The sequence below is a fragment of the Ambystoma mexicanum genome, chromosome 9 (genome assembly GCF_040938575.1).
Source record: "Ambystoma mexicanum isolate Mex_15411 chromosome 9, UKY_AmexF1_1, whole genome shotgun sequence".
NCBI classification, from domain to species: Eukaryota; Metazoa; Chordata; class Amphibia; order Caudata; family Ambystomatidae; genus Ambystoma; species Ambystoma mexicanum.
In genome coordinates, this window is record NC_090931.1 from 510,909,715 (window position 1) to 510,981,803 (window position 72,089).

The following is a 72,089-nucleotide window of genomic DNA, read 5'->3' on the forward strand; positions in this document are numbered from 1 at the left end:
TCTCAGGATTGGAAATGGAAGGAGTTGAATATCACATCTCAAGCTATCTCAGGATTGGAATTGGAAGGAGTTTGATATCACATCTCAAGCTATAGGAAGGGTCTCAGGTTTGGGAAGGGAAGGATTGGGATTTCACATCTCATGTTATAGGATGGTTCTCATGTTTGGTTTTAGAAGCATTGAGATATCACATCTCATGCTATCGGAAGGGTCTCAGGTTTGGAATGGGAAGGAGTTGGATATCACATCTCATGTTATAGGAAGGATCTCAGGTTTGGTATTAGAAGCATTGAGATATCACATCTCATGCTATAGGAAGGGTCTCAGGATTGGAATGGGAAGGAGTTGGATATCACATCTGATGCTAAAGGAAGGGTCTCAGTTGTAGAAGCATTGAGATATCACATCACATGCTATCGGAAGGGTCTCAGGATTGGAATGGGAAGGAGTTGGATATCACATCTCATGCTAAAGGAAAGGTCTCAGGTTTGGAAGGGGAAGGATTTGGATCTCACATCTCATGTTTTAGGACGGGTCTCAGGTTTGGTATTAGAAGCATTGAGATATCACATCTCAAGCTATCTTAGGATTGGAATGGGAAGGAGTTTGATATCACATCTCAAGGTATAGGAAGGGTCCCAGGTTTGGGAAGGGAAGGATTTGGATTTCACATCTCATGTTATAGGATGGTTCTCATGTTTGGTTTTAGAAGCATTGAAATATCACATCTCATGCTATCGGAAGGGTCTCAGGTTTGGAATGGGAAGGAGTTGGATATCACCTCTCATATTATAGGAAGGATCTCAGGTTTGGTATTAGAAGCATTGAGATATCACATCTCATGCTATAGGAAGGGTCTCAGGATTGGAATGTGAAGGATTTTGATATCACATCTCATGCCAAAGGAAGGGTCTCAGGTTTGGTATAAGCATTGAGATATCACATCTCATGCTATAGGAAGGGTCTCAGGATTGGGATGGGAAGGAGTTGGATATCACATCTCATGCCATAGGAAGGGTATCAGGTTTGGTATAAGCATTGAGATATCACATCTCTGCTATCGGAAGGGTCTCAGGATTGGATAGGGAAGGAGGTGGATATCCCTTCTCATGCTATAGGAAGGGTCTCAGCTTGGAATTGGAAGGAGTTGGATATCACATCTCATGTTATAGGAAGGGTCTCAAGATTGGAATGGGAAGGATTTGGATATTACATCTCTTGCTATAGGAAGGGTCTCAGGTTTTTTATTAGAAACATTGAGATATCACATCTCATGCTATAGGAAGGGTTTCAGGATTGGAATGGGAAGGATTTGGATATCACATCTCATGCTAAAGGAAGGGTCTCAGGTTTGGAAGGGGAAGGATTTGGATATCATATCTCATGTTATAGGACGGGTCCCAGGTTTGTTATTAGAAGCATTGAGATATCACATCTCATGGTATAGGAAGGGTCTCAGGATTGGAATGGGAAGGAGTTGGATATCACATCTCATCCAATAGGAAGGGTCTCAGGTTTGGAATGGGAAGGAATTGGATATCACATCTCATGTTATAGGAAGGATCTCAGGATTGGAATGGGAAGGATTTGGATATCACATCTCTTGCTATAGGAAGGGTCTCCGGTTTTTTATTAGAAGCATTGAGATATCACATCTCATGGTATAGGAAGCGTCTCAGGATTGGAATGGAAAGGAGTTGGATATTCCTTCTCATGCTATAGGAAGGGTCTCAGGTTGGAATGGGAAGGAGTTGGATATCACATCTCGTTATAGGAAGGGTCTCAGGATTGGAATGGGAAGGATTTGGATATCACATCTCTTGCTATAGGAAGGGTCTCAGGTTTGATAGAAGCATTGAGATATCAGATCTCATGCTATAGGAAGAGTCTCAGGATTGGAATGGGAATGAGTTGGATATCACGTCTCATGTTATAGGAAGGGTCTCAGGATTGGAATGGGAAGGAGTTGGATATCACATCTCATGCTAAAGGAAGGGTCTCAGGTTTGATAGAAGCATTGAGATATCACATCTCATGCTATAGGAAGGAACTCAGGATTGGAATGGGAAGGAGTTGGATATCACATCTCATGCCATAGGAAGGGTCATCAGGTTTGGTATAAGCATTGAGATATCACATCTCTGCTATCCGAAGGGTCTCAGGATAGGAATGGGAAGAACTTAGATATCACATCTCATACTATAGGGAGGGTCTCAGTTTTGATATTAGAAGCATTGAGATATCACATCTCATGCTATCGGAAGGGTCTCAGGATTGGAATGGGAAGGAGTTGGATATCACATCTCAAGCTATAGGAAGGTTCTCAGGTTTGGAAGGGGAAGGATTTGGATCTCACATCTCATGTTTTAGGACGGGTCTCAGGTTTGGTATTAGAAGCATTGAGATATCACATCTCATGGCATAGGAAGGGTCTCAGGATTGGAATGGGAAGGAGTTGGATATCACATCTCAAGCTATCTCAGGATTGGAATTGGAAGGAGTTTGATATCACATCTCAAGCTATAGGAAGGGTCTCAGGTTTGGAAAGGGAAGGATTTGAATTTCACATCTCATGTTATAGGATGGTTCTCATGTTTGATTTTAGAAGCATTGAGATATCACATCTCATGCTATCGGAAGGGTCTCAGGTTTGGAAAGGGAAGGATTTGGATTTCACATGTCATAGGATGGTTCTCAGGTTTGGTTTTAGAAGCATTAAGATATAACATCTCATCCTATAGGAAGGGTCTCAGGTTTGGAATGGGAAGGAGTTGGATATCACATCTCATGCTAAAGTAAAGGTCTCCGGTTTGGAAGGGGAAGGATTTGGATCTCACATCTCATGTTTTAGGACGGGTCTCAGGTTTGGCATTAGAAGCATTGAGATATCACATCTCATGGTATAGGAAGGGTCTCAGGATTGGAATGGGAAGGAGTTGGATATCACATTGAATGGGAAGGAGTTTGATATCACATCTCAAGCTATAGGAAGGGTCTCAGGTTTGGAAAGGGAATGATTTGGATTTCACATCTCATGTTATAGGATGGTTCTCATGTTTGGTTTTAGAAGCATTGAGATATCACATCTCATGCTATAGGTAGAGTCTCAGGATTGGAATGGGAAGGAGTTGGATATCACATCTCATGTTATAGGAAGGGTCTCAGGATTGGAATGGGAAGGAGTTGGATGTCACATCTCATGTTAAAGCAAGGGTCTCAGGTATGATAGAAGCAAAGGTTTGGAATGGGAAGGAGTTTGATATCACATCTCATGTTATAGGAAGGATCTCAGGTTTGGTATTAGAAGCATTGAGATATCACATCTCATGCTATAGGAAGGGTCTCAGGATTGGAATGGGAAGAAGTTGGATATCACATCTCATGCTATAGGAAGGGTCTCAGGTTTGGTATAAGCATTGAGATATCCCATCTCATGCAATAGGAAGGGTCTCAGGATTGGAATCGGAAGGAGTTGTATATGACATCTCATGCCATAGGAAGGGTCACAGGTTTGGTATAAGCATTGAGATATCACATCTCTGCTATGGGAAGGGTCTCAGGATTGGAATGGGAAGGAGTTGGATATCCCATCTCGTTATAGGAAGGGTCTCAAGTTTTGTATTAGAAGCATTGAGATATCACATCTCATGCTATAGGAAGGGTCTAAGGTTTGGAAGGGGAAGGATTTGGATATCACATCTCATGTTATAGGACCGGTCTCAGGTTTGGTATTAGAAGCATTGAGATATCAAGTCTCATGGTATAGGACGGGTCTCAGAATTGGAATGGGAAGGAGTTGGATATCACATCTCAAGCTATAGGAAGGGTCTCAGGATTGGAATGGGAAGGAGTTTGATATCACATCTCATGCCATGGTATGGGTCTCAGGTTTTGTAGAGGCATTGGGATATCACATCTCATGCTATCGGAAGGGTATCAGGATTGGATTTGGAAGGAGTTGGATATCCCATCTCATGCTATAGGAAGGGTCTAAGGTTGGAATGGGAAGGAGTTGGATATCACATCTCATGTTATAGGAAGGGTCTCAGGATTGGAATGGGAAGGACTTGGATATCACATCTCATTCTATGGGAAGGCTCTCAGGGTTGGTAGGGGAAGGAGTTGGATATCACATTTCATGTTAGAGGTAGGATCTCAGGTTTGGTATTAGAGGCATTGAGATATCACATCTCATGCTATCAGAAGGGTCTCGGGATTGGAATGGGAAGGAGTTGGATATCACATCTCATGCTAAAGGGAGGGTCTAGGGTTTGGAATTGGAAGGATTTGGATATCACATCTCATGTTATAGGAAGGATCTCAGGTTTGGTATTAGAAGCATTGAGATATCACATCTCATGCTATCGGAAGGGTCTCAGGTTTGGTATAAGCATTGAGATATCACATCTCTGCTATCGGAAGGGTCTCAGGATTGGAATGGGAAGGACTTGGATATCACAATTCATGTTATAGGAAGGGTCTCAGGTTTGGTATTAGAAGCATTGAGATATCACATTTCATGCTATAGGAAGGGTCTCAGGATTGGAATGGGAAGGACTTGGATATCACATCTCATGTTATAGGAAGGGTCTCAGGTTTGGTATTAGAAGCATTGAGATATCACATCTCATGCTATCGGAAGGGTCTCAGGTTTGGTATAAGCATTGAGATATCACATCTCTGCTATCGGAAGGGTCTCAGGATTGGAATGGGAAGGACTTGGATATCACAATTCATGTTATAGGAAGGGTCTCAGGTTTGGTATTAGAAGCATTGAGATATCACATTTCATGCTATAGGAAGGGTCTCAGGAATGGAATGGGAAGGACTTGGATATCACATCTCATGATAAAGGAAGGGTCTAAGGTTTGGAAGGGGAAGGATTTGGATATCACATCTCATGTTATTGGACCGGTCTCAGGTTTGGTATTAGAAGCATTGAGATATCAAATCTCATGGTATAGGACGGGAGTTTGATATCACATCTCATGCCATGGTATGGGCCTCAGGTTTTGTAGAAGCATTGGGATATCACATCTCATGCTATCGGAAGAGTATCAGGATTGGATTTGGAATGAGTTGGATATCCCATCTCATGCTATAGGAAGGGTCTCAGGTTGGAATGGGAAGGAGTTGGATATCACATCTCATGTTATAGGAAGGGTCTCAGGATTGGAATGGGAAGGACTTGGATATCACATCTCATACTGTAGGAAGGCTCTCAGGTTTGGAAAGGGAAGGAGTTGGATATCACATTTCATGTTAGAGGTAGGATCTCAGGTTTGGTATTAGAGGCATTGAGATATCACATCTCATGCTATCAGAAGGGTATCAGGATTGGAATGGGAAGGAGTTGGATATCACATCTCATGCTAAAGGGAGGGTCTCAGGTTCGGAAGGGGAAGGATTTGGATATCACATCTCATTTTATAGGAATTATCTCAGGTTTGGTATTGGAAGCATTGAGATATCACATCTCATGCTATCGGAAGGATCTCAGGTTTGGTATTAGAAGCATTGAGATATCACATCTCATGCTATAGGAAGGGTCTCAGGATTGGAATGGGAAGGAGTTGGATATCACATCTCATGTTATAGGAAGGATCTCAGGTTTGGCATTAGAAGCATTGAGATACCACATCTCATGCTATAGGAAGGGTCTCAGGATTGGAATGGGAAGGAGTTGGATATCACATCTCATGCTAAAGGAAGGGTCTCAGTTTTGGTAGAAGCATTGAGATATCACATCTCATGCTATAGGAAGGGTCTCAGGATTGGAATGGGAAGGAGTTGGATATCACATCTCATGCTATAGGAAGGGTCTCAGGTTTGGTATAAGCATTGAGATATCACATCTCTGCTATCGGAAAAGGTCTCAGGATTGTAATGGGAAGGACTTAGATATCACATCTCATGCTATAGGGAGTTTCTCAGTTTTGATATTAGAAGCATTGAGATATCACATCTCATGCTATTGGAAGGGTCTCAGGATTGGAATGGGAGGAGCTGGATATCACATCTCATGCTATAGGAAGGGTCTCAGGTTTGGAAGGGGAAGGATTTGGATATCACATCTCATGTTATAGGACGGGTCTCAGGTTTGGTATTAGAAGCATTGAGATATCACATCTCATGCTATAGGAAGTGTCTCAGGATTGGAATGGGAAGGAGTTGGATATCACATCTCATGCTATAGGAAGGGTTTCAGGTTTGGTAGAAGCGAAGCATTGAGAAATCACATTTCATGCTATAGGAAGAGTCTCAGGTTTGGGAAGGGAAGGATTTGGATTTCACATCTCATGTTATAGGATGGTTCTCATGTTTGGTTTTAGAAGCATTGAGATATCACATCTCATGCTATAGGTAGAGTCTCAGGATTGGAATGGGAAGGAGTTGGATATCACATCTCATGTTATAGGAAGGGTCTCAGGATTGGAATGGGAAGGAGTTGGATATCACATCTCATGCTAAAGGAAGGGTCTCAGGTTTGATAGAAGCAAAGGTTTGGAATGGGAAGGAGTTTGATATCACATCTCATGTTATAGGAAGGATCTCAGGTTTGGTATTAGAAGCATTGAGATATCACATCTCATGCTATAGGAAGGGTCTCAGGATTGGAATGGGAAGGAGTTGGATATCACATCTCATGTTATAGGAAGGATCTCAGGTTTGGTATTAGAAGCATTGAGATACCACATCTCATGCTATAGGAAGGGCCTCAGGATTGGAATGGGAAGGAGTTGGATATCACATCTCATGCTAAAGGAAGGGTCTCAGTTTTGGTAGAAGCATTGAGATATCACATCTCATGCTATAGGAAGGGTCTCAGGATTGGAATGGGAAGGAGTTGGATATCACATCTCATGCTATAGGAAGGGTCTCAGGTTTGGTATAAGCATTGAGATATCACATCTCTGCTATCGGAAAGGTCTCAGGATTGTAATGGGAAGGACTTAGATATCACATCTCATGCTATAGGGAGTTTCTCAGTTTTGATATTAGAAGCATTGAGATATCACATCTCATGCTATTGGAAGGGTCTCAGGATTGGAATGGGAGGAGCTGGATATCACATCTCATGCTATAGGAAGGGTCTCAGGTTTGGAAGGGGAAGGATTTGGATATCACATCTCATGTTATAGGACGGGTCTCAGGTTTGGTATTAGAAGCATTGAGATATCACATCTCATGCTATAGGAAGTGTCTCAGGATTGGAATGGGAAGGAGTTGGATATCACATCTCATGCTATAGGAAGGGTTTCAGGTTTGGTAGAAGCGAAGCATTGAGAAATCACATTTCATGCTATAGGAAGAGTCTCAGGTTTGGGAAGGGAAGGATTTGGATTTCACATCTCATGTTATAGGATGGTTCTCATGTTTGGTTTTAGAAGCATTGAGATATCACATCTCATGCTATAGGTAGAGTCTCAGGATTGGAATGGGAAGGAGTTGGATATCACATCTCATGTTATAGGAAGGGTCTCAGGATTGGAATGGGAAGGAGTTGGATATCACATCTCATGCTAAAGGAAGGGTCTCAGGTTTGATAGAAGCAAAGGTTTGGAATGGGAAGGAGTTTGATATCACATCTCATGTTATAGGAAGGATCTCAGGTTTGGTATTAGAAGCATTGAGATATCACATCTCATGCTATAGGAAGGGTCTCAGGATTGGAATGGGAAGAAGTTGGATATCACATCTCATGCTATAGGAAGGCTCTCAGGTTTGGTATAAGCATTGAGATATCCCATCTCATGCAATAGGAAGGGTCTCAGGATTGGAATCGGAAGGAGTTGTATATGACATCTCATGCCATAGGAAGGGTCACAGGTTTGGTATAAGCATTGAGATATCACATCTCTGCTATCGGAAGGGTCTCAAGATTGGAATGGGAAGGAGTTGGATATCCCATCTCGTTATATGAAGGGTCTCAAGTTTGGTATTAGAAGCATTGAGATATCACATCTCATGCTATAGGAAGGGTCTAAGGTTTGGAAGGGAAAGGATTTGGATATCACATCTCATGTTATAGGACCGGTCTCAGGTTTGGTATTAGAAGCATTGATATATCAAGTCTCATGGTATAGGACGGATCTCAGAATTGGAATGGGAAGGAGTTGGATATCACATCTCAAGCTATAGGAAGGGTCTCAGGATTGGAATGGGAAGGAGTTTGATATCACATCTCATGCCATGGTATGGGTCTCAGGTTTTGTAGAGGCATTTGGATATCACATCTCATGCTATCGGAAGGGTATCAGGATTGGATTTGGAAGGAGTTGGATATCGCATCTCATGCTATAGGAAGGGTCTAAGGTTGGAATGGGAAGGAGTTGGATATCACATCTCATGTTATAGGACGGGTCTCAGGATTGGAATGGGAAGGACTTGGATATCACATCTCATTCCATAGTAAGGCTCTCAGGTTTGGAAAGGGAAGGAGTTGGATATCACATTTCATGTTAGAGGTCGGATCTGAGGTTTGGTATTAGAGGCATTGAGATATCACATCTCATGCTATCAGAAGGGTATCAGGATTGGAATGGGAAGGAGTTGGATATCACATCTCATGCTAAAGGGATGGTCTCAGGTTCGGAAGGGGAAGGATTTGGATATCACATCTCATTTTATAGGAATTATCTCAGGTTTGGTATTGGAAGCATTGAGATATCACATCTCATGCTATCGGAAGGATCTCAGGTTTGGTATTAGAAGCATTGAGATATCACATCTCATGCTATAGGAAGGGTCTCAGGATTGGAATGGGAAGGATTTGGATATCACATCTCATGTTATAGGAAGGATCTCAGGTTTGGTATTAGAAGCATATAGATACCACATCTCATGCTATAGGAAGGGTCTCAGGATTGGAATGGGAAGGAGTTGGATATCACATCTCATGCTATAGGAAGGGTCTCAGGTTTGGTATAAGCATTGAGATATCACATCTCTGCTATCGGAAAGGTCTCAGGATTGTAATGGGAAGGACTTAGATATCACATCTCATGCTATAGGGAGGGTCTCAGTTTTGATATTAGAAGCATTGAGATATCACATCTCATGCTATTGGAAGGGTCTCAGGATTGGAATAGGATGGAGTTGGATATCACATCTCAAGCTATCTCAGGATTGGAATGGGAAGGAGTTTGATGTCACATCTCAAGCTATAGGAAGGGTCTCAGGTTTGGAAAGGGAAGGATCTGGATTTCACATCTCATGTTAGAGGTAGGATCTGAGGTTTGGTATTAGAAGCATTGAGATATCACATCTCATGCTATTGGAATGGTCTCAGGATTGGAATGGGAGGAGCTGGATATCACATCTCATGCTATAGGAAGGGTCTCAGGTTTGGAAGGGGAAGGATTTGGATATCACATCTCATGTTATAGGTGGGTCTCAGGTTTGGTATTAGAAGCATTGAGATATCACATCTCATGCTATAGGAAGTGTCTCAGGATTGGAATGGGAAGGAGTTGGATATCACATCTCATGCTATAGGAAGGGTTTCAGGTTTGGTAGAAGCGAAGCATTGAGATATCACATTTCATGCTATAGGAAGAGTCTCAGGTTTGGGAAGGGAAGGATTTGGATTTCACATCCCATGTTATAGGATGGTTCTCATGTTTGGTTTTTGAAGCATTGAGATATCACATCTCATGCTATCGGAAGGGTCCCAGGTTTGGAATGGGAAGGAGTTGGATATCACATTTCATGTTAGAGGTAGGATCTCAGGTTTGGTATTAGAGGCATTGAGATATCACATCTCATGCTATCAGAAGGGTCTCGGGATTGGAATGGGAAGGAGTTGGATATCACATCTCATGCTAAAGGGTGGGTCTAGGGTTTGGAATTGGAAGGATTTGGATATCACATCTCATGTTATAGGAAGGATCTCAGGTTTGGTATTAGAAGCATTGAGATATCACATCTCATGCTATCGGAAGGGTCTCAGGTTTGGTATAAGCATTGAGATATCACATCTCTGCTATCGGAAGGGTCTCAGGATTGGAATGGGAAGGACTTGGATTTCACAATTCATGCTATAGGAAGGGTCTCAGGTTTGGCATTAGAAGCATTGAGATATCACATTTCATGCTATAGGAAGGGTCTCAGGATTGGAATGGGAAGGACTCGGATATCACATCTCATGTTATAGGAAGGGTCTCAGGTTTGGTATTAGAAGCATTGAGATATCAAATCTCATGCTATCGGAAGGGTCTCAGGTTTGGTATAAGCATTGAGATATCACATCTCTGCTATCGGAAGGGTCTCAGGATTGGAATGGGAAGGACTTGGATATCACAATTCATGTTATAGGAAGGGTCTCAGGTTTGGTATTAGAAGCATTGAGATATCACATTTCATGCTATAGGAAGGGTCTCAGGAATGGAATGGGAAGGACTTGGATATCACATCTCATGATAAAGGAAGGGTCTAAGGTTTGGAAGGGGAAGGATTTGGATATCACATCTCATGTTATTGGACCGGTCTCAAGTTTGATATTAGAAGCATTGAGATATCAAATCTCATGGTATAGGACGGGAGTTTGATATTACATCTCATGCCATGGTATGGGCCTCAGGTTTTGTAGAAGCATTGGGATATCACATCTCATGCTATCGGAAGGGTATCAGGATTGGATTTGGAAGGAGTTGGATATCCCATCTCATGCTATAGGAAGGGTCTCAGGTTGGAATGGGAAGGAGTTGGATATCACATCTCATGTTATAGGAAGGGTCTCAGTATTGGAATGGGAAGGACTTGGATATCACATCTCATACTGTAGGAAGGCTCTCAGGTTTGGAAAGGGAAGGAGTTGGATATCACATTTCATGTTAGAGGTAGGATCTCAGGTTTGGTATTAGAGGCATTGAGATATCACATCTCATGCTATCAGAAGGGTATCAGGATTGGAATGGGAAGGAGTTGGATATCACATCTCATGCTAAAGGGAGGGTCTCAGGTTCGGAAGGGGAAGGATTTGGATATCACATCTCATTTTATAGGAATTATCTCAGGTTTGGTATTGGAAGCATTGAGATATCACATCTCATGCTATCGGAAGGATCTCAGGTTTGGTATTAGAAGCATTGAGATATCACATCTCATGCTATAGGAAGGGTCTCAGGATTGGAATGGGAAGGAGTTGGATATCACATCTCATGTTATAGGAAGGATCTCAGGTTTGGTATTAGAAGCATTGAGACACCACATCTCATGCTATAGGAAGGGTCTCAGGATTGGAATGGGAAGGAGTTGGATATCACATCTCATGCTAAAGGAAGGGTCTCAGTTTTGGTAGAAGCATTGAGATATCACATCTCATGCTATAGGAAGGGTCTCAGGATTGGAATGGGAAGGAGTTGGATATCACATCTCATGCTATAGGAAGGGTCTCAGGTTTGGTATAAGCATTGAGATATCACATCTCTGCTATCGGAAAGGTCTCAGGATTGTAATGGGAAGGACTTAGATATCACATCTCATGCTATAGGGAGGGTCTCAGTTTTGATATTAGAAGCATTGAGATATCACATCTCATGCTATTGGAAGGGTCTCAGGATTGGAATGGGAGGAGCTGGATATCACATCTCATGCTATAGGAAGGGTCTCAGGTTTGGAAGGGGAAGGATTTGGATATCACATCTCATGTTATAGGACGGGTCTCAGGTTTGGTATTAGAAGCATTGAGATATCACATCTCATGCTATAGGAAGTGTCTCAGGATTGGAATGGGAAGGAGTTGGATATCACATCTCATGCTATAGGAAGGGTTTCAGGTTTGGTAGAAGCGAAGCATTGAGATATCACATTTCATGCTATAGGAAGAGTCTCAGGTTTGGGAAGGGAAGGATTTGGATTTCACATCTCATGTTATAGGATGGTTCTCATGTTTGGTTTTATAAGCATTGAGATATCACATCTCATGCTATAGGTAGAGTCTCAGGATTGGAATGGGAAGGAGTTGGATATCACATCTCATGTTATAGGAAGGGTCTCAAGATTGGAATGGGAAGGAGTTGGATATCACATCTCATGCTAAAGGAAGGGTCTCAGGTTTGATAGAAGCAAAGGTTTGGAATGGGAAGGAGTTTGATATCACATCTCATGTTATAGGAAGGATCTCAGGTTTGGTATTAGAAGCATTGAGATATCACATCTCATGCTATAGGAAGGGTCTCAGGATTGGAATGGGAAGAAGTTGGATATCACATCTCATGCTATAGGAAGGGTCTCAGGTTTGGTATAAGCATTGAGATATCCCATCTCATGCAATAGGAAGGGTCTCAGGATTGGAATCGGAAGGAGTTGTATATGACATCTCATGCCATAGGAAGGGTCACAGGTTTGGTATAAGCATTGAGGTATCACATCTCTGCTATCGGAAGGGTCTCAGGATTGGAATGGGAAGGAGTTGGATATCCCATCTCGTTATAGGAGGGGTCTCAAGTTTGGTATTAGAAGCATTGAGATATCACATCTCATGCTATAGGAAGGGTCTAAGGTTTGGAAGGGGAAGGATTTGGATATCACATCTCATGTTATAGGACCGGTCTCAGGTTTGGTATTAGAAGCATTGAGATATCAAGTCTCATGGTATAGGACGGATCTCAGAATTGGAATGGGAAGGAGTTGGATATCACATCTCAAGCTATATGAAGGGTCTCAGGATTGGAATGGGAAGGAGTTTGATATCACATCTCATGCCATGGTATGGGTCTCAGGTTTTGTAGAGGCATTTGGATATCACATCTCATGCTATCGGAAGGGTATCAGGATTGGATTTGGAAGGACTTGGATATCACATCTCATTCCATAGGAAGGCTCTCAGGGTTGGAAGGGGAAGGAGTTGGATATCACATTTCATGTTAGAGGTAGGATCTCAGGTTTGGTATTAGAGGCATTGAGATATCACATCTCATGCTATCAGAAGGGTCTCAGGATTGGAATGGGAAGGAGTTGGATATCACATCTCATGCTAAAGGGAGGGTCTAGGGTTTGGAATTGGAAGGATTTGGATATCACATCTCATGTTATAGGAAGGATCTCAGGTTTGGTATTAGAAGCATTGAGATATCACATCTCATGCTATCGGAAGGGTCTCAGGTTTGGTATAAGCATTGAGATATCACATCTCTGCTATCGGAAGGGTCTCAGGATTGGAATGGGAAGGACTTGGATATCACAATTCATGTTATAGGAAGGGTCTCAGGTTTGGTATTAGAAGCATTGAGATATCACATTTCATGCTATAGGAAGGGTCTCAGGATTGGAATGGGAAGGACTTGGATATCACATCTCATGTTATAGGAAGGGTCTCAGGTTTGGTATTAGAAACATTGAGATATCACATCTCATGCTATCGGAAGAGTCTCAGGTTTGGTATAAGCATTGAGATATCACATCTCTGCTATCGGAAGGGTCTCAGGATTGGAATGGGAAGGACTTGGATATCACAATTCATGTTATAGGAAGGGTCTCAGGTTTGGTATTAGAACCATTGAGATATCACATTTCATGCTATAGGAAGGGTCTCAGGAATGGAATGCGAAGGACTTGGATATCACATCTCATTATAAAGGAATGGTCTAAGGTTTGGAAGGGGAAGGATTTGGATATCACATCTCATGTTATTGGACCGGTCTCAGGTTTGGTATTAGAAGCATTGAGATATCAAATCTCATGGTATAGGACGGGAGTTTGATATCACATCTCATGCCATGGTATGGGCCTCAGGTTTGTAGAAGCATTGGGATATCACATCTCATGCTATCGGAAGGGTATCAGGATTGGATTTGGAAGGAGTTGGATATCCCATCTCATGCTATAGGAAGGGTCTCAGGTTGGAATGGGAAGGAGTTGGATATCACATCTCATGTTATAGGAAGGGTCTCAGGATTGGAATGGGAAGGACTTGGATATCACATCTCATACTGTAGGAAGGCTCTCATGTTTGCAAAGGGAAGGAGTTGGATATCACATTTCATGTTAGAGGTAGGATCTGAGGTTTGGTATTAGAGGCATTGAGATATCACATCTCATGCTATCAGAAGGGTATCAGGATTGGAATGGGAAGGAGTTGGGTATCACATCTCATGCTAAAGGGAGGGTCTCAGGTTCGGAAGGGGAAGGATTTGGATATCACATCTCATTTTATAGGAATTATCTCAGGTTTGGTATTGGAAGCATTGAGATATCACATCTCATGCTATCGGAAGGATCTCAGGTTTGGTATTAGAAGCATTGAGATATCACATCTCATGATATAGGAAGGGTCTCAGGATTGGAATGGGAAGGAGTTGGATATCACATCTCATGTTATAGGAAGGATCTCATGTTTGGTATTAGAAGCATTGAGATGCCACATCTCATGCTATAGGAAGGGTCTCAGGATTGGAATGGGAAGGAGTTGGATATCACATTTCATGCTATAGGAAGGGTCTCTGGTTTGGTATAAGCATTGAGATATCACATCTCTGCTATCGGAAAGGTCTCAGGATTGTAATGGGAAGGACTTAGATATCACATCTCATGCTATAGGGAGGGTCTCAGTTTTGATATTAGAAGCATTGAGATATCACATCTCATGCTATTGGAAGGGTCTCAGGATTGGAATAGGATGGAGTTGGATATCACATCTCAAGCTATCTCAGGATTGGAATGGGAAGGAGTTTGATGTCACATCTCAAGCTATAGGAAGGGTCTCAGGTTTGGAAAGGGAAGGATCTGGATTTCACATCTCATGTTAGAGGTAGGATCTGAGGTTTGGTATTAGAAGCATTGAGATATCACATCTCATGCTATTGGAAGGGTCTCAGGATTGGAATGGGAGGAGCTGGATATCACATCTCATGCTCTAGGAAGGGTCTCAGGTTTGGAAGGGGAAGGATTTGGATATCACATCTCATGTTATAGGACGGGTCGCAGGTTTGATATTAGAAGCATTGAGATATCACATCTCATGCTATAGGAAGTGTCTCAGGATTGGAATGGGAAGGAGTTGGATATCACATCTCATGCTATAGGAAGGGTTTCAGGTTTGGTAGAAGCGAAGCATTGAGATATCACATTTCATGTTATAGGAAGAGTCTCAGGTTTGGGAAGGGAAGGATTTGGATTTCACATCTCATGTTATAGGATGGTTCTCATGTTTGGTTTTTGAAGCATTGAGATATCACATCTCATGCTATCGGAAGGGTCTCAGGTTTGGAATGGGAAGGAGTTGGATATCACATCTCATGTTATAGGAAGGATCTAAGGTTTGGTATTAGAAGCATTGAGATATCACATCTCATGCTATAGGAAGGGTCTCAGGATTGGAATGGGAAGGAGTTGGATACCACATCTCATGCTATAGGGAGGGTCTCAGTTTTGATATTAGAAGCATTGAGATATCAAATATGCTATTGGAAGGGTCTCAGTATTGGAATTGGAAGGAGTTGGATATCACATGTCATGCTATAGGGAGGATCTCAGGTTTGATATTTGAAGCATTGAGATATCATATCTCATGCTATCGGAAGGGTCTCAGGATTGGAATGGGAAGGAGTTGGATATCACATTTCAAGCTATCTCAGGATTGGAATGGGAAGGAGTTTGATATCACATCTCAAGCTATAGGAAGGGTCTCAGGTTTGGGAAGGGAAGGATTTGGATTTCACATCTCATGTTATAGGATGGTTCTCATGTTTGGTTTTAGAAGCATTGAGATATCACATCTCATGCTATCGGAAGGGTCTCGGGTTTGGAATGGGAAAGAGTTGGATATCCCATATCATGTTATAGGAAGGATCTCAGGTTTGGTATTAGAAGCATTGAGATATCACATCTCATGCTATAGGAATGGTCTCAGGATTGGAATGTGAAGGATTTGGATATCACATCTCATGCTAAAGGAAGGGTCTCAGGTTTGGTAGAAGCATTGAGATATCACATCTCATGCTATAGGAAGGGTCTCAGGATTGGAATGGGAAGGAGTTGGATACCACATCTCATGCTATAGGGAGGGTCTCAGGTTTGATATTAGAAGCATTGAGATATCACATATGCTATTGGAAGGGTCTCAGTATTGGAATTGGAAGGAGTTGGATATCACATCTCATGCTATAGGGAGGTTCTCAGGTTTGATATTAGAAGCATTGAGATATCACATCTCATGCTATCGGAGGGGTCTCAGTATTGGAATGGGAAGGAGTTGGAGATCACATCTCATGCTAAAGGAAAGGTCTCAGGTTTGGAAGGGGAAGGATTTGGATCTCACATCTCATGTTTTAGGACGGGTCTCAGGTTTGGTATTAGAAGCATTGAGATATCACATCACATGATATAATAAGGGTCTCAGGATTGGAATGGGAAGGAGTTGGATATCACATCTCAAGCTATCTCAGGATTGGAATGGGAAGGAGTTTGATAACACATCTCAAGGTATAGGAAGGGTCCCAGGTTTGGGAAGGGAAGGATTTGGATTTCACATTTCATGTTATAGGATGGTTCTCATGTTTGGTTTTAGAAGCATTGAAATATCACATCTCATGCTATCGGAAGGGTCTCAGGTTTGGAATGGGAAGGAGTTGGATATCACATCTCATATTATAGGAAGGATCTCAGGTTTGGTATTAGAAGCATTGAGATATCACATCACATGATATAATAAGGGTCTCAGGATTGGAATGGGAAGGAGTTGGATATCACATCTCAAGCTATCTCAGGATTGGAATGGGAAGGAGTTTGATAACACATCTCAAGGTATAGGAAGGGTCCCAGGTTTGGGAAGGGAAGGATTTGGATTTCACATTTCATGTTATAGGATGGTTCTCATGTTTGGTTTTAGAAGCATTGAAATATCACATCTCATGCTATCGGAAGGGTCTCAGGATTGGAATGGGAAGGAGTTGGATATCACATCTCATGCTATAGGAAGGGTTTCAGGTTTGGTAGAAGCGAAGCATTGAGATATCACATTTCATGCTATAGGAAGAGTCTCAGGTTTGGGAAGGGAAGGATTTGGATTTCACATCCCATGTTATAGGATGGTTCTCATGTTTGGTTTTTGAAGCATTGAGATATCACATCTCATGCTATCGGAAGGGTCCCAGGTTTGGAATGGGAAGGAGTTGGATATCACATTTCATGTTAGAGGTAGGATCTCAGGTTTGGTATTAGAGGCATTGAGATATCACATCTCATGCTATCAGAAGGGTCTCGGGATTGGAATGGGAAGGAGTTGGATATCACATCTCATGCTAAAGGGTGGGTCTAGGGTTTGGAATTGGAAGGATTTGGATATCACATCTCATGTTATAGGAAGGATCTCAGGTTTGGTATTAGAAGCATTGAGATATCACATCTCATGCTATCGGAAGGGTCTCAGGTTTGGTATAAGCATTGAGATATCACATCTCTGCTATCGGAAGGGTCTCAGGATTGGAATGGGAAGGACTTGGATTTCACAATTCATGCTATAGGAAGGGTCTCAGGTTTGGCATTAGAAGCATTGAGATATCACATTTCATGCTATAGGAAGGGTCTCAGGATTGGAATGGGAAGGACTCGGATATCACATCTCATGTTATAGGAAGGGTCTCAGGTTTGGTATTAGAAGCATTGAGATATCAAATCTCATGCTATCGGAAGGGTCTCAGGTTTGGTATAAGCATTGAGATATCACATCTCTGCTATCGGAAGGGTCTCAGGATTGGAATGGGAAGGACTTGGATATCACAATTCATGTTATAGGAAGGGTCTCAGGTTTGGTATTAGAAGCATTGAGATATCACATTTCATGCTATAGGAAGGGTCTCAGGAATGGAATGGGAAGGACTTGGATATCACATCTCATGATAAAGGAAGGGTCTAAGGTTTGGAAGGGGAAGGATTTGGATATCACATCTCATGTTATTGGACCGGTCTCAAGTTTGATATTAGAAGCATTGAGATATCAAATCTCATGGTATAGGACGGGAGTTTGATATTACATCTCATGCCATGGTATGGGCCTCAGGTTTTGTAGAAGCATTGGGATATCACATCTCATGCTATCGGAAGGGTATCAGGATTGGATTTGGAAGGAGTTGGATATCCCATCTCATGCTATAGGAAGGGTCTCAGGTTGGAATGGGAAGGAGTTGGATATCACATCTCATGTTATAGGAAGGGTCTCAGGATTGGAATGGGAAGGACTTGGATATCACATCTCATACTGTAGGAAGGCTCTCAGGTTTGGAAAGGGAAGGAGTTGGATATCACATTTCATGTTAGAGGTAGGATCTCAGGTTTGGTATTAGAGGCATTGAGATATCACATCTCATGCTATCAGAAGGGTATCAGGATTGGAATGGGAAGGAGTTGGATATCACATCTCATGCTAAAGGGAGGGTCTCAGGTTCGGAAGGGGAAGGATTTGGATATCACATCTCATTTTATAGGAATTATCTCAGGTTTGGTATTGGAAGCATTGAGATATCACATCTCATGCTATCGGAAGGATCTCAGGTTTGGTATTAGAAGCATTGAGATATCACATCTCATGCTATAGGAAGGGTCTCAGGATTGGAATGGGAAGGAGTTGGATATCACATCTCATGTTATAGGAAGGATCTCAGGTTTGGTATTAGAAGCATTGAGACACCACATCTCATGCTATAGGAAGGGTCTCAGGATTGGAATGGGAAGGAGTTGGATATCACATCTCATGCTAAAGGAAGGGTCTCAGTTTTGGTAGAAGCATTGAGATATCACATCTCATGCTATAGGAAGGGTCTCAGGATTGGAATGGGAAGGAGTTGGATATCACATCTCATGCTATAGGAAGGGTCTCAGGTTTGGTATAAGCATTGAGATATCACATCTCTGCTATCGGAAAGGTCTCAGGATTGTAATGGGAAGGACTTAGATATCACATCTCATGCTATAGGGAGGGTCTCAGTTTTGATATTAGAAGCATTGAGATATCACATCTCATGCTATTGGAAGGGTCTCAGGATTGGAATGGGAGGAGCTGGATATCACATCTCATGCTATAGGAAGGGTCTCAGGTTTGGAAGGGGAAGGATTTGGATATCACATCTCATGTTATAGGACGGGTCTCAGGTTTGGTATTAGAAGCATTGAGATATCACATCTCATGCTATAGGAAGTGTCTCAGGATTGGAATGGGAAGGAGTTGGATATCACATCTCATGCTATAGGAAGGGTTTCAGGTTTGGTAGAAGCGAAGCATTGAGATATCACATTTCATGCTATAGGAAGAGTCTCAGGTTTGGGAAGGGAAGGATTTGGATTTCACATCTCATGTTATAGGATGGTTCTCATGTTTGGTTTTATAAGCATTGAGATATCACATCTCATGCTATAGGTAGAGTCTCAGGATTGGAATGGGAAGGAGTTGGATATCACATCTCATGTTATAGGAAGGGTCTCAAGATTGGAATGGGAAGGAGTTGGATATCACATCTCATGCTAAAGGAAGGGTCTCAGGTTTGATAGAAGCAAAGGTTTGGAATGGGAAGGAGTTTGATATCACATCTCATGTTATAGGAAGGATCTCAGGTTTGGTATTAGAAGCATTGAGATATCACATCTCATGCTATAGGAAGGGTCTCAGGATTGGAATGGGAAGAAGTTGGATATCACATCTCATGCTATAGGAAGGGTCTCAGGTTTGGTATAAGCATTGAGATATCCCATCTCATGCAATAGGAAGGGTCTCAGGATTGGAATCGGAAGGAGTTGTATATGACATCTCATGCCATAGGAAGGGTCACAGGTTTGGTATAAGCATTGAGGTATCACATCTCTGCTATCGGAAGGGTCTCAGGATTGGAATGGGAAGGAGTTGGATATCCCATCTCGTTATAGGAGGGGTCTCAAGTTTGGTATTAGAAGCATTGAGATATCACATCTCATGCTATAGGAAGGGTCTAAGGTTTGGAAGGGGAAGGATTTGGATATCACATCTCATGTTATAGGACCGGTCTCAGGTTTGGTATTAGAAGCATTGAGATATCAAGTCTCATGGTATAGGACGGATCTCAGAATTGGAATGGGAAGGAGTTGGATATCACATCTCAAGCTATATGAAGGGTCTCAGGATTGGAATGGGAAGGAGTTTGATATCACATCTCATGCCATGGTATGGGTCTCAGGTTTTGTAGAGGCATTTGGATATCACATCTCATGCTATCGGAAGGGTATCAGGATTGGATTTGGAAGGACTTGGATATCACATCTCATTCCATAGGAAGGCTCTCAGGGTTGGAAGGGGAAGGAGTTGGATATCACATTTCATGTTAGAGGTAGGATCTCAGGTTTGGTATTAGAGGCATTGAGATATCACATCTCATGCTATCAGAAGGGTCTCAGGATTGGAATGGGAAGGAGTTGGATATCACATCTCATGCTAAAGGGAGGGTCTAGGGTTTGGAATTGGAAGGATTTGGATATCACATCTCATGTTATAGGAAGGATCTCAGGTTTGGTATTAGAAGCATTGAGATATCACATCTCATGCTATCGGAAGGGTCTCAGGTTTGGTATAAGCATTGAGATATCACATCTCTGCTATCGGAAGGGTCTCAGGATTGGAATGGGAAGGACTTGGATATCACAATTCATGTTATAGGAAGGGTCTCAGGTTTGGTATTAGAAGCATTGAGATATCACATTTCATGCTATAGGAAGGGTCTCAGGATTGGAATGGGAAGGACTTGGATATCACATCTCATGTTATAGGAAGGGTCTCAGGTTTGGTATTAGAAACATTGAGATATCACATCTCATGCTATCGGAAGAGTCTCAGGTTTGGTATAAGCATTGAGATATCACATCTCTGCTATCGGAAGGGTCTCAGGATTGGAATGGGAAGGACTTGGATATCACAATTCATGTTATAGGAAGGGTCTCAGGTTTGGTATTAGAACCATTGAGATATCACATTTCATGCTATAGGAAGGGTCTCAGGAATGGAATGCGAAGGACTTGGATATCACATCTCATTATAAAGGAATGGTCTAAGGTTTGGAAGGGGAAGGATTTGGATATCACATCTCATGTTATTGGACCGGTCTCAGGTTTGGTATTAGAAGCATTGAGATATCAAATCTCATGGTATAGGACGGGAGTTTGATATCACATCTCATGCCATGGTATGGGCCTCAGGTTTGTAGAAGCATTGGGATATCACATCTCATGCTATCGGAAGGGTATCAGGATTGGATTTGGAAGGAGTTGGATATCCCATCTCATGCTATAGGAAGGGTCTCAGGTTGGAATGGGAAGGAGTTGGATATCACATCTCATGTTATAGGAAGGGTCTCAGGATTGGAATGGGAAGGACTTGGATATCACATCTCATACTGTAGGAAGGCTCTCATGTTTGCAAAGGGAAGGAGTTGGATATCACATTTCATGTTAGAGGTAGGATCTGAGGTTTGGTATTAGAGGCATTGAGATATCACATCTCATGCTATCAGAAGGGTATCAGGATTGGAATGGGAAGGAGTTGGGTATCACATCTCATGCTAAAGGGAGGGTCTCAGGTTCGGAAGGGGAAGGATTTGGATATCACATCTCATTTTATAGGAATTATCTCAGGTTTGGTATTGGAAGCATTGAGATATCACATCTCATGCTATCGGAAGGATCTCAGGTTTGGTATTAGAAGCATTGAGATATCACATCTCATGATATAGGAAGGGTCTCAGGATTGGAATGGGAAGGAGTTGGATATCACATCTCATGTTATAGGAAGGATCTCATGTTTGGTATTAGAAGCATTGAGATGCCACATCTCATGCTATAGGAAGGGTCTCAGGATTGGAATGGGAAGGAGTTGGATATCACATTTCATGCTATAGGAAGGGTCTCTGGTTTGGTATAAGCATTGAGATATCACATCTCTGCTATCGGAAAGGTCTCAGGATTGTAATGGGAAGGACTTAGATATCACATCTCATGCTATAGGGAGGGTCTCAGTTTTGATATTAGAAGCATTGAGATATCACATCTCATGCTATTGGAAGGGTCTCAGGATTGGAATAGGATGGAGTTGGATATCACATCTCAAGCTATCTCAGGATTGGAATGGGAAGGAGTTTGATGTCACATCTCAAGCTATAGGAAGGGTCTCAGGTTTGGAAAGGGAAGGATCTGGATTTCACATCTCATGTTAGAGGTAGGATCTGAGGTTTGGTATTAGAAGCATTGAGATATCACATCTCATGCTATTGGAAGGGTCTCAGGATTGGAATGGGAGGAGCTGGATATCACATCTCATGCTATAGGAAGGGTCTCAGGTTTGGAAGGGGAAGGATTTGGATATCACATCTCATGTTATAGGACGGGTCGCAGGTTTGATATTAGAAGCATTGAGATATCACATCTCATGCTATAGGAAGTGTCTCAGGATTGGAATGGGAAGGAGTTGGATATCACATCTCATGCTATAGGAAGGGTTTCAGGTTTGGTAGAAGCGAAGCATTGAGATATCACATTTCATGTTATAGGAAGAGTCTCAGGTTTGGGAAGGGAAGGATTTGGATTTCACATCTCATGTTATAGGATGGTTCTCATGTTTGGTTTTTGAAGCATTGAGATATCACATCTCATGCTATCGGAAGGGTCTCAGGTTTGGAATGGGAAGGAGTTGGATATCACATCTCATGTTATAGGAAGGATCTAAGGTTTGGTATTAGAAGCATTGAGATATCACATCTCATGCTATAGGAAGGGTCTCAGGATTGGAATGGGAAGGAGTTGGATACCACATCTCATGCTATAGGGAGGGTCTCAGTTTTGATATTAGAAGCATTGAGATATCAAATATGCTATTGGAAGGGTCTCAGTATTGGAATTGGAAGGAGTTGGATATCACATGTCATGCTATAGGGAGGATCTCAGGTTTGATATTTGAAGCATTGAGATATCATATCTCATGCTATCGGAAGGGTCTCAGGATTGGAATGGGAAGGAGTTGGATATCACATTTCAAGCTATCTCAGGATTGGAATGGGAAGGAGTTTGATATCACATCTCAAGCTATAGGAAGGGTCTCAGGTTTGGGAAGGGAAGGATTTGGATTTCACATCTCATGTTATAGGATGGTTCTCATGTTTGGTTTTAGAAGCATTGAGATATCACATCTCATGCTATCGGAAGGGTCTCGGGTTTGGAATGGGAAAGAGTTGGATATCCCATATCATGTTATAGGAAGGATCTCAGGTTTGGTATTAGAAGCATTGAGATATCACATCTCATGCTATAGGAATGGTCTCAGGATTGGAATGTGAAGGATTTGGATATCACATCTCATGCTAAAGGAAGGGTCTCAGGTTTGGTAGAAGCATTGAGATATCACATCTCATGCTATAGGAAGGGTCTCAGGATTGGAATGGGAAGGAGTTGGATACCACATCTCATGCTATAGGGAGGGTCTCAGGTTTGATATTAGAAGCATTGAGATATCACATATGCTATTGGAAGGGTCTCAGTATTGGAATTGGAAGGAGTTGGATATCACATCTCATGCTATAGGGAGGTTCTCAGGTTTGATATTAGAAGCATTGAGATATCACATCTCATGCTATCGGAGGGGTCTCAGTATTGGAATGGGAAGGAGTTGGAGATCACATCTCATGCTAAAGGAAAGGTCTCAGGTTTGGAAGGGGAAGGATTTGGATCTCACATCTCATGTTTTAGGACGGGTCTCAGGTTTGGTATTAGAAGCATTGAGATATCACATCACATGATATAATAAGGGTCTCAGGATTGGAATGGGAAGGAGTTGGATATCACATCTCAAGCTATCTCAGGATTGGAATGGGAAGGAGTTTGATAACACATCTCAAGGTATAGGAAGGGTCCCAGGTTTGGGAAGGGAAGGATTTGGATTTCACATTTCATGTTATAGGATGGTTCTCATGTTTGGTTTTAGAAGCATTGAAATATCACATCTCATGCTATCGGAAGGGTCTCAGGTTTGGAATGGGAAGGAGTTGGATATCACATCTCATATTATAGGAAGGATCTCAGGTTTGGTATTAGAAGCATTGAGATATCACATCTCATGCTATAGGAAGGGTCTCAGGATTGGAATGTGAAGGATTTTGATATCACATCTCATGCTAAAGGAAGGGTCTCAGGTTTGGTATAAGCATTGAGATATCACATCTCATGCTATAGGAAGGGTCTCAGGATTGGAATGGGAAGGAGTGGATATCACATCTCATGCCATAGGAAGGGTCTCAGGTTTGGTATAAGCATTGAGATATCACATCTCTGCTATCGGAAGGGTCTCAGGATTGGATTGGGAAGGAGGTGGATATCCCTTCTCATGCTATAGGAAGGGTCTCAGGTTGGAATGGGAAGGAGTTGGATATCACATCTCATGTTATAGGAAGGGTCTCAAGATTGGAATGGGAAGGATTTGGATATTACATCTCTTGCTATAGGAAGGGTCTCAGGTTCTTTATTAGAAACAATGAGATATCACATCTCATGCTATAGGAAGGGTTTCAGGATTGGAATGGGAAGGATTTGGATATCACATCTCATGCTAAAGGAAGGGTCTCAGGTTTGGAAGGGGAAGGATTTGGATATCATATCTCATGTTATAAGACGGGTCCCAGGTTTGGTATTAGAAGCATTGAGATATCACATCTCATGGTATAGGAAGGGTCTCAGGATTGGAATGGGAAGGAGTTGGATATCACATCTCATACAATAGGAAGGGTCTCAGGTTTGGAATGGGAAGGAATTGGATATCACATCTCATTCTAAAGGGAGGGTCTCAGGTTCGGAAGGGGAAGGATTTGGATATCACATCTCATTTTATAGGAATTATCTCAGGTTTGGTATTGGAAGCATTGAGATATCACATCTCATGCTATCGGAAGGATCTCAGGTTTGGTATTAGAAGCATTGAGATATCACATCTCATGCTATAGGAAGGGTCTCAGGATTGGAATGGGAAGGAGTTGGATATCACATCTCATGTTATAGGAAGGATCTCAGGTTTGGTATTAGAAGCATTGAGATACCACATCTCATGCTATAGGAAGGGTCTCAGGATTGGAATGGGAAGGAGTTGGATATCACATCTCATGCTATAGGAAGGGTCTCAGGTTTGGTATAAGCATTGAGATATCACATCTCTGCTATCGGAAAGGTCTCAGGATTGTAATGGGAAGGACTTAGATATCACATCTCATGCTATAGGGAGGGTCTCTGTTTTGATATTAGAAGCATTGAGATATCACATCTCATGCTATTGGAAGGGTCTCAGGATTGGAATAGGATGGAGTTGGATATCACATCTCAAGCTATCTCAGGATTGGAATGGGAAGGAGTTTGATGTCACATCTCAAGCTATAGGAAGGGTCTCAGGTTTGGAAAGGGAAGGATCTGGATTTCACATCTCATGTTAGAGGTAGGATCTGAGGTTTGGTATTAGAAGCATTGAGATATCACATCTCATGCTATTGGAAGGGTCTCAGGATTGGAATGGGAGGAGCTGGATATCACATCTCATGCTATAGGAAGGGTCTCAGGTTTGGAAGGGGAAGGATTTGGATATCACATCTCATGTTATAGGACGGGTCTCAGGTTTGGTATTAGAAGCATTGAGATATCACATCTCATGCTATAGGAAGTGTCTCAGGATTGGAATGGGAAGGAGTTGGATATCACATCTCATGCTATAGGAAGGGTTTCAGGTTTGGTAGAAGCGAAGCATTGAGATATCACATTTCATGCTATAGGAAGAGTCTCAGGTTTGGGAAGGGAAGGATTTGGATTTCACATCTCATGTTATAGGATGGTTCTCATGTTTGGTTTTTGAAGCATTGAGATATCACATCTCATGCTATCGGAAGGGTCTCAGGTTTGGAATGGGAAGGAGTTGGATATCACATCTCATGTTATAGGAAGGATCTAAGGTTTGGTATTAGAAACATTGAGATATCACATCTCATGCTATAGGAAGGGCCTCAGGATTGGAATGGGAAGGAGTTGGATACCACATCTCATGCTATAGGGAGGGTCTCAGTTTTGATATTAGAAGCATTGAGATATCAAATATGCTATTGGAAGGGTCTCAGTATTGGAATTGGAAGGAGTTGGATATCACATCTCATGCTATAGGGAGGATCTCAGGTTTGATATTTGAAGCATTGAGATATCATATCTCATGCTATTGGAAGGGTCTCAGGATTGGAATGGGAAGGAGTTGGATATCACATCTCAGGCTATCTCAGGATTGGAATGGGAAGGAGTTTGATATCACATCTCAAGGTATAGGAAGGGTCTCAGGTTTGGGAAGGGAAGGATTTGGATTTCACATCTCATGTTATAGGATGGTTCTCATGTTTGGTTTTAGAAGCATTGAGATATCACATCTCATGCTATCGGAAGGGTCTCAGGTTTGGAATGGGAAAGAGTTGGATATCCCATCTCATGTTATAGGAAGGATCTCAGGTTTGGTATTAGAAGCATTGAGATATCACATCTCATGCTATAGGAATGGTCTCAGGATTGGAATGTGAAGGATTTGGATATCACATCTCATGCTAAAGGAAGGGTCTCAGGTTTGGTAGAAGCATTGAGATATCACATGTCATGCTATAGGAAGGGTCTCAGGATTGGAATGGGAAGGAGTTGGATACCACATCTCATGCTATAGGGAGGGTCTCAGGTTTGATATTAGAAGCATTGAGATATCACATATGCTATTGGAAGGGTCTCAGTATTGGAATTGGAAGGAGTTGGATATCACATCACATGCTATAGGGAGGTTCTCAGGTTTGATATTAGAAGCATTGAGATATCACATCTCATGCTATCGGAGGGGTCTCAGGATTGGAATTGGAAGGAGTTGGATATCACATCTCATGCTAAAGGAAAGGTCTCAGGTTTGGAAGGGGAAGGATTTGGATCTCACATCTCATGTTTTAGGACGGGTCTCAGGTTTGGTATTAGAAGCATTGAGATATCACATCACATGATATAATAAGGGTCTCAGGATTGGAATGGGAAGGAGTTGGATATCACATCTCGAGCTATCTCAGGATTGGAATGGGAAGGAGTTTGATAACACATCTCAAGGTATAGGAAGGGTCCCAGGTTTGGGAAGGGAAGGATTTGGATTTCACATCTCATGTTATAGGATGGTTCTCATGTTTGGTTTTAGAAGCATTGAAATATCACATCTCATGCTATCGGAAGGGTCTCAGGTTTGGAATGGGAAGGAGTTGGATATCACATCTCATATTATAGGAAGGATCTCAGGTTTGGTATTAGAAGCATTGAGATATCACATCTCATGCTATAGGAAGGGTCTCAGGATTGGAATGTGAAGGATTTTGATATCACATCTCATGCTAAAGGAAGGGTCTCAGGTTTGGTATAAGCATTGAGATATCACATCTCATGCTATAGGAAGGGTCTCAGGATTGGAATGGGAAGGAGTTGGATATCACATCTCATGCCATAGGAAGGGTCTCAGGTTTGGTATAAGCATTGAGATATCACATCTCTGCTATCGGAAGGGTCTCAGGATTGGATTGGGAAGGAGGTGGATATCCCTTCTCATGCTATAGGAAGGGTTTCAGGTTTGGTAGAAGCATTGAGATATCACATCTCATGCTATAGGAAGAGTCTCAGGTTTGGGAAGGGAAGGATTTGGATTTCACATCTCATGTTATAGGATGGTTCTCATGTTTTGTTTTTGAAGCATTGAGATATCACATCTCATGCTATCGGAAGGGTCTCAGGTTTGGAATGGGAAGGAGTTGGATATCACATCTCATGTTATAGGAAGGATCTCAGGTTGGTATTAGAAGCATTGAGATATCACATCTCATGCTATAGGAAGGGTCTCAGGATTGGAATGGGAAGGAGTTGGATATCACATCTCATGCTAAAGGAAAGGTCTCAGCTTTGGAAGGGGAAGGATTTGGATCTCACATCTCATGTTTTAGGACGGGTCTCAAGTTTGGTATTAGAAGCATTGAGATATCACATCTCATGGTATAATAAGGGTCTCAGGATTGGAATGGGAAGGAGTTGGATATCACATCTCAAGCTATCTCAGGATTGGAATGGGAAGGAGTTTGATATCACATCTCAAGCTATAGGAAGGGTCTCAGGTTTGGGAAGGGAAGGATTTGGATTTCACATCTCATGTTATAGGATGGTTCTCATGTTTGGTTTTAGAAGCATTGAGATATCACATCTCATGCTATCGGAAGGGTCTCAGGTTTGGAATGGGAAGGTGTTGGATATCACATCTCATGCCATAGGAAGGGTCATCAGGTTTGGTATAAGCATTGAGATATCACATCTCTGCTATCAGAAGGGTCTCAGGATAATAATGGGAAGGACTTAGATATCACATCTCATACTATAGGTAGGGAGGGTCTCAGTTTTGATATTAGAAGCATTGAGATATCATATCTCATGCTATCAGAAGGGTCTCAGGATTGGAATGGGATGGAGTTGGATATCACATCTCAAGCTATCTCAGGATTGGAATGGGAAGGAGTTTGATATCACATCTCAAGCTATAGGAATGGTCTCAGGTTTGGAAGGGGAGGGATTAGGATCTCACATCTCATGTTTTAGGACGGGTCTCAGGTTTGGTATTAGAAGCATTGAGATATCACATCTCATGGTATAGGAAGGGTCTCAGGATTGGAATGGGAAGGAGTTGGATATCACATCTCAAGCTATCTCAGGATTGGAATGGGAAGGAGTTTGATATCACATCTCAAGCTATAGGAAGGGTCTCAGGTTTGGAAAGGGAAGGATCTGGATTTCACATCTCATGTTATAGGATGGTTCTCATGTTTGGTTTTCGAAGCATTGAGATATCACATCTCATGCTATCGGAAGGGTCTCAGGTTTAGAAAGGGAAGGATTTGGATTTCACATGTTATAGGATGGTTCTCAGGTTTGGTTTTAGAAGCATTAAGATATAACATCTCATGCTATAGGAAGGGTCTCAGGTTTGGAATGGAAGGAGTTGGATATCACTTCTCATGCTAAAGGAAAGGTCTCAGGTTTGGAAGGGGAAGGATTTGGATCTCACATCTCATGTTTTAGGACGGGTCTCAGGATTGGAATGGGAAGGAGTTGGATATCACATCTCATGCTAAAGGAAGGGTCTCAGGTTTGATAGAAGCAAAGGTTTGGAATGGGAAGGAGTTGGATATCACGTCTCATGTTATAGGAAGGGTCTCAGGATTGGAATGGGAAGGAGTTGGATATCACATCTCATGCTAAAGGAGGGGTCTCAGGTTTGATAGAAGCAAAGGTTTGGAATGGGAAGGAGTTTGATGTCACACCTCATGTTATAGGAAGGATCTCAGGTTTGGTATTAGAAGCATTGAGATATCACATCTCATGCTATATGAAGGGTCTCAGGATTGGAATGGGAAGGAGTTGGATATCACATCTCATGCTATAGGAAGGGTCTCAAGTTTGGTATAAGCATTGAGATATCCCATCTCATGCTATAGGAAGGGTCTCAGGATTGGAATGGGAAGGAGTTGGATATCACATCTCATGCTAAAGGAGGGGTCTCAGGTTTGATAGAAGCAAAGGTTTGGAATGGGAAGGAGTTTGATATCACACCTCATGTTATAGGAAGGATCTCAGGTTTGGTATTAGAAGCATTGAGATATCACATCTCATGCTATATGAAGGGTCTCAGGATTGGAATGGGAAGGAGTTGGATATCACATCTCATGCTATAGGAAGGGTCTCAAGTTTGGTATAAGCATTGAGATATCCCATCTCATGCTATAGGAAGGGTCTCAGGATTGGAATCGGAAGGAGTTGTATATGACATCTCATGCCATAGGAAGGGTCACAGGTTTGGTATAAGCATTGAGATATCACATCTCTGCTATAGGAAGGGTCTAAGGTTTGGAAGGGGAAGGATTTGGATATCACATCTCATGTTATAGGACCGGTCTCAGGTTTGGTATTAGAAGCATTGAAATATCAAGTCTCATGGTATAGGACGGGTCTCAGAATTGGAATGGGAAGGAGTTGGATATCACATCTCAAGCTATAGGAAGGGTCTCAGGATTGGAATGGGAAGGACTTGGATATAACATCTCATTCTATAGGAAGGCTCTCAGGGTTGGAAGGGGAAGGAGTTGGATATCACATTTCATGTTAGAGGTAGGATCTCAGGTTTGGTATTAGAGGCATTGAGATATCACATCTCATGTTATCAGAAGGGTCTCAGGATTGGAATGGGAAGGAGTTGGATATCACATCTCATGCTAAAGGGAGGGTCTAAGGTTTGGAAGGGGAAGGATTTGGATATCACATCTCATGTTATAGGAAGGATCTCAGGTTTGGTATTAGAAGCATTGAGATATCACATCTCATGCTATCGGAAGGGTCTCAGGTTTGGTATAAGCATTGAGATATCACATCTCTGCTATCGGAAGGGTCTCAGGATTGGAATGGGAAGGACTTGGATATTACAATTCATGTTATAGGAAAGGTCTCAGGTTTGGTATTAGAAGCATTGAGATATCACATCTCATGCTATAGGAAGGGTCTCAGGAATGGCATGGGAAGGACTTGGATATCACATCTCATGATAAAGGAAGGGTCTAAGGTTTGGAAGGGGAAGGATTTGGATATCACATCTCATGTTATTGGACCGGTCTCAGGTTTGGTATTAGAAGCATTGAGATATCAAATCTCATGGTATAGGACGGGAGTTTGATATCACATCTCATGCCATGGTATGGGTCTCAGGTTTTGTAGAAGCATTGGGATATCACATCTCATGGAAGGGTATCAGGATTGGATTTGGAAGGAGTTGGATATCCCATCTCATGCTATAGGAAGGGTCTCAGGTTGGAATGGGAAGGAGTTGTATATCACATCTCATGTTATAGGAAGGATCTCAGGATTGGAATGGGAAGGACTTGGATATCACATCTCATGCTGTAGGAAGGCTCTCAGGTTTGGTATTAGAAGCATTGAGATGTCACATCTCATGCTATAGGAAGGGTCTCAGGATTGGAAGGGGAATGAGTTGGATATCACATCTGATGCTAAAGGAAGGGTCTCAGGTTTGGTTTTAGAAGCATTGAGATATCACATCTCATGCTATAGGAAGGGTCTCAGGATTGGAATGGGAAGGAGTTGGATATCACATCTCATGCTATAGGAAGGGTCTCAGGTTTGGTATAAGCATTGAGATATCACATCTCTGCTATCGGAAGGGTCTCAGGATTGGAAAGGGAAGGATTTAGATATCACATCTCATGCTATAGGGAGGGTCTCAGTTTTGATATTAGAAGCATTGAGATATCACATCTCATGCTATCAGAAGGGTCTCAGGATTGGAATGGGAGGAGCTGGATATCACATCTCATGCTAAAGGAAGGGTCTCAGGTTTGGAAGGGGAAGGATTTGGATAGCACATCTCATGTTATAGGACGGGTCTCAGGTTTGGTATTAGAAGCATTGAGATATCACATCTCATGCTATAGGAAGTGTCTCAGGATTGGAATGGGAAGGAGTTGGAAATCACATCTCATGCTACAGGAAGGGTTTCAGGTTTGGTAGAAGCATTGAGATATCACATCTCATGCTATAGGAAGAGTCTCAGGTTTGGGAAGGGAAGGATTTGGATTTCACATCTCATGTTATAGGATGGTTCTCATGTTTTGTTTTTGAAGCATTGAGATATCACATCTCATGCTATCGGAAGGGTCTCAGGTTTGGAATGGGAAGGAGTTGGATATCACATCTCATGTTATAGGAAGGATCTCAGGTTTGGTATTAGAAGCATTGAGATATCACATCTCATGCTATAGGAAGGGTCTCAGGATTGGAATGGGAAGGAGTTGGATATCACATCTCATGCTAAAGGAAAGGTCTCAGCTTTGGAAGGGGAAGGATTTGGATCTCACATCTCATGTTTTAGGACGGGTCTCAAGTTTGGTATTAGAAGCATATAGATATCACATCTCATGGTATAATAAGGGTCTCAGGATTGGAATGGGAAGGAGTTGGATATCACATATCAAGCTATCTCAGGATTGGAATGGGAAGGAGTTTGATATCACATCTCAAGCTATAGGAAGGGTCTCAGGTTTGGGAAGGGAAGGATTTGGATTTCACATCTCATGTTATAGGATGGTTCTCATGTTTGGTTTTAGAAGCATTGAGATATCACATCTCATGCTATCGGAAGGGTCTCAGGTTTGGAATGGGAAGGAGTTGGATATCACATCTCATGCCATAGGAAGGGTCATCACGTTTGGTATAAGCATTGAGATATTACATCTCTGCTATCAGAAGGGTCTCAGGATAATAATGGGAAGGACTTAGATATCACATCTCATACTATAGGGAGGGTCTCAGTTTTGATATTAGAAGCATTGAGATATCATATCTCATGCTATCAGAAGGGTCTCAGGATTGGAATGGGATGGAGTTGGATATCACATCTCAAGCTATCTCAGGATTGGAATGGGAAGGAGTTTGATATCACATCTCAAGCTATAGGAATGGTCTCAGGTTTGGAAGGGGAAGGATTAGGATCTCACATCTCATGTTTTAGGACGGGTCTCAGGTTTGGTATTAGAAGCATTGAGATATCACATCTCATGGTATAGGAAGGGTCTCAGGATTGGAATGGGAAGGAGTTGGATATCACATCTCAAGCTATCTCAGGATTGGAATGGGAAGGAGTTTGATATCACATCTCAAGCCATAGGAAGGATCTCAGGTTTGGAAAGGGAAGGATCTGGATTTCACATCTCATGTTATAGGATGGTTCTCATGTTTGGTTTTCGAAGCATTGAGATATCACATCTCATGCTATCGGAAGGGTCTCAGGTTTAGAAAGGGAAGGATTTGGATTTCACATGTTATAGGATGGTTCTCAGGTTTGGTTTTAGAAGCATTAAGATATAACATCTCATGCTATAGGAAGGGTCTCAGGTTTGGAATGGGAAGGAGTTGGATATCACTTCTCATGCTAAAGGAAAGGTCTCAGGTTTGGAAGGGGAAGGATTTGGATCTCACATCTCATGTTTTAGGACGGGTCTCAGGATTGGAATGGGAAGGAGTTGGATATCACATCTCATGCTAAAGGAAGGGTCTCAGGTTTGATAGAAGCAAAGGTTTGGAATGGGAAGGAGTTGGATATCACGTCTCATGTTATAGGAAGGGTCTCAGGATTGGAATGGGAAGGAGTTGGATATCACATCTCATGCTAAAGGAAGGGTCTCAGGTTTGATAGAAGCAAAGGTTTGGAATGGGAAGGAGTTTGATATCACACCTCATGTTATAGGAAGTATCTCAGGTTTGGTATTAGAAGCATTGAGATATCACATCTCATGCTATATGAAGGGTCTCAGGATTGGAATGGGAAGGAGTTGGACATCACATCTCATGCTATAGGAAGGGTCTCAAGTTTGGTATAAGCATTGAGATATCCCATCTCATGCTATAGGAAGGGTCTCAGGATTGGAATCGGAAGGAGTTGTATATGACATCTCATGCCATAGGAAGGGTCACAGGTTTGGTATAAGCATTGAGATATCACATCTCTGCTATAGGAAGGGTCTAAGGTTTGGAAGGGGAAGGATTTGGATATCACATCTCATGTTATAGGACTGGTCTCAGGTTTGGTATTAGAAGCATTGAAATATCAAGTCTCATGGTATAGGACGGGTCTCAGAATTGGAATGGGAAGGAGTTGGATATCACATCTCAAGCTATAGGAAGGGTCTCAGGATTGGAATGGGAAGGACTTGGATATAACATCTCATTCTATAGGAAGGCTCTCAGGGTTGGAAGGGGAAGGAGTTGGATATCACATTTCATGTTAGAGGTAGGATCTCAGGTTTGGTATTAGAGGCATTGAGATATCACATCTCATGTTATCAGAAGGGTCTCAGGATTGGAATGGGAAGGAGTTGGATATCACATCTCATGCTAAAGGGAGGGTCTAAGGTTTGGAAGGGGAAGGATTTGGATATCACATCTCATGTTATAGGAAGGATCTCAGGTTTGGTATTAGAAGCATTGAGATATCACATCTCATGCTATCGGAAGGGTCTCAGGTTTGGTATAAGCATTGAGATATCACATCTCTGCTATCGGAAGGGTCTCAGGATTGGAATGGGAAGGACTTGGATATTACAATTCATGTTATAGGAAAGGTCTCAGGTTTGGTATTAGAAGCATTGAGATATCACATCTCATGCTATAGGAAGGGTTTCAGGATTGGAATGGGAAGGACTTGGATATCACATCTCATGTTATAGGAAGGGTCTCAGGTTTGGTATTAGAAGCATTGAGATATCACATCTCATGCTATAGGAAGGGTCTCAGGAATGGCATGGGAAGGACTTGGATATCACATCTCATGATAAAGGAAGGGTCTAAGGTTTGGAAGGGGAAGGATTTGGATATCACATCTCATGTTATTGGACCGGTCTCAGATTTGGTATTAGTAGCATTGAGATATCAAGTCTCATGGTATAGGACGGGAGTTTGATATCACATCTCATGCCATGGTATGGGTCTCAGGTTTTGTAGAAGCATTGGGATATCACATCTCATGGAAGGGTATCAGGATTGGATTTGGAAGGAGTTGGATATCCCATCTCATGCTATAGGAAGGGTCTCAGGTTGGAATGGGAAGGAGTTGGATATCACATCTCATGTTATAGGAAGGATCTCAGGATTGGAATGGGAAGGACTTGGATATCACATCTCATGCTGTAGGAAGGCTCTCAGGTTTGGTATTAGAAGCATTGAGATGTCACATCTCATGCTATAGGAAGGGTCTCAGGATTGGAATGGGAAGGAGTTGGATATCACATCTGATGCTAAAGGAAGGGTCTCAGTTTTGGTAGAAGCATTGAGATATCACATCTCATGCTATAGGAAGGGTCTCAGGATTGGAATGGGAAGGAGTTGGATATCACGTCTCATGCTAAAGGGAGGGTCTCAGGTTTGGAAGGGGAAGGATTTGGATATCACATCTCATGTTATAGGAAGGATCTCAGGTTTGGTTTTAGAAGCATTTAGATATCACATCTCATGCTATAGGAAGGGTCTCAGGATTGGAATGGGAAGGAGTTGGATATCGCATCTCATGTTATAGGAAGGATCTCAGGTTTGGTATTAGAAGCATTGAGATATCACATCTCATGCTATAGGAAGGGTCTCAGGATTGGAATGGGAAGGAGTTGGATATCACATCTCATGCTATAGGAAGGGTCTCAGGTTTGGTATAAGCATTGAGATATCACATCTCTGCTATCGGAAGGGTCTCAGGATTGGAAAGGGAAGGACTTAGATATCACATCTCATGCTATAGGGAGGGTCTCAGTTTTGATATTAGAAGCATTGAGATATCACATCTCATGCTATCAGAAGGGTCTCAGGATTGGAATGGGAGGAGCTGGATATCACATCTCATGCTAAAGGAAGGGTCTCAGGTTTGGAAGGGGAAGGATTTGGATAGCACATCTCATGTTATAGGACGGGTCTCAGGTTTGGTATTAGAAGCATTGAGATATCACATCTCATGCTATAGGAAGTTTCTCAGGATTGGAATGGGAAGGAGTTGGATATCACATCTCATGCTACAGGAAGGGTTTCAGGTTTGGTAGAAGCATTGAGATATCACATCTCATGCTATAGGAAGAGTCTCAGGTTTGGGAAGGGAAGGATTTGGATTTCACATCTCATGTTATAGGATGGTTCTCATGTTTTGTTTTTGAAGCATTGAGATATCACATCTCATGCTATCGGAAGGGTCTCAGGTTTGGAATGGGAAGGAGTTGGATATCACATCTCATGTTATAGGAAGGATCTCAGGTTTGGTATTAGAAGCATTGAGATATCACATCTCATGCTATAGGAAGGGTCTCAGGATTGGAATGGGAAGGAGTTAGATATCACATCTCATGCTAAAGGAAAGGTCTCAGCTTTGGAAGGGGAAGGATTTGGATCTCACATCTCATGTTTTAGGATGGGTCTCAAGTTTGGTATTAGAAGCATTGAGATATCACATCTCATGGTATAATAAGGGTCTCAGGATTGGAATGGGAAGGAGTTGGATATCACATATCAAGCTATCTCAGGATTGGAATGGGAAGGAGTTTGATATCACATCTCAAGCTATAGGAAGGGTCTCAGGTTTGGGAAGGGAAGGATTTGGATTTCACATCTCATGTTATAGGATGGTTCTCATGTTTGGTTTTAGAAGCATTGAGATATCACATCTCATGCTATCGGAAGGGTCTCAGGTTTGGAATGGGAAGGAGTTGGATATCACATCTCATGCCATAGGAAGGGTCATCAGGTTTGGTATAAGCATTGAGATATCACATCTCTGCTATCAGAAGGGTCTCAGGATAATAATGGGAAGGACTTAGATATCACATCTCATACTATAGGGAGGGTCTCAGTTTTGATATTAGAAGCATTGAGATATAATATCTCATGCTATCAGAAGGGTCTCAGGATTGGAATGGGATGGAGTTGGATATCACATCTCAAGCTATCTCAGGATTGGAATGGGAAGGAATTTGATATCACATCTCAAGCTATAGGAATGGTCTCAGGTTTGGAAGGGGAAGGATTAGGATCTCACATCTCATGTTTTAGGACGGGTCTCAGGTTTGGTATTAGAAGCATTGAGATATCACATCTCATGGTATAGGAAGGGTCTCAGGATTGGAATGGGAAGGAGTTGGATATCACATCTCAAGCTATCTCAGGATTGGAATGGGAAGGAGTTTGATATCACATCTCAAGCTATAGGAAGGGTCTCAGGTTTGGAAAGGGAAGGATCTGGATTTCACATCTCATGTTATAGGATGGTTCTCATGTTTGGTTTTCGAAGCATTGAGATATCACATCTCATGCTATCGGAAGGGTCTCAGGTTTAGAAAGGGAAGGATTTGTATTTCACATCTCATGTTATAGGATGGTTCTCATGTTTGGTTTTTGAAGCATTGAGATATCACATCTCATGCTATCGGAAGGGTCTCAGGTTTGGAATGGGAAGGAGTTGGATATCACATCTCATGTTATAGGAAGGATCTAAGGTTTGGTATTAGAAACATTGAGATATCACATCTCATGCTATAGGAAGGGTCTCAGGATTGGAATGGGAAGGAGTTGGATACCACATCTCATGCTATAGGGAGGGTCTCAGTTTTGATATTAGAAGCATTGAGATATCAAATATGCTATTGGAAGGGTCTCAGTATTGGAATTGGAAGGAGTTGGATATCACATCTCATGCTATAGGGAGGATCTCAGGTTTGATATTTGAAGCATTGAGATATCATATCTCATGCTATTGGAAGGGTCTCAGGATTGGAATGGGAAGGAGTTGGATATCACATTTCAAGCTATCTCAGGATTGGAATGGGAAGGAGTTTGATATCACATCTCAAGCTATAGGAAGGGTCTCAGGTTTGGGAAGGGAAGGATTTGGATTTCACATCTCATGTTATAGGATGGTTCTCATGTTTGGTTTTAGAAGCATTGAGATATCACATCTCATGCTATCGGAAGGGTCTCAGGTTTGGAATGGGAAAGAGTTGGATATCCCATCTCATGTTATAGGAAGGATCTCAGGTTTGGTATTAGAAGCATTGAGATATCACATCTCATGCTATAGGAATGGTCTCAGGATTGGAATGTGAAGGATTTGGATATCACATCTCATGCTAAAGGAAGGGTCTCAGGTTTGGTAGAAGCATTGAGATATCACATGTCATGCTATAGGAAGGGTCTAAGGATTGGAATGGGAAGGAGTTGGATACCACATCTCATGCTATAGGGAGGGTCTCAGGTTTGATATTAGAAGCATTGAGATATCACATATGCTATTGGAAGGGTCTCAGTATTGGAATTGGAAGGAGTTGGATATCACATCTCATGCTATAGGGAGGTTCTCAGGTTTGATATTAGAAGCATTGAGATATCACATCTCATGCTATCGGAGGGGTCTCAGGATTGGAATTGGAAGGAGTTGGATATCACATCTCATGCTAAAGGAAAGGTCTCAGGTTTGGAAGGGGAAGGATTTGGATCTCACATCTCATGTTTTAGGACGGGTCTCAGGTTTGGTATTAGAAGCATTGAGATATCACATCACATGATATAATAAGGGTCTCAGGATTGGAATGGGAAGGAGTTGGATATCACATCTCAAGCTATCTCAGGATTGGAATGGGAAGGAGTTTGATAACACATCTCAAGGTATAGGAAGGGTCCCAGGTTTGGGAAGGGAAGGATTTGGATTTCACATCTCATGTTATAGGATGGTTCTCATGTTTGGTTTTAGAAGCATTGAAATATCACATCTCATGCTATCGGAAGGGTCTCAGGTTTGGAATGGGAAGGAGTTGGATATCACATCTCATATTATAGGAAGGATCTCAGGTTTGGTATTAGTAGCATTGAGATATCACATCTCATGCTATAGGAAGGGTCTCAGGATTGGAATGTGAAGGATTTTGATATCACATCTCATGCTAAAGGAAGGGTCTCAGGTTTGGTATAAGCATTGAGATATCACATCTCATGCTATAGGAAGGGTCTCAGGATTGGAATGGGAAGGAGTTGGATATCACATCTCATGCCATAGGAAGGGTCTCAGGTTTGGTATAAGCATTGAGATATCACATCTCTGCTATCGGAAGGGTCTCAGGATTGGATTGGGAAGGAGGTGGATATCCCTTCTCATGCTATAGGAAGGGTTTCAGGTTTGGTAAAAGCATTGAGATATCACATCTCATGCTATAGGAAGAGTCTCAGGTTTGGGAAGGGAAGGATTTGGATTTCACATCTCATGTTATAGGATGGTTCTCATGTTTTGTTTTTGAAGCATTGAGATATCACATCTCATGCTATCGGAAGGGTCTCAGGTTTGGAATGGGAAGGAGTTGGATATCACATCTCATGTTATAGGAAGGATCTCAGGTTGGTATTAGAAGCATTGAGATATCACATCTCATGCTATAGGAAGGGTCTCAGGATTGGAATGGGAAGGAGTTGGATATCACATCTCATGCTAAAGGAAAGGTCTCAGCTTTGGAAGGGGAAGGATTTGGATCTCACATCTCATGTTTTAGGACGGGTCTCAAGTTTGGTATTAGAAGCATTGAGATATCACATCTCATGGTATAATAAGGGTCTCAGGATTGGAATGGGAAGGAGTTGGATATCACATCTCAAGCTATCTCAGGATTGGAATGGGAAGGAGTTTGATATCACATCTCAAGCTATAGGAAGGGTCTCAGGTTTGGGAAGGGAAGGATTTGGATTTCACATCTCATGTTATAGGATGGTTCTCATGTTTGGTTTTAGAAGCATTGAGATATCACATCTCATGCTATCGGAAGGGTCTCAGGTTTGGAATGGGAAGGTGTTGGATATCACATCTCATGCCATAGGAAGGGTCATCAGGTTTGGTATAAGCATTGAGATATCACATCTCTGCTATCAGAAGGGTCTCAGGATAATAATGGGAAGGACTTAGATATCACATCTCATACTATAGGTAGGGAGGGTCTCAGTTTTGATATTAGAAGCATTGAGATATCATATCTCATGCTATCAGAAGGGTCTCAGGATTGGAATGGGATGGAGTTGGATATCACATCTCAAGCTATCTCAGGATTGGAATGGGAAGGAGTTTGATATCACATCTCAAGCTATAGGAATGGTCTCAGGTTTGGAAGGGGAGGGATTAGGATCTCACATCTCATGTTTTAGGACGGGTCTCAGGTTTGGTATTAGAAGCATTGAGATATCACATCTCATGGTATAGGAAGGGTCTCAGGATTGGAATGGGAAGGAGTTGGATATCACATCTCAAGCTATCTCAGGATTGGAATGGGAAGGAGTTTGATATCACATCTCAAGCTATAGGAAGGGTCTCAGGTTTGGAAAGGGAAGGATCTGGATTTCACATCTCATGTTATAGGATGGTTCTCATGTTTGGTTTTCGAAGCATTGAGATATCACATCTCATGCTATCGGAAGGGTCTCAGGTTTAGAAAGGGAAGGATTTGGATTTCACATGTTATAGGATGGTTCTCAGGTTTGGTTTTAGAAGCATTAAGATATAACATCTCATGCTATAGGAAGGGTCTCAGGTTTGGAATGGAAGGAGTTGGATATCACTTCTCATGCTAAAGGAAAGGTCTCAGGTTTGGAAGGGGAAGGATTTGGATCTCACATCTCATGTTTTAGGACGGGTCTCAGGATTGGAATGGGAAGGAGTTGGATATCACATCTCATGCTAAAGGAAGGGTCTCAGGTTTGATAGAAGCAAAGGTTTGGAATGGGAAGGAGTTGGATATCACGTCTCATGTTATAGGAAGGGTCTCAGGATTGGAATGGGAAGGAGTTGGATATCACATCTCATGCTAAAGGAGGGGTCTCAGGTTTGATAGAAGCAAAGGTTTGGAATGGGAAGGAGTTTGATATCACACCTCATGTTATAGGAAGGATCTCAGGTTTGGTATTAGAAGCATTGAGATATCACATCTCATGCTATATGAAGGGTCTCAGGATTGGAATGGGAAGGAGTTGGATATCACATCTCATGCTATAGGAAGGGTCTCAAGTTTGGTATAAGCATTGAGATATCCCATCTCATGCTATAGGAAGGGTCTCAGGATTGGAATGGGAAGGAGTTGGATATCACATCTCATGCTAAAGGAGGGGTCTCAGGTTTGATAGAAGCAAAGGTTTGGAATGGGAAGGAGTTTGATATCACACCTCATGTTATAGGAAGGATCTCAGGTTTGGTATTAGAAGCATTGAGATATCACATCTCATGCTATATGAAGGGTCTCAGGATTGGAATGGGAAGGAGTTGGACATCACATCTCATGCTATAGGAAGGGTCTCAAGTTTGGTATAAGCATTGAGATATCCCATCTCATGCTATAGGAAGGGTCTCAGGATTGGAATCGGAAGGAGTTGTATATGACATCTCATGCCATAGGAAGGGTCACAGGTTTGGTATAAGCATTGAGATATCACATCTCTGCTATAGGAAGGGTCTAAGGTTTGGAAGGGGAAGGATTTGGATATCACATCTCATGTTATAGGACTGGTCTCAGGTTTGGTATTAGAAGCATTGAAATATCAAGTCTCATGGTATAGGACGGGTCTCAGAATTGGAATGGGAAGGAGTTGGATATCACATCTCAAGCTATAGGAAGGGTCTCAGGATTGGAATGGGAAGGACTTGGATATAACATCTCATTCTATAGTAAGGCTCTCAGGGTTGGAAGGGGAAGGAGTTGGATATCACATTTCATGTTAGAGGTAGGATCTCAGGTTTGGTATTAGAGGCATTGAGATATCACATCTCATGTTATCAGAAGGGTCTCAGGATTGGGATGGGAAGGAGTTGGATATCACATCTCATGCTAAAGGGAGGGTCTAAGGTTTGGAAGGGGAAGGATTTGGATATCACATCTCATGTTATAGGAAGGATCTCAGGTTTGGTATTAGAAGCATTGAGATATCACATCTCATGCTATCGGAAGGGTCTCAGGTTTGGTATAAGCATTGAGATATCACATCTCTGCTATCGGAAGGGTCTCAGGATTGGAATGGGAAGGACTTGGATATTACAATTCATGTTATAGGAAAGGTCTCAGGTTTGGTATTAGAAGCATTGAGATATCACATCTCATGCTATAGGAAGGGTTTCAGGATTGGAATGGGAAGGACTTGGATATCACATCTCATGTTATAGGAAGGGTCTCAGGTTTGGTATTAGAAGCATTGAGATATCACATCTCATGCTATAGGAAGGGTCTCAGGAATGGCATGGGAAGGACTTGGATATCACATCTCATGATAAAGGAAGGGTCTAAGGTTTGGAAGGGGAAGGATTTGGATATCACATCTCATGTTATTGGACCGGTCTCAGGTTTGGTATTAGAAGCATTGAGATATCAAGTCTCATGGTATAGGACGGGAGTTTGATATCACATCTCATGCCATGGTATGGGTCTCAGGTTTTGTAGAAGCATTGGGATATCACATCTCATGGAAGGGTATCAGGATTGGATTTGGAAGGAGTTGGATATCCCATCTCATGCTATAGGAAGGGTCTCAGGTTGGAATGGGAAGGAGTTGGATATCACATCTCATGTTATAGGAAGGATCTCAGGATTGGAATGGGAAGGACTTGGATATCACATCTCATGCTGTAGGAAGGCTCTCAGGTTTGGTATTAGAAGCATTGAGATGTCACATCTCATGCTATAGGAAGGGTCTCAGGATTGGAAGGGGAATGAGTTGGATATCACATCTGATGCTAAAGGAAGGGTCTCAGGTTTGGTTTTAGAAGCATTGAGATATCACATCTCATGCTATAGGAAGGGTCTCAGGATTGGAATGGGAAGGAGTTGGATATCACATCTCATGCTATAGGAAGGGTCTCAGGTTTGGTATAAGCATTGAGATATCACATCTCTGCTATCGGAAGGGTCTCAGGATTGGAAAGGGAAGGATTTAGATATCACATCTCATGCTATAGGGAGGGTCTCAGTTTTGATATTAGAAGCATTGAGATATCACATCTCATGCTATCAGAAGGGTCTCAGGATTGGAATGGGAGGAGCTGGATATCACATCTCATGCTAAAGGAAGTGTCTCAGGTTTGGAAGGGGAAGGATTTGGATAGCACATCTCATGTTATAGGACGGGTCTCAGGTTTGGTATTAGAAGCATTGAGATATCACATCTCATGCTATAGGAAGTGTCTCAGGATTGGAATGGGAAGGAGTTGGAAATCACATCTCATGCTACAGGAAGGGTTTCAGGTTTGGTAGAAGCATTGAGATATCACATCTCATGCTATAGGAAGAGTCTCAGGTTTGGGAAGGGAAGGATTTGGATTTCACATCTCATGTTATAGGATGGTTCTCATGTTTTGTTTTTGAAGCATTGAGATATCACATCTCATGCTATCGGAAGGGTCTCAGGTTTGGAATGGGAAGGAGTTGGATATCACATCTCATGTTATAGGAAGGATCTCAGGTTTGGTATTAGAAGCATTGAGATATCACATCTCATGTTATAGGAAGGGTCTCAGGATTGGAATGGGAAGGAGTTGGATATCACATCTCATGCTAAAGGAAAGGTCTCAGCTTTGGAAGGGGAAGGATTTGGATCTCACATCTCATGTTTTAGGACGGGTCTCAAGTTTGGTATTAGAAGCATATAGATATCACATCTCATGGTATAATAAGGGTCTCAGGATTGGAATGGGAAGGAGTTGGATATCACATATCAAGCTATCTCAGGATTGGAATGGGAAGGAGTTTGATATCACATCTCAAGCTATAGGAAGGGTCTCAGGTTTGGGAAGGGAAGGATTTGGATTTCACATCTCATGTTATAGGATGGTTCTCATGTTTGGTTTTAGAAGCATTGAGATATCACATCTCATGCTATCGGAAGGGTCTCAGGTTTGGAATGGGAAGGAGTTGGATATCACATCTCATGCCATAGGAAGGGTCATCACGTTTGGTATAAGCATTGAGATATTACATCTCTGCTATCAGAAGGGTCTCAGGATAATAATGGGAAGGACTTAGATATCACATCTCATACTATAGGGAGGGTCTCAGTTTTGATATTAAAAGCATTGAGATATCATATCTCATGCTATCAGAAGGGTCTCAGGATTGGAATGGGAAGGAGTTGGATATCACGTCTCATGCTAAAGGGAGGGTCTCAGGTTTGGAAGGGGAAGGATTTGGATATCACATCTCATGTTATAGGAAGGATCTCAGGTTTGGTTTTAGAAGCATTTAGATATCACATCTCATGCTATAGGAAGGGTCTCAGGATTGGAATGGGAAGGAGTTGGATATCGCATCTCATGTTATAGGAAGGATCCCAGGTTTGGTATTAGAAGCATTGAGATATCACATCTCATGCTATAGGAAGGGTCTCAGGATTGGAATGGGAAGGAGTTGGATATCACATCTCATGCTATAGGAAGGGTCTCAGGTTTGGTATAAGCATTGAGATATCACATCTCTGCTATCGGAAGGGTCTCAGGATTGGAAAGGGAAGGACTTAGATATCACATCTCATGCTATAGGGAGGGTCTCAGTTTTGATATTAGAAGCATTGAGATATCACATCTCATGCTATCAGAAGGGTCTCAGGATTGGAATGGGAGGAGCTGGATATCACATCTCATGCTAAAGGAAGGGTCTCAGGTTTGGAAGGGGAAGGATTTGGATAGCACATCTCATGTTATAGGACGGGTCTCAGGTTTGGTATTAGAAGCATTGAGATATCACATCTCATGCTATAGGAAGTTTCTCAGGATTGGAATGGGAAGGAGTTGGATATCACATCTCATGCTACAGGAAGGGTTTCAGGTTTGGTAGAAGCATTGAGATATCACATCTCATGCTATAGGAAGAGTCTCAGGTTTGGGAAGGGAAGGATTTGGATTTCACATCTCATGTTATAGGATGGTTCTCATGTTTTGTTTTTGAAGCATTGAGATATCACATCTCATGCTATCGGAAGGGTCTCAGGTTTGGAATGGGAAGGAGTTGGATATCACATCTCATGTTATAGGAAGGATCTCAGGTTTGGTATTAGAAGCATTGAGATATCACATCTCATGCTATAGGAAGGGTCTCAGGATTGGAATGGGAAGGAGTTGGATATCACATCTCATGCTAAAGGAAAGGTCTCAGCTTTGGAAGGGGAAGGATTTGGATCTCACATCTCATGTTTTAGGATGGGTCTCAAGTTTGGTATTAGAAGCATTGAGATATCACATCTCATGGTATAATAAGGGTCTCAGGATTGGAATGGGAAGGAGTTGAATATCACATATCAAGCTATCTCAGGATTGGAATGGGAAGGAGTTTGATATCACATCTCAAGCTATAGGAAGGGTCTCAGGTTTGGGAAGGGAAGGATTTGGATTTCACATCTCATGTTATAGGATGGTTCTCATGTTTGGTTTTAGAAGCATTGAGATATCACATCTCATGCTATCGGAAGGGTCTCAGGTTTGGAATGGGAAGGAGTTGGATATCACATCTCATGCCATAGGAAGGGTCATCAGGTTTGGTATAAGCATTGAGATATCACATCTCTGCTATCAGAAGGGTCTCAGGATAATAATGGGAAGGACTTAGATATCACATCTCATACTATAGGGAGGGTCTCAGTTTTGATATTAGAAGCATTGAGATATAATATCTCATGCTATCAGAAGGGTCTCAGGATTGGAATGGGATGGAGTTGGATATCACATCTCAAGCTATCTCAGGATTGGAATGGGAAGGAGTTTGATATCACATCTCAAGCTATAGGAATGGTCTCAGGTTTGGAAGGGGAAGGATTAGGATCTCACATCTCATGTTTTAGGACGGGTCTCAGGTTTGGTATTAGAAGCATTGAGATATCACATCTCATGGTATAGGAAGGGTCTCAGGATTGGAATGGGAAGGAGTTGGATATCACATCTCAAGCTATCTCAGGATTGGAATGGGAAGGAGTTTGATATCACATCTCAAGCTATAGGAAGGGTCTCAGGTTTGGAAAGGGAAGGATCTGGATTTCACATCTCATGTTATAGGATGGTTCTCATGTTTGGTTTTCGAAGCATTGAGATATCACATCTCATGCTATCGGAAGGGTCTCAGGTTTAGAAAGGGAAGGATTTGTATTTCACATGTTATAGGATGGTTCTCAGGTTTGGTTTTAGAAGCATTAAGATATAACATCTCATGCTATAGGAAGGGTCTCAGGTTTGGAATGGGAAGGAGTTGGATATCACTTCTCATGCTAAAGGAAAGGTCTCAGGTTTGGAAGGGGAAGGATTTGGATCTCACATCTCATGTTTTAGGACGGGTCTCAGGATTGGAATGGGAAGGAGTTGGATATCACATCTCATGCTAAAGGAAGGGTCTCAGGTTTGATAGAAGCAAAGGTTTGGAATGGGAAGGAGTTGGTTATCACGTCTCATGTCATAGGAAGGGTCTCAGGATTGGAATGGGAAGGAGTTGGATATCACATCTCATGCTAAAGGAAGGGTCTCAGGTTTGATAGAAGCAAAGGTTTGGAATGGGAATGAGTTTGATATCACACCTCATGTTTAAGGAAGTATCTCAGGTTTGGTATTAGAAGCATTGAGATATCACATCTCATGCTATATGAAGGGTCTCAGGATTGGAATGGGAAGGAGTTGGATATCACATCTCATGCTATAGGAAGGGTCTCAGGTTTGGTATAAGCATTGAGATATCCCATCTCATGCTATAGGAATGGTCTCAGGATTGGAATCGAAAGGAGTTGTATATGACATCTCATGCCATAGGAAGGGTCACAGGTTTGGTATAAGCATTGAGATATCACATCTCTGCTATAGGAAGGGTCTAAGGTTTGGAAGGGGAAGGATTTGGATATCACATCTCATGTTATAGGACCGGTCTCAGGTTTGGTATTAGAAGCATTGAAATATCAAGTCTCATGGTATAGGACGGGTCTCAGAATTGGAATGGGAAGGAGTTGGATATCACATCTCAAGCTATAGGAAGGGTCTCAGGATTGGAATGGGAAGGAGTTTGATATCACATCTCATGCCATGGTATGGGTCTCAGGTTTTGTAGAGGCATTGGGATATCACATCTCATGCTATCGGAAGGGTATCAGGATTGGATTTGGAAGGAGTTGGATATCCCATCTCATGCTATAGGAAGGGTCTAAGGTTGTAATAGGAAGGAGTTGGATATCACATCTCATGTTATAGGAAGGGTCTCAGGATTGGAATGGGAAGGAGTTGGATATCACATTTCATGTTAGAGGTAGGATCTCAGGTTTGGTATTAGAGGCATTGAGATATCACATCTCATGCTATCAGAAGGGTCTCAGGATTGGAATGGGAAGGAGTTGGATATCACATCTCATGCTAAAGGGAGGGTCTAAGGTTTGGAAGGGGAAGGATTTGGATATCACATCTCATGTTATAGGAAGGATCTCAGGTTTGGTATTAGAAGCATTGAGATATCACATCTCATGCTATCGGAAGGGTCTCAGGTTTGGTATAAGCATTGAGATATCACATCTCTGCTATCGGAAGGGTCCCAGGATTGGAATGGGAAGGACTTGGATATTACAATTCATGTTATAGGAAAGGTCTCAGGTTTGGTATTAGAAGCATTGAGATATCACATCTCATGCTATAGGAAGGGTCTCAGGAATGGCATGGGAAGGACTTGGATATCACATCTCATGATAAAGGAAGGGTCTAAGGTTTGGAAGGGGAAGGATTTGGATATCACATCTCATGTTATTGGACCGGTCTCAGGTTTGGGATTAGAAGCATTGAGATATCAAGTCTCATGGTATAGGACAGGAGTTTGATATCACATCTCATGCCATGGTATGGGTCTCAGGTTTTGTAGAAGCATTGGGATATCACATCTCATGGAAGGGTATCAGGATTGGATTTGGAAGGAGTTGGATATCCCATCTCATGCTATAGGAAGGGTCTCAGGTTGGAATGGGAAGGAGTTGGATATCACATCTCATGTTATAGGAAGGATCTCAGGATTGGAATGGGAAGGACTTGGATATCACATCTCATGCTGTAGGAAGGCTCTCAGGTTCGGTATTAGAAGCACTGAGATATCACATCTCATGCTTAGGAAGGGTCTCAGGATTGGAATGGGAAGGAGTTGGATATCACATCTCATGTTATAGGAAGGATCTCAGGTTTGGTATTAGAAGCATTGAGATGTCACATCTCATGCTATAGGAAGGGTCTCAGGATTTGAATGGGAAGGAATTTGATATCACATCTGATGCTAAAGGAAGGGTCTCAGTTTTGGTAGAAGCATTGAGATATCACATCTCATGCTATAGGAAGGGTCTCAGGATTGGAATGGGAAGGAGTTGGATATCACATCTCATGCTAAAGGGAGGGTCTCAGGTTTGGAAGGGGAAGGATTTGGATATCACATCTCATGTTATTGGAAGGATCTCAGGTTTGGTATTAGAAGCATTGAGATATCACATCTCATGCTATAGGAAGGGTCTCAGGATTGGAATGGGAAGGAGTTGGATTTCGCATCTCATGTTATAGGAAGGATCTCAGGTTTGGTATTAGAAGCATTGAGATATCACATCACATGCTATAGGAAGGGTCTCAGGATTGGAATGGGAAGGAGTTGGATATCACATCTGATGCTAAAGGAAGGGTCTCAGTTTTGGTAGAAGCATTGAGATATCACATCTCATGCTATAGGAAGGGTCTCAGGATTGGAATGGGAAGGAGTTGGATATCACATCTCATGCTATAGGAAGGGTCTCAGGTTTGGTAGAAGCATTGAGATATCATGTCTCATGGTATAGGACGGGTCTCAGAATTGGAATGGGAAGGAGTTGGATATCACATCTCAAGCTATAGGAAGGGTCTCAGGATTGGAATGGGAAGGAGTTTGATATCACATCTCATGCCATGGTATGGGTCTCAGGTTTTGTAGAGGCATTGGGATATCACATCTCATGCTATCGGAAGGGTATCAGGATTGGATTTGGAAGGAGTTGGATATCCCATCTCATGCTATAGGAAGGGTCTAAGGTTGTAATGGGAAGGAGTTGGATATCACATCTCATGTTATAGGAAGGGTCTCAGGATTGGAATGGGAAGGACTTGGATATAACATCTCATTCTATAGGAAGGCTCTCAGGGTTGGAAGGGGAAGGAGTTGGATATCACATTTCATGTTAGCGGTAGGATCTCAGGTATGGTATTAGAGGCATTGAGATATCACATCTCATGCTATCAGAAGGGTCTCAGGATTGGAATGGGAAGGAGTTAGATATCAGATCTCATGCTAAAGGGAGGGTCTAAGGTTTGGAAGGGGAAGGATTTGGATATCACATCTCATGTTATAGGAAGGATCTCAGTTTTGGTATTAGAAGCATTGAGATATCACATCTCATGCTATCGGAAGGGTCTCAGGTTTGGTATAAGCATTGAGATATCACATCTCTGCTATCGGAAGGGTCTCAGGATTGGAATGGGAAGGACTTGGATATTACAATTCATGTTATAGGAAAGGTCTCAGGTTTGGTATTAGAAGCATTGAGATATCACATCTCATGCTATAGGAAGGGTTTCAGGATTGGAATGGGAAGGACTTGGATATCACATCTCATGTTATAGGAAGGGTCTCAGGTTTGGTATTAGAAGCATTGAGATATCCCATCTCATGCTATAGGAAGGGTCTCAGGAATGGCATGGGAAGGACTTGGATATCACATCTCATGATAAAGGAAGGGTCTAAGGTTTGGAAGGGGAAGGATTTGGATATCACATCTCATGTTATTGGACCGGTCTCAGGTTTGGTATTAGAAGCATTGAGATATCAAGTCTCATGGTATAGGAAGGGTCTCAGGATTGGAATGGGAAGGACTTGGATATCACATCTCATGCTGTAGGAAGGCTCTCAGGTTTGGTATTAGAAGCATTGAGACATCACATCTCATGCTATAGGAAGGGTCTCAGGATTGGAATGGGAAGGAGTTGGATATCGCATCTCATGTTATAGGAAGGATCTCAGGTTTGGTATTAGAAGCATTGAGATGTCACATCTCATGCTATAGGAAGGGTCTCAGGATTTGAATGGGAAGGAGTTGGATATCACATCTGATGCTAAAGGAAGGGTCTCAGTTTTGGTAGAAGCATTGAGATATCACATCTCATGCTATAGGAAGGGTCTCAGGATTGGAATGGGAAGGAGTTGGATATCACATCTCATGCTAAAGTGAGGGTCTCAGGTTTGGAAGGGGAAGGATTTGGATATCACATCTCATGTTATAGGAAGGATCTCAGGTTTGGTATTAGAAGCATTGAGATATCACATCTCATGCTATAGGAAGGGTCTCAGGATTGGAATGGGAAGGAGTTGGATATCGCATCTCATGTTATAGGAAGGATCTCAGGTTTATTATTAGAAGCATTGAGATATCACATCTCATGCTATAGGAAGGGTCTCAGGATTGGAATGGGAAGGAGTTGGATATCACATCTTATGCTAAAGGAAGGGTCTCAGTTTTGGTAGAAGCATTGAGATATCACATCTCATGCTATAGGAAGGGTCTCAAGATTGGAATGGGAAGGAGTTGGATATCACATCTCATGCTATAGGAAGGGTCTCAGGTTTGGTAGAGGCATTGAGATATCACATCTCTGCTATCGGAAGGGTCTCAGGATTGGAATGGGAAGGACTTAGATATCACATCTCATGCTATAGGGAGGGTCTCAGTTTTGATATTAGAAGCATTGAGATATCACATCTCATGCTATCGAAAGGGTCTCAGGATTGGAATGGGAGGAGCTGGATATCACATGTCTTGCTATAGGAAGGGTCTTAGGTTTTTTATTAGAAGCATTGAGATATTACATCTCATGGTATAGGAAGGGTCTCAGGATTGGAATGGGAAGGAGTTGGATATCCCTTCTCATGCTATAGGAAGGGTCTCAGGTTGGAATGGGAAGGAGTTGGATATCACATCTCGTTATAGGAAGGGTCTCAGGATTGGAATGGGAAGGATTTGGATATCACATCTCTTGCTATAGGAAGGGTCTCAGGTTTTTTATTAGAAACATTGAGATATCACATCTCATGCTATAGGAAGGGTTTCAGGATTGGAATGGGAAGGATTTGGATATCACATCTCATGCTAAAGGAAGGGTCTCAGGTTTGGAAGGGGAAGGATTTGGATATAATATCTCATATTATAGGACTGGTCCCAAGTTTGGTATTATAAGCATTGAGATATCACATCTCATGCTATAGGAAGAGTCTCAGGATTGGAATGGGAAGGAGTTGGATATCACGTTTCATGTTATAGGAAGGGTCTCAGGATTAGAATGGGAAGGAGTTGGATATCACATCTCATGCTAAAGGAAGGGTCTCAGGTTTGATAGAAGCATTGAGATATCACATCTCATGCTATAGGAAGGAACTCAGGATTGGCATGGGAAGGAGTTGGATATCAGATCTCATGCCATAGGAAGGGTCATCAGGTTTGGTATAAGCATTGAGATATCACATCTCTGCTATCGGAAGGGTCTCAGGATAGGAATGGGAAGGACTTAGATATCACATCTCATACTATAGGGTTGGTCTCAGTTTTGAAATTAGAAGCATTGAGATATCACATCTCATGCTACCGGAAGGGTCTCAGGATTGGAATGGGATGGAGTTTGATATCACATCTCATGCTATGGTATGGGTCTCAGGTTTTGTAGAAGCATTGGGATATCACATCTCATGCTATCGGAAGGGTCTCAGGATTGGATTTGGAAGGAGTTGGATATCCCATCTCATGCTATAGGAAGGGTCTCAGGTTGGAATGGGAAGGAGTTGGATATCACATCTCATGTTATAGGAAGGATCTCAGGATTGGAATGGGAAGGACTTGGATATCATATCTCATGCTGTAGGAAGGCTCTCAGGTTTGGAAAGGGAAGGAGTTGGATATCACATTTCATGTTAGAGGTAGGATCTCAGGTTTGGTATTAGAGGCATTGAGATATCACATCTCATGCTATCAGAAGGGTATCAGGATTGGAATGGGAAGGAGTTGGATATCACATCTCATGCTAAAGGGAGGGTCTCAGGTTTAGTATTAGAAGCATTGAGATATCACATCTCATGCTATCGTAAGGATCTCAGGTTTGGTATTAGAAGCATTGAGATATCACATCTCATGCTATCGGAAGGATCTCAGGTTTGGTATTATAAGCATTGAGATATCACATCTCATGCTATAGGAAGAGTCTCAGGATTGGAATGGGAAGGAGTTGGATATCACGTTTCATGTTATAGGAAGGGTCTCAGGATTGGAATGGGAAGGAGTTGGATATCACATCTCATGCTAAAGGAAGGGTCTCAGGTTTGATAGAAGCATTGAGATATCACATCTCATGCTATAGGAAGGAACTCAGGATTGGCATGGGAAGGAGTTGGATATCACATCTCATGCCATAGGAAGGGTCATCAGGTTTGGTATAAGCATTGAGATATCACATCTCTGCTATCGGAAGGGTCTCAGGATAGGAATGGGAAGGACTTAGATATCATATCTCATACTGTAGGAAGGCTCTCAGGTTTGGAAAGGGAAGGAGTTGGATATCACATTTCATGTTAGAGGTCGGATCTCAGGTTTGGTATTAGAGGCATTGAGATATCACATCTCATGCTATCAGAAGGGTATCAGGATTGGAATGGGAAGGAGTTGGATATCACATCTCATGCTAAAGGGAGGGTCTCAGGTTTGGAAGGGGAAGGATTTGGATATCACATCTCATGTTATTGGACCGGTCTCAGGTTTGGTATTAGAAGCATTGAGATATCAAGTCTCATGGTATAGGAAGGGTCTCAGGATTGGAATGGGAAGGACTTGGATATCACATCTCATGCTGTAGGAAGGCTCTCAGGTTTGGTATTAGAAGCATTGAGACATCACATCTCATGCTATAGGAAGGGTCTCAGGATTGGAATGGGAAGGAGTTGGATATCGCATCTCATGTTATAGGAAGGATCTCAGGTTTGGTATTAGAAGCATTGAGATGTCACATCTCATGCTATAGTAAGGGTCTCAGGATTTGAATGGGAAGGAGTTGGATATCACATCTGATGCTAAAGGAAGGGTCTCAGTTTTGGTAGAAGCATTGAGATATCACATCTCATGCTATAGGAAGGGTCTCAGGATTGGAATGGGAAGGAGTTGGATATCACATCTCATGCTAAAGTGAGGGTCTCAGGTTTGGAAGGGGAAGGATTTGGATATCACATCTCATGTTATAGGAAGGATCTCAGGTTTGGTATTAGAAGCATTGAGATATCACATCTCATGCTATAGGAAGGGTCTCAGGATTGGAATGGGAAGGAGTTGGATATCGCATCTCATGTTATAGGAAGGATCTCAGGTTTGGTATTAGAAGCATTGAGATATCACATCTCATGCTATAGGAAGGGTCTCAGGATTGGAATGGGAAGGAGTTGGATATCACATCTTATGCTAAAGGAAGGGTCTCAGTTTTGGTAGAAGCATTGAGATATCACATCTCATGCTATAGGAAGGGTCTCATGATTGGAATGGGAAGGAGTTGGAAATCACATCTCATGCTATAGGAAGGGTCTCAGGTTTGGTAGAAGCATTGAGAGATCACATCTCTGCTATCGGAAGGGTCTCAGGATTGGAATGGGAAGGACTTAGATAACACATCTCATGCTATAGGGAGGGTCTCAGTTTTGATAATAGAAGCATTGAGATATCACATCTCATGCTATCGAAAGGGTCTCAGGATTGGAATGGGAGGAGCTGGATATCACATGTCTTGCTATAGGAAGGGTCTTAGGTTTTTTATTAGAAGCATTGAGATATTACATCTCATGGCATAGGAAGGGTCTCAGGATTGGAATGGGAAGAAGTTGGATATCCCTTCTCATGCTATAGGAAGGGTCTCAGGTTGGAATGGGAAGGAGTTGGATATCACATCTCGTTATAGGAAGGGTCTCAGGATTGGAATGGGAAGGATTTGGATATCACATCTCTTGCTATAGGAAGGGTCTCAGGTTTTTTATTAGAAACATTGAGATATCACATCTCATGCTATAGGAAGGGTTTCAGGATTGGAATGGGAAGGAGTTGGATATCACATCTTATGCTAAAGGAAGGGTCTCAGTTTTGGTAGAAGCATTGAGATATCACATCTCATGCTATAGGAAGGGTCTCATGATTGGAATGGGAAGGAGTTGGAAATCACATCTCATGCTATAGGAAGGGTCTCAGGTTTGGTAGAAGCATTGAGAGATCACATCTCTGCTATCGGAAGGGTCTCAGGATTGGAATGGGAAGGACTTAGATAACACATCTCATGCTATAGGGAGGGTCTCAGTTTTGATATTAGAAGCATTGAGATATCACATCTCATGCTATCGAAAGGGTCTCAGGATTGGAATGGGAGGAGCTGGATATCACATGTCTTGCTATAGGAAGGGTCTTAGGTTTTTTATTAGAAGCATTGAGATATTACATCTCATGGTATAGGAAGGGTCTCAGGATTGGAATGGGAAGAAGTTGGATATCCCTTCTCATGCTATAGGAAGGGTCTCAGGTTGGAATGGGAAGGAGTTGGATATCACATCTCGTTATAGGAAGGGTCTCAGGATTGGAATGGGAAGGATTTGGATATCACATCTCTTGCTATAGGAAGGGTCTCAGGTTTTTTATTAGAAACATTGAGATATCACATCTCATGCTATAGGAAGGGTTTCAGGATTGGAATGGGAAGGATTTGGTTATCACATCTCATGCTAAAGGAAGGGTCTCAGGTTTGGAAGGGGAAGGATTTGGATATAATATCTCATATTATAGGACTGGTCCCAGGTTTGGTATTATAAGCATTGAGATATCACATCTCATGCTATAGGAAGAGTCTCAGGATTGGAATGGGAAGGAGTTGGATATCACGTTTCATGTTATAGGAAGGGTCTCAGGATTGGAATGGGAAGGAGTTGGATATCACATCTCATGCTAAAGGAAGGGTCTCAGGTTTGATAGAAGCATTGAGATATCACATCTCATGCTATAGGAAGGAACTCAGGATTGGCATGGGAAGGACTTAGATATCACATCTCATACTATAGGGAGGGTCTCAGTTTTGAAATTAGAAGCATTGAGATATCACATCTCATGCTACCGGAAGGGTCTCAGGATTGGAATGGGATGGAGTTTGATATCACATCTCATGCCATGGTATGGGTCTCAGGTTTTGTAGAAGCATTGGGATATCACATCTCATGCTATCGGAAGGGTATCAGGATTGGATTTGGAAGGAGTTGGATATCCCATCTCATGCTATAGGAAGGGTCTCAGGTTGGAATGGGAAGGAGTTGGATATCACATCTCATGCTGTAGGAAGGCTCTCAGGTTTGGAAAGGGAAGGAGTTGGATATCACATTTCATTTTAGAGGTAGGATCTCAGGTTTGGTATTAGAGGCATTGAGATATCACATCTCATGCTATCAGAAGGGTATCAGGATTGGAATGGGAAGGAGTTGGATATCACATCTCATGCTAAAGGGAGGGTCTCAGGTTTGGAAGGGGAAGGATTTGAATATCACATCTCATGTTATAGGAAGGATCTCAGGTTTGGTATTAGAAGCATTGAGATATCACATCTCATGCTATCGGAAGGATCTCAGGTTTGGTATTAGAAGCATTGAGATATCACATCTCATGCTATAGGAAGGGTCTCAGGTTTGGAATGGGAAGGAGTTGGATATCGCATCTCATGTTATAGGAAGGATCTCAGGTTTGGTATTAGAAGCATTGAGATATCACATCTCATGCTATAGGAAGGGTCTCAGGATTGGAATGGGAAGGAGTTGGATATCACATCTGATGCTAAAGGAAGGGTCTCAGTTTTGGTAGAAGCATTGAGATATCACATCTCATGCTATAGGAAGGGTCTCAGGATTGGAATGGGAAGGAGTTGGATATCACATCTCATGCTATAGGAAGGGTCTCAGGTTTGGTATAAGCATTGAGATATCACATCTCTGCTATCGGAAGGGTCTCAGGTTTGGAAGGGGAAGGATTTGGATATCATATCTCATGTTATAGGACTGGTCCCAGGTTTGGTATTAGAAGCTGTTAAGACGGATTTCTGAACTCTGTCCTGGTGGCGCAGAAGTTCAGAAGGCCAACCTAATTACTTGGAACAGGGTAACCTCTGGACGTGCCAGACAAATCAAGGTAGCGATCGCGGCGGTCAAGACTAGGTCTCAAGAGGGGTGAGGGTGACTGAAAGCCCGCAATGAGCACACAAAGCGAGAACACTTACAAACTACTCCAAACAGTTGTTATATTAAAAATATATACACATTTATTTTAAGGCCTTTAAAACAATGACCGTAGCGAGAAAATCACAATATAACGATAGTAAACCAACACATACCATATCAACACAATATATATACAAATACGACAGTCTCAAGCGTTAGATGCACGAATTGGGTAGTCCACCTAAAAGGGAAGGAAGGCAGGCAGTGCGAAATAATGCTTAGACCCAGTTCGCCTTCAGACGCACCTAACTAGATGGAAGTCCGAGCCCTGCGAAGAGTGGAGCCTTGTGCTCAAAAGTACCTGCACGTGCTGGTGCCAACGGGCAAAAGGAGAGTCTCTTCTAAGGAAATCAGGCAGTTCAGTTCAGTGCACAAATGAAGAACAAGTTCCGCGACTCAAGCGCAGCCTCCACAGTGGGCAGAAGCAGAGCGCGAGTACGGCAAAAGGGTGCTGTTTTACACAGCAGGGAAAAGCAATGGGCTCCTGCAGGAGGGCGACCATATCCTAGCTATGCTACTCACCGGTCCCCGATGCAAGCAGACCCAGGCTTCTCCGCGTCAGTTTCAGCAGCTGGCAGGTTCAGAAGAGCAGGGAACGCCTCGTCGTCGTGTTGAGTAAAAAGACGTCCCAATCGAAGAAACCCACACAGTTTGTTACCACAGCCGGGCAACGGAGCGGCCGTGTCTATCTGAGCCAAATGTACACTACTCACTTCAGACCTAGGAACGCCAAGTGTACGAAGCGTGTGAGAGTGACAAGGACTCGAAATACTACACAACCTGGCGGCGGTTAAAGCGCAAGACTCCCGTGTAAGCTGGTCAGTCAGCTGGATGGCCCAGAGACGCTTCCGAAGGCTTACTGGCAGGAGATGGTGAAGATGCTGAGAATAGTTGTTCCCGCTATTCCAAGGGTCGAAGTACCAGTACAGGCCTTCTGGTTCGATCAAAGGTGAAAAGGGTTTCACAAGACGACAGCAGTGCAGAGGAGAAGTCCTTCAGCGGGTCACCAGCGATTCCTCGGTCCAGCCTCTTGGTTGCAGGATACCTGGTTCCTGTATTCCTTCGTTCGTGAGAACTCAGGAGATCGACATGGTAGTGGTGTTTCCAGCCCCCTCTTATCCATGGTTCCCTTCGCGCCAAAACGAAGGGGACCCAATGGGAGATCCGCTCATCAACACTCACACTATTCGTGGACCAATCACGGACCACGGTGGTCCCAGGCATTCACACCACCCTAGACTCTCTGGCACCCAGGATGTGTATTGGGACCAGACATCCCAGCCCACATCCTGGAGGCACACACAAGACATGTAGAAGCCCGCGAAAGCATCCGTGTTTCGCGGGAAAGTACATGCCCAAATAAGGAAGGCCCCGGGTCGGCTCGACCTGGGGAATGTGAAGGGGGCAAGACGGTCAGCGGACAGGATAAAGGAGCCTTGTGGTCTGGCCATTTTGGGAGCCAGGCCACCATTTTGGGTTAAGCGCGAAAAACGCGCTTAGAACGCCAAAAGGAGCTCAAAACACAAGAAACGATCGCTGCCACCATTCCCGTCCCTGAATCACTTGCACCGATCAGATACAATCCTAAACGAGTATCTAGGGCCTGTAGAAGGCTAGAGACCCAAGAGAGCTGTAACTTATCTTACAGTGCCCTCTTGTGTCATGTTGCACGAAAGCCGCAACATGATAAAAGAAACTACGGGAAACAGCGTTCCCCGGTACTGACTGTCTTAAGTGCATGTCAGTTTCCCCGTAAGAAAGGAGCGAAAGCCCAGAGGAGTGCGGCAGAAGGCTGCACTTCTCTGGCAAAGTCAAGAACAAGGTGAAAAACAACAGCAAAAAGTTTATGGGTTGCCACATGGAAGGAAAATTACCTACAATTACGAAATCTTTCCTAACACTCGCCCCTCCCAGACTATGGACAGGGGGAACTAATCCACCCCTGGATGAGTCTCTTGTTCAGGTCGGTTAAACATTCTGGACAACCCATCAGCATTGCTATGTTGGACACCTGGCCTATGCTCAATAGTGAAGTCGAAGCCTTGTAGATTTATGGACCACCTAAGCAACTTTGGATTCTCCCCCTTTATGTTCATTAGCCACTTTAAGGGCTTATGGTCAGTTTGCACAGTGAAGTGGGTCCCATAGAGGTAGGGCCTCAGCTTCCTTAGGGCCCACACAACAGAGAAACATTCTTTCTCTACCGTGGACCATCTGAGCTCTCTGTCCTTAAGCTGGTGGCTAATAAAACCAATAGGGTGTTCCTTACCCTTCTCATCTACTTGTGATAGTACAGCTCCTATCCCAGTGTCAGAGGCGTCCGTCTGCACGATAAAAGGTCTTTGATAATCAGGGGCCCTGAGGACAGGGGCCTGGCACAAGGAGTCATTTAAGCCATTGAAGGCCTTCTCACACTCGTCGGTCCAAGTTACCTTCTTGGGTTTCTTCGGAGTTGTGAGGGCAGTCAGAGGGGCAGCTATGGTGCCATAGTCTGCCACAGAATTGCGGTAATACCCCGTGAGTCCTAAGAAGGCTCTCACTTGGGTTTGCGTAGTGGGGGTAGGCCAGTCTTGTACTGCTTGTACTTTACTGGGAAGAGGCTGTATCCTCCCTCCACCTACTTCATGTCCAAGGTAAACCACTGAGCCTTGTCCAATCTGGCATTTACTAGCCTTTATGGTCAGGTGTGCTTTCTGAAGAGCCTGGAGCACAATCCCGAGGTGTTTCACATGGTCTTCCCAGGTGGCACTGAAAACTGCTATATCGTCCAGATATGCAAGACAGAATTCGTCCAACCCATTCAACACATGATTCACAAGCCTCTGGAAAGTGGCAGGTGCATTCTTCAACCCGAACGGCATTACCCGGAATTGGTAAAGGCCGTCTGGAGTAGAAAATGCTGTCTTCTCCTTGGCATGTTCTTCTAAAGCTATTTGCCAATAGCCAGCAGTGAGGTCAAACGTGCTGAGGTACTTGGAGGCACCCAAAGTATCCACCAGCTCATCTGTTCGAGGCAAGGGGTGTGCATCTGTCTTGGTGACAGCATTCAGAGCCCTGTAATCCACGCAGAACCTCAATTCAGAAGTGCCTGCTTTTGGAACCAAAACCACAGGGCTGGACCAAGGACTACTAGAGGGTTCAATCATCCCAAGGTCTAACATCTTGTTGACCTCGGTCTTAATATAAGACCATACTTTGTCTGACATCCTGTATCCCCTACTTTTGGTAGGTACACTGTCTCCTGTGTCAATGTTATGTTTGCACCAAGGTGTCAAACCAGGCGACTGTGAAAACAGGGGAGAAAACTGCCTAAGCAAACTTTTCACCTCAGCCTGCTGATCAGAAGTCAGGTGAGGGTCCACTCGGACACCCTCAAAGGAGCTATCTGAAGGACCGCTTTGGAACAGGTCGGGGAGAGGTTCCGACTCCTCTTCCTCAACATCTGAAGCCAGTAGCAGTGCTGCGATTTCGACTCTTGGGACGAAAGCCTTCAGCCTATTCACGTGAAACACTTTTGGAGCCTGTCCAGGCCTTCCAAGGTCCACTAAATAGTTAACCTCACCCAGGGGCTCCACCACTGTGTAAGGGCCTGACCATTTGTCCTGTAAAGCTCAAGGCCTTATGGGATTCATGATCAGGACTTGCTGACCAGGTGTAAAGTTGATGAGGGAAGCTTTCTGGTCGTACCAATGTTTCACCAGCGCTTGTCCTGCCTTCAATTTATCACTAGCCAAGCCCATCAGAGGTACCATCCGTTTTCTGAGCCCTAGCACATAATCAACTACGTTGGTAGTAACAGGGGGAGTGGGCATCTCCCATCCCTCTTTGACGATGGCTAAGGGTCCCCGTACGGGATGACCGAACAGAAGTTCGAAGGGGCTGAAGCCAACACCCTCCTGTGGTACCTCTCGGTAGGCAAACAGTAAGCATGGTAAAAGAAGATCCCATTTTCTTCTCTGAGGTTCCTCCAGAGCGCCAATCATGCTCTTTAATGTTCTGTTGAAACGTTCCACCAGACCATTGGTCTGGGGTGGTATTCAGAAGAGAACTTTTAGGTGGCCCCACATTCTTTCCACATAGCCTGCATATACTTCGACATAAAGTTGCTGCCACGATCTGACACAACTTCTTTAGGGAAGCCAACCCTAGTAAATATGCCAAGTAAAGCTTTTGCAACTGACTTGGCAGTTACAGTTTTCAATGGGATGGCCTCAGGATATCTGGTTGCATGGTCGACCAGCACCAGGATAAACCTATTGCCCGAGGATGTTTGCGGGTCAAGGGGACCAACGATGTCGATCCCTACCCTTTCAAACGGTACCCCCACAACTGGGAGCGGTACCAACGGAGCTTGGATTGTCGCGCCAACCTTACCAGACAACTGGCAGGAGGCACAACTCCTGCAGTAACTTTCTACTTGCACCCCCATCTTGGGCCAGTAGAAGTGCATGGATAACCTTTGCTTGGTCCTCTTCATACCAAGGTGACCAGCAAGGGGAACTTCATGCGCCAACTGCAGGAGGAAGGGCCTAACAGCAAGGGGAACCACCAACCTCCTATGGTCTCCTTCTGTAGACTCTGTGGGCTCACTATACAGGAGTCCACCTTCCCAATAAATCCTATGCGTCCCAGGAGGTTCACCCTCAAGCTGGGAGCAGGCCTGTCTCCTTAGGCCTTCCAGAGATGGGCACTCACGTTGGCCTTTACTGAATTCGTCCCTATCAGGACCTCCTTCAACTAACAAGTCTTTTAGTTCAGGATGATCGTTGGGGTCAAATACTTCAGGCATCGCCACCTCCTCATCAGGCCCGGGCGATTGACCAACTTCCTCCACCGCAGTGGTAGGCGAGCTCGGGGGAATATTCTCTTTCCCTCGTCTTGACTTGTCAACTCCTTTCGCCTTGGGTTTCCCCTTCGGCTGGGGCGGCGTATTGGTCTTGGCCAATGCTGCCCGTGCTTGAGACCGTGTGTAGGGTCTTTCGGCAGTGTCTCCTACGATCCCTAACGCTCTGAGATCATTACCTAACAAGACCTTTCCCGGGACGTTTCTCTGAATGCTCACTGGAATCCTGACTGCTGTACCATTTAAAGTAAGATTTACAGGTATTACTGGGAACATACGGAGTGGGCCGTCAGCCAACTTAGTGGGCATCAGAGTAGCTCTGGCAACTTCCTCTGAGTCTACCAAGGTAGAATCCACTACAGTGCGACTGCACCCACTATCCCTAAGAGCTGGAGTATCTACTCCATTGATCAGCACACTGTCTTTAAAGTAGTGCTTGGTATTATCCGGAATCCTAGCATAAGCCTCTGCGACTTTAGGCTCCCAGGAACCCAGGGAAACTAAAACTACCCCAGCCTCTATCCCGCTGGGAAATGAGTCTGAGGAGAAGGATGCTCCTGTAATCTCTTCTTCCTCGTAGGAGGAGAAGGCCAGATTAGCGGAGTGGACCCCCAAAGGTCTAACCTTACACCGGGGATCCCCCTTCACGTGGTCAGTTGCTCCACAAGCAAAACAAGATCCATTGGGTCTGTTTACATAGGGAGGCTTATTGTAACCAGAGTTCTGTTTCGGAGGCGGACCTCCACTACCCTGTGAGTTCTCTTGTGTCTTACCCTTATTTTTCTTTTAGTGGCCCTTAGGAGAAGAAGATGTATCAGATTCTCCACCCTCCTTATCTTTGGACTTTATCCCTTCCTCCTGCTTACCAGGATGAGTTTTGTCCTTATGGGACACTCGATGTGACACCCATAAGTCGGCTGCAATGGCCAGCTTCTTAGGATCTATCTCCTTCGAATCGGCCAAATGCTGCTTAAGCTCCGGGGAAGAAGATGCAAAAATGTGTTCCAGCATGACAAGATTTATCATGCCTTCGAAGGTAGAAACCTTATAACCTTCGACCCAGCCAGTTAAGTTTTTCAAGGACTCAGTGACATAAGATACCCAAGTACCACCTTCCTTTTTCTTATACTCTCTGAAACGTTTCAAATATTGGGCCGGAGTCTTCCCAAACTTTAAAATGAGAGTTTGCTTTAACATTGCGAAATCAGCTCGCTCAGCCTTCGACATTTCCATAATGGCACTACAGCCAGAATGGGGCAGTCTGCTGAGTAACCAGGCAATCTTATCAGCATTGTCAACTTGTTGAACTTCGCATGCATACTCAAACGCATTCAGTCAGTCCATAATGTCATTCCTTTCCTCATATACACTGAGCAGATCTTTCAGAAACCGTGGATGAGAGGAGGCCCCAGACCCATGTCCAGGACCCTTGGACCCATTTGCAAACTGAAGCTTGGCCAGTTCCAACTGGTGATCCCTGTCTTTTTGTTTTTCTGCCTGTTCGATTTTTAGTTTGGCTATGCTGAATTCAAGCTCCTGCTGCCTAAACCGCAGCTCTTGCTTCTTGAATTCAAGCATAGCCTCCCCATCAGCACTGGCAGAGGAAACATTAGACATCTCATCCTCCCTGTCCTCGTGGTCGCGGTGGATCAGTGCAGCGGCAGAACCGTCGGTTCTACCAGTGAGAGCAGCCCCACCTGCTTCCGCACTGTCCTCAGAAGTTATAGCGTCAAGCTGCGCTTCTTGCCACGCCACGATTCTTTGGATCATTTCCAATTTCGTGCCTTGAGAGGAAACACCTCTCTCAGCACACATCTTTTTCAATGTTTCTGATTTGGAAGCATTTAAAGTTAACAAGGTATTTGTTTCCATACTGTTAGATAGGACTAAGGCCTTTTTAAAGTTATACTACAACAATTCACTACGTGTCCTGGTTGGAATAACCTGAAATGCCTTAGTTCGTGCGCAACACTGGATACCTTCAGTCGTATCCCACCGCTCTACACCAATTTGTTAAGACGGATTTCTGAACTCTGTCCTGGTGGCGCAGAAGTTCAGAAGGCCAACCTAATTACTTGGAACAGGGTAACCTCTGGACGAGCCAGACCAATCAAGGTAGCGATCACGGCGGTCAAGACTAGGTCTCAAGAGGGGTGAGGGTGACTGAAAGCCCGCAATGAGCACACAAAGCGAGAACACTTACAAACTACTCCAAACAGTTGTTATATTAAAAATATATACACATTTATTTCAAGGCCTTTAAAACAATGACCGTAGCGAGAAAATCACAATATAACGATAGTAAACCAACACATACCATATCAACACAATATATATACAAATACGACAGTCTCAAGCGTTAGATGCACGAAATGGGTAGTCCACCTAAAAGGGAAGGAAGACAGGCAGTGCGAAATAATGCTTAGTCCCAGTTCGCCTTCAGAGGCACCTAACTAGATGGAAGTCTGAGCCCTGTGTTAGGAAAGATTTCGTAATAGTAGGTAATTTTCCTTCCATGTGGCAACCCCTAAACTTTTTGCTGTTGTTTTTCACCTTGTTCTTGACTTTGCCAGAGAAGTGCAGCCTTCTGCTGCACTCCTCAGGGCTTTCGCTCCTTTTCTTATGAGGAAACTGAGATGCCCTTAAGACAGTCAGTACCGGGGAACGCTGTTTCCCATAGTTTCTTTTATCATGTTGCGGCTTTAGTGCAACATGACACAAGAGGGCACTGTAAGCTAAGTTACAGCTCTCTTGGGTCTCTAGCCTTCTACAAGCCCTAGATACTCGTTTAGGATGGTATTTGATCGGTGCAAGTAATTCAGGGACGGGAATGGTGGCAGCGATCGTTTCTTTATATTTTGAGCTCCTTTTGGCGTTCTAAGCACGTTTTTTACGCTTAACCCAAAATGGTGGCCTGGCTCCCAAAATGGCCAGACCACGAGGCTCCTTTGTCCTGTCCGCTGACCGTCTTGCTCCCTTCACCTTCCCCAGGTCGAGCCAACCCGGGGCCTTCCTTATTTGGGCATGTACTTTCCCGCAAAACACGGATGCTTTCGCGGGCTTCTACATGTCTTTTGTGTGCCTCCAGGGTGTGGGCTGGGATGTCTGGTCCCAAAACACATCCTGGGTGCCAGCGAGTCTAGGGTGGTGTGAATGCCTGGGACCACCGTGGTCCGTGATTGGTCCAGGAATGGTGTGTATGTTGATGAGCGGATCTCCCATTGGGTCCCCTCCGTTTTGGCGCGAAGGGAACCGTGGATAAGAGGGGGCTGGAAACACCACTACCATGTCGATCTCCTGAGTTCTCACGAACGAAGGAATACAGGAGCCAAGTATCCTGCAACCAAGAGGCTGGACCGAGGAATCGCTGGTGACCCGCTGAAGGACTCCTCCTCTGCACTGCTGTCGCCTTGTGAAACCCTTTTCACCTTTGATCGAACCAGAAGGCCTGTACTGGTACTTCTACCCTTTGGAATAGCGGGAACAGCTATTCTCGGCATCTTCACCATCTCCTGCCAGTAAGCCTTCGGAAGCGTCTCTGGGCCATCCAGTTGACTGACCAGCTTACACGGGAGTCTTGCTCTGTAACCGCCGCCAGGTTGTGTTGTATTTCGAGTCCTTGTCACTCTCACACGCTTAGTACACTTGGCGTTCCCAAGTCTGAAGTGAGTAGTGTACATTTGGCTCAGATACACACGGCCGCTCCGTTGCCCTGCTGTGGTGACAAAACTGTGCAGGTTTCTTCGATTGGGACGTCTTTTTACTCAACACGACGACGAGGCGTTCCCTGCTCTTCTGAACCTGCCAGCTGCTGAAACTGACGCGGAGAAGCCTGGGTCTGCTTGCATCGGGGACCGGTGAGTAGTTTAGCTAGGATCTGGTCGCCCTCCTGCAGGAGCCCATTGCTTTTCCCCGCTGTGTAAAACAGCACCCTTTTGCCGTACTCGCGCTCTGCTTCTGCCCACTGTGGAGGCTGCGCTTGAGTCGCGGAACTTGTTCTTCATTTGTGCACTGAACTGAACTGCCTGATTTCCTTAGAAGAGACTCTCCTTTTGCCCGTTGGCACCAGCGTGTGCAGGTACTTTTGAGCACAAGGCTCCACTCTTCGCAGGGCTCGGACTTCCATCTAGTTAGGTGCCTCTGAAGGCGAACTGAGTCTAAAGCATTGTATCGCACTGCCTGTTTTCCTTCCCTTGCAGGTGGACTACACATTTCGTGCATATAACGCTTGCGACTGTCGTATTTGTATATATATTGTATTGGTATGGTATGTGTTGGCTTAATATTGTGATACTGTGATTTTCTCGCTACGGTCATTGTTTTAAAGGCCTTAAAATAAATGTGTATATTTTTAATATAACAACTGTTTGGAGTAGTTTGTAAGTGATCTTGCTTTGTGTGCTCATTGCGGGCTTTCCGTCACCCTCACCCCTCTTGAGACCTAGTCTTGACCGCCGCGATCGCTACCTTGATTGGTCTGGCTCGTCCAGAGGTTACCCTGTTCCAAGTAATTAGGTTGGCTTTCTGAACTTCTGCGCCACCAGGACAGAGTTCAGAAATCCGTCTTAACAAATTGGTGTACAGCGGTGGGATACGACTGAAGGTATCCAGTGTTGCGCACGAACCAAGGCATTTCAGGTTATTCCAACCAGGACACGTAGTGAATTGTTGTAGTATAACTTTAAAAAGGCCATAGTCCTATCTAACAGTATGGAAACAAATACCTTGTTAACTTTAAATGCTTCCAAATCAGAAACATTGAAGAAGATGTGTGCGGAGAGAGGTGTTTCCTCTCAATGCACGAAATTGGAAATGATCCAAAGAATCGTGGCGTGGCAAGAAGCGCAGATTGACGCTATAACTTCTGAGGACAGTGCGGAAGGTGGTGGGGCTGCTCTCACTGGTAGAACCGACGGTTCTGCCGCTGCACTGATCCATCGCGACCACGAGGACAGGGAGGACGAGATGTCTAATGTTTCCTCTGCCAGTGCTGATGGGGAGGCTATGCTTGAATTCAAGAAGCAAGAGCTGCGGTTTAGGCAGCAGGAGCTTGAATTCAGCATAGCCAAACTAAAAATCGAACAGGCAGAAAAACAGAAAGACAGGGATCACCAGTTGGAACTGGCCAAGCTTCAGGTTGCAAATGGGTCCAGGGGTCCTGGACATGGGTCTGGGGCTTCCTCGCATCCACGGTTTCCGAAAGATCTGCTCAGTGTGTATGAGGAAAGGAATGACATTATGGACTGGCTGAATGCGTTTGAGTATGCATGCGAAGTTCAACAAGTTGACAATGCTGATAAGATTGCCTGGTTACTCAGCAGACTGCCCCATTCTGGCTGTAGTGCCATTATGGAAATGTCGAAGGCTGAGCGAGCTGATTTCGCAATGTTAAAGCAAACTCTCATTTTAAAGTTTGGGAAGACTCCGGCCCAATATTTGAAACGTTTCAGAGAGTATAAGAAAAAGGAAGGTGGTACTTGGGTATCTTATGTCACTGAATCCTTGAAAAACTTAACTAGCTGGGTCGAAGGTTATAAGGTTTCTACCTTCAAAGGCATGATAAATCTTGTCATGCTGGAACACATTTTTGCTTCTTCTTCCCCGGAGCTTAAGCAGCATTTGGCCGATTCGAAGGAGATAGATCCTAAGAAGCTGGCCATTGCAGCAGACTTATGGGTGTCACATCGAGTGTCCGATAAGGACAAAACTCATCCTGGTAAGCAGGAGGAAGGGAAAAAGTCCAAAGATATGGAGGGTGGAGAACCTGCTAAATCTTCTTCCCATAAGGGCCACAAAAAGAAAAATAAGGGTAGGACACAAGAGAACTCACAGGGTAGTGGAGGTCCGCCTCCGAAACAAAACTCTGGTTACAATAAGCCTCCCTATGTAAACAGACCCAATGGATCTTGTTTTGCTTGTGGAGCAACTGACCACGTGAAGGGGGATCCCCGTTGTAAGGTTAGACCTTTGGGGGTCCACTCCGCTAATCTGGCCTTCTCCTCCTACGAGGAAGAAGAGATTACAGGAGCATCCTTCTCCTCAGACTCATTTCCCAGCGGGATAGAGGCTGAGGTAGTTTTAGTGTCCCTGGGTTCCTGGGAGCCTAAAGTCGCAGAGGCTTATGCTAGGATTCCGGATAATACCAAGCACTACTTTAAAGACAGTGTGCTGATCAATGGAGTGGATACTCCAGCTCTTAGGGATAGTGGGTGCAGTCGCACTGTAGTGGATTCTACCTTGGTAGACTCAGAGGAAGTTGCCAGAGCTACTCTGATGCCCACTAAGTTGGCTGACGGCCCCCTCCGTATGTTCCCAGTAATACCTGTAAATCTGACTTGAAATGGTACAGCAGTCAGGATTCCAGTGAGCATTCAGAGAAACGTCCCGGGAAAGGTCTTGTTAGGTAACAATCTCAGAGCTTTAGGGCTCGTAGGAGACACTGCCGAAAGACCCTACACACGGTCTCAAGCACGGGCAGCATTGGCCAAGACCAATATGCCGCCCCAGCCGAAGGGGAAACCCAAGGCGAAAGGAGTCGACAAGTCACGACGAGGGAAAGAGAATATTCCCCCAAGCTCGCCTACCACTGCGGTGGAGGAAGTTGATCAATCGCCCGGGCCTGACGAGGAGGTGGCGATGCCTGAAGTATTCGACCCCAACGATCATCCTGAACTAAAAGACTTGTTAGTTGAAGGAGGTCCTGATAGGGACGAATTCAGTAAAGGCCAACCTGAGTGCCCATCTCTGGAAGGCCTAAGGAGACAGGCCTGCGCCCAGCTTGAGGGTGAACCTCCTGGGACGCATAGGATTTATTGGGAAGGTGGACTCCTGTATAGTGAGCCCACAGAGTCTACAGAAGTAGACCATAGGAGGTTGGTGGTTCCCCTTGCTGTTAGGCCCTTCCTCCTGCAGTTGGCGCATGAAGTTCCACTTGCTGGTCACCTTGGTATGACGACGACCAAGCAAAGGTTATCCATGCACTTCTACTGGCCCAAGATGGGGGTGCAAGTAGAAAGTCACTGCAGGAGTTGTGCCTCCTGCCAGTTGTCTGGTAAGGTTGGCGCGACAATCCAAGCTCCGTTGGTACCGCTCCCAGTTGTGGGGGTACCATTTGAAAGGGTAGGGATCGACATCGTTGGTCTCCTTGACCCACAAACATCCTCAGGCAATAGGTTTATCCTGGTGCTGGTCGACCATGCAACCAGGTATCCTGAGGCCATCCCATTGAAAACTGTAACTGCCAAGTCAGTTGCAGAAGCTTTACTCGGCATATTTACTAGGGTTGGCTTCCCTATAGAAGTTGTGTCGGATCATGGCAGCAACTTTATGTCGAGGTATAGGCAGGCTATGTGGAAAGAATGTGGGGTCACCTACAGGTTCTCTCCAGCATACCACCCCCAGACCAATGGTCTGGGGGGGGCGTTTCAACAGGACGTTAAAGAGCGTGATTGGGGCTCTGGAGGAGCCTCAGAGAGGAAAATGGGATCTTCTTGTTTCATGCTTACTGTTTGCCTACCGAGAGGTACCACAGGAGGGTGTTGGCTTCAGCTCCTTCGAACTTCTGTTCGGTCATCCCGTACGGGGACCCTTAGCCATCGTCAAGGAGGGATGGGAGATGCTCACTCCCCCTGTTACTACCAACGTAGTTGATTATGTGCTAGGGCTCAGAAAACGGATGGTACTTCTTATGGGCTTGGCTAGTGATAAATTGAAGGCAGGGCAAGCGCTGGTGAAACATTGGTACGACCAGAAAGCTTCCCTCATCAACTTTACACTTGGTCAGCAAGTCCTGATCATGAATCTCATAAGGCCTCGAGCTTTCCAGGACAAATGGTCAGGCCCTTACCCAGTGGTGGAGCCCCTGGGTGAGGTTAACTATTCAGTGGACCTTGGAAGGCCTGAACAGGCTCCAAAAGTGTTTCACGTGAATAGGCTGAAGGCTTTCGTCCCAAGCGTCGAAATCGCAGCACTGCTACTGGCTTTAGATGTTGAGGAAGAGGAGTCTGAACCTCTCCCCGACCTGTTCCCAAGCAGTCCTTCAGATAGCTCTTTTGAGGGTGTCCGAGTGGCCCCTCACCAAAATGGACAAGGCTCAGTGGTTTACCTTGGACATGAAGTAGGTGGAGGGAGGAGACAGCCTCTACCCAGTAAGGTACAAGCAGTACAAGACTGGCCTACCCCCACTACGCAAACCCAAGTGAGAGCCTTCTTAGGACTCACGGGGTATTACCGCAATTTTGTGGCAGACTATGGCACCATAGCTGCTCCTCTGACTGCCCTCACAACTCCGAAGAAACCCAAGAAGGTAACTTGGACCGACGAGTGTGAGAAGGCCTTCAATGGCTTAAAAGACTCCTTGTGCCAGGCCCCTGTCCTCAGGGCCCCTGATTATCAAAGACCTTTATCGTGCAGACGGACGCCTCTGACACTGGGATAGGAGCTGTACTATCACAAGTAGATGAGAAGGGTAAGGAACACCCTATCGGTTTTATTAGTCGCCAGCTTAAGGACAGAGAGCTCAGATGGTCCAGGGCAGAGAAAGAATGTTTCTCTGTTGTGTGGGCCCTAAGGAAGCTGAGGCCCTACCTCTATGGGACCCACTTCACTGTGCAGACTGACCATAAGCCGTTAAAGTGGCTAATAAACATGAAGGGGGAGAATCCAAAGTTGCTTAGGTGGTCCATACGTCTACAAGGCTTCGACTTCACTATTGAGCATAGGCCAGGTGTCCAACATAGCAATGCTGATGGGTTGTCCAGAATGTTTAACCGACCTGAACAAGAGACTCATCCAGGGGTGGATTAGTTCCCTCTGTCAATAGTCTGGGAGGGGCGAGTGTTAGGAAAAATTTCGTAATTGTAGGTAATTTTCCTTCCATGTGGCAACCCCTAAACTTTTTGCTGTTGTTTTTCACCTTGTTCTTGACTTTGCCAGAGAAGTGCAGCCTTCTGCTGCTCTCCTCGGGGCTTTCGCTCCTTTTCTTATGGGGAAACTGACATGCCCTTAAGACAGTCAGTACCGGGGAACGCTGTTTCCCGTAGTTTCTTTTATCATGTTGCGGCTTTCGTGCAACATGACACAAGAGGGCACTGTAAGCTAAGTTACAGCTCTCTTGGGTCTCTAGCCTTCTACAGGCCCTAGATACTCGTTTAGGATGGTATTTGATCGGTGCAAGTAATTCAGGGACGGGAATGGTGGCAGCGATCGTTTCTTTATATTTTGAGCTCCTTTTCGCGTTCTAAGCACGTTTTTTGCGCTTAACCCAAAATGGTGGCCTGGCTCCCAAAATGGCCAGACCACGAGGCTCCTTTGTCCTGTCCGCTGACCGTCTTGCTCCCTTCACCTTCCCCAGGTCGAGCCGACCCGGGGCCTTCCTTATTTGGGCATGTACTTTCCTGCGAAACACGGATGCTTTCGCGGGCTTCTACATGTCTTTTGTGTGCCTCCAGGGTGTGGGCTGGGATGTCTGGTCCCAATACACATCCTGGGTGCCAGCGAGTCTAGGGTGGTGTGAATGCCTGGGACCACCGTGGTCCGTGATTGGTCCATGAATAGTGTGTGTGTTGATGAGCGGATCTCCCATTGGGTCCCCTCCGTTTTGGCGCGAAGGGAACCGTGGATAAGAGGGGGCTGGAAACACCACTACCATGTCAATCTCCTGAGTTCTCACGAACGAAGGAATACAGGAGCCAAGTATCCTGCAACCAAGAGGCTGGACCGAGGAATCGCTGGTGACCCGCTGAAGGACTCCTCCTCTGCACTGCTGTCGCCTTGTGAAACCCTTTTCATCTTTGATCGAACCAGAAGGCCTGTACTGGTACTTCGACCCTTTGGAATAGCGGGAACAGCTATTCTCGGCATCTTCACCATCTCCTGCCAGTAAGCCTTCGGAAGCGTCTCTGGGCCATCCAGTTGACTGACCAGCTTACACGGGAGTCTTGCTCTGTAACCGCCGCCAGGTTGTGTTGTATTTCGAGTCCTTGTCACTCTCACACGCTTAGTACACTTGGCGTTCCCAAGTCTGAAGTGAGTAGTGTACATTTGGCTCAGATACACACGGCCGCTCCGTTGCCCTGCTGTGGTGACAAAACTGTGCAGGTTTCTTCGATTGGGACGTCTTTTTACTCAACACGACGACGAGGCGTTCCCTGCTCTTCTGAACCTGCCAGCTGCTGAAACTGACGCGGAGAAGCCTGGGTCTGCTTGGATCGGGGACAGGTGAGTAGTTTAGCTAGGATCTGGTCGCCCTCCTGCAGGAGCCCATTGCTTTTGCCCGCTGTGTAAAACAGCACCCTTTTGCCGTACTCGCGCTCTGCTTCTGCCCACTGTGGAGGCTCCGCTTGAGTCGCGGAACTTGTTCTTCATTTGTGCACTGAACTGAACTGCCTGATTTCCTTAGAAGAGACTCTCCTTTTGCCCGTTGGCACCAGCGTGTGCAGGTACTTTTGAGCACAAGGCTCCACTCTTCGCAGGGCTCGGACTTCCATCTAGTTAGGTGCCTCTGAAGGCGAACTGAGTCTAAAGCATTGTATCGCACTGCCTGTTTTCCTTCCCTTGCAGGTGGACTACACATTTCGTGCATATAACGCTTGCGACTGTCGTATTTGTATATATATTGTATTGGTATGGTATGTGTTGGCTTAATATTGTGATACTGTGATTTTCTCGCTACGGTCATTGTTTTAAAGGCCTTAAAATAAATGTGTATATATTTTTAATATAACAACTGTTTGGAGTAGTTTGTAAGTGATCTTGCTTTGTGTGCTCATTGCAAGCTTTCAGTCACCCTCACCCCTCTTGAGACCTAGTCTTGACCGCCACGATCGCTACCTTGATTGGTCTGGCTCGTCCAGAGGTTACCCTGTTCCAAGTAATTAGGTTGGCCTTCTGAACTTCTACGCCACCAGGACAGAGTTCAGAAATCCGTCTTAACACCCTGCGAAGAGTGGAACCTTGTGCTCAAAAGTACCTGCACGTGCTCGTGCCAACGGGCAAAAGGAGAAGCTCTTCGTGGGAAATCAGGCAGTTCAGTTTAGTGCACAAAAGAAGAAGAACAAGTTCCGTGACTCAAGCGCAGCCTCCACAGTGGGCAGAAGCAGAGCGCGAGTACGGAAAAGGGTGCTGTTTGACACAGCAGGGAAAAGCAATGGGCTCCTGCAGGAGGGCGACCAGATCCTAGCTATGCTACTCACCGTTCCCCGATGCAAGCAGACCCAGGCTTCTCCGCGTCAGTTTCAGCAGCTGGCAGGTTCAGAAGAGCAGGGAACGCCTCGTCGTCGTGTTGAGTAAAAAGACGT